At 34.9% G+C, this 60,948-nt stretch overlaps 2 protein-coding genes across 3 annotated transcripts; both read left to right on the forward strand.

The window, feature by feature from the left end:
* The first annotated feature begins 21,026 nt into the window (after window positions 1-21,026).
* LOC117925409 lies at window positions 21,027-21,527 on the forward strand. The gene has a single exon (XM_034844410.1). It carries the CDS (start codon window positions 21,027-21,029, stop codon window positions 21,525-21,527), a length of 501 nt encoding a protein of 166 aa, XP_034700301.1.
* Window positions 21,528-44,792: 23,265 nt separating this feature from the next.
* Window positions 44,793-60,254, forward strand: LOC117924979 (SART-1 family protein DOT2-like). Of its 2 annotated transcripts, XM_034843742.1 has the most exons (13): window positions 44,795-45,054; window positions 46,397-47,443; window positions 48,889-49,030; window positions 49,167-49,221; window positions 49,921-50,034; window positions 50,149-50,245; window positions 50,329-50,395; window positions 50,480-50,539; window positions 50,632-51,250; window positions 55,573-55,934; window positions 57,616-57,836; window positions 58,801-58,885; window positions 59,518-60,254. In XM_034843742.1, the coding sequence occupies exons 2-13, from the start codon at window positions 46,506-46,508 to the stop codon at window positions 59,590-59,592; spliced, it is 2,835 nt and encodes a 944-aa protein (XP_034699633.1). In that variant the 5' UTR covers window positions 44,795-45,054; window positions 46,397-46,505; the 3' UTR covers window positions 59,593-60,254. The 2 variants fall into 2 exon arrangements, with proteins under 2 accessions (XP_034699634.1, XP_034699633.1); XM_034843743.1 differs by lacking the exons at window positions 58,801-58,885; window positions 59,518-60,254 and having other exon boundaries at window positions 44,793-45,054; window positions 55,573-55,673; window positions 55,759-55,934; window positions 57,616-57,687.
* The last annotated feature ends 694 nt before the right edge of the window (window positions 60,255-60,948 follow it).

Genomic DNA, 60,948 nt, shown 5'->3' on the forward strand with positions numbered 1-60,948 from the left:
CTGAATATTTCAATACTCTTACTTGTCTATGGCGTCAACTTGATACGTTTGAGGTTCATAACTGGAATTGTGTTACAGATGGTTTGTTGTATAAAAAGATTGTCAAAGGGAAACGTGTGTTTAAATTTTTGTTAGGCTTGAACAAAAATCTTGATGAAATCAGAGAAAGAATCATGGGAGGAAAACCTCTACCTAGCCTCAGAGAGGCATTCTCTGAAGTCCGTCGCGAAGAAAGTCGGAAAAATCTCATGATGGGATCCCATCAACAACTGAATATGGCAGAAAGCTCGGCTCTTAAGACTCAATTCGCTCCTTTTGACAACCGTCAAAAAATTAAAGGAGGTAGACCTTGGTGTGATCATTGCAGAAAGTCGGGACACTTAAGAGAAACTTGCTGGAAGATTCATGGAAAGCCAGTAGATTGGAAGCCACGTCAACCACTTGAGAAAGAAGGACGAGGCAATCATATGGCTACCGATGAACAATCGCCACAACCTGAAGCTAGCCCTTTTAATAAGGAGCAAATGGAGATGCTTCAGAAACTACTGTCTCCTCTTTTGTCAATATAGTCACAAACTGGCTCATCTTCCAACCAAGTCATTGGTTCCGGAACCTTGGCTCACAAAGGTAATTTTTTGAGTGCCTTCACTGTTGGTAAGAAACGTAAAAAACCTTGGATCGTAGACTCAGGAGCATCTGATCATATGACGGGAGATGCGACAATTTTTGATACATATAGCTCATGTCCAAATAATTTAACAGTCCGAATAGCAGATGGTTCACTATCAAAGGTTACCGGAACAGGTTCAGTTGTGCTATCAAGGGATCTTACTCTCAACTTTGTTCTCCTTGTTCCTAACTTGGACTGTAATCTATTGTCAATTAGTAAACTCACTAAGGAAAAGAGGTGTATTACTAATTTTTCCTCCACTCATTGTGAATTTCAGGATTTGGATTCGGGGAAGACAATTGGCAATGCTGAGGAATGCTCTGGACTCTGCATCCTTAAGGAGCGCCATGATCCACAAGAACAACCTCAAATGGCAGTTGGTAGTAATTCTTTTTCGGTTTCATGTCAAAATAACGATAGTGCAATTATGTTGTGGCACTATCACTTAGGTCATCCAAATGTTATGTATCTCAAGCATTTATTTCCTTCATTATTTCATAAAAATCCAAAATCCTTTGAGTGTGAAATCTGTCAATTATCAAAGCAAGTCCGGTCTCATTTTCCCATTCAACCCTATAAAGAGTCTAGTCCATTCTCAATGATTCATAGCGATATCTGGGGTCCGTCAAGAATAAAAAATATAACTGGTACTAGGTGGTTTGTCTCATTCATAGATGATCACACTAGATTAACTTGGGTATTCCTCATGAAAGAAAAATCTGAAACGAGTCAAATTTTCAAAAATTTTAAAAATATTATTCAGACCTAATTCCAGTCAAAAATACAGATTCTAAAGTCTGATAATGCTAGGGATTATTTCAACTCCATTCTAGGAGAATTTCTAGCACAAGAAGGGATAGTTCACTTAAGTTCATGTGTTGATACCCCACAACAAAACGGAATCGCTGAAAGGAAAAAATAGGCATTTGTTAGAGGTGGCTAGATCACTAATGTTCTCTATGAATGTTCCAAAATTATTCTGGGGGCAAGCTGTCCTTACGGTAGCCTACCTCATCAATAGGATGTCGTCTAGGGTACTAAAATTCCAAACACCTTGTCAAACACTCCTAAAATCCTTTCCGACTACTCGTCTCATCTCCACCGTCCCACCCAAAATTTTCGGGTGCTCTGTCTTTGTTCATATCAATCAACAACATCGAAATAAACTTGATCCTAGGTCACTCAAGTGCATCTTTCTTGGGTATTCTTCAAATCAAAAAGGGCATAAGTGTTACTCTCCGGTCACAAGAAAATTCTACAATTCAATGGATGTCACATTTTTTGAAACCCAGCCTTACTATCCCAAAAACGATATTCAGGGGGAGAATTCAACTCAGGAATATCAATTTTGGGATCTTGAGTCATTCAGTGAGTCACCCATCATCACTGAAAATCACATTCCTCCAGAGTCATTTAATCAGCCCGAGTCCATTGTTGACTTGTGGGATAAGGAGCACATCCAAGAGGAAATGGAGGAAGGAGCACTTTCTCAACAAACCCATGAGGCTGAACCGGGTCCTAATCCAAGCAAACTTCCAGGTAACAATGCTCCTGATGGTACTGTTGATTCCGAGTTAGAAAATGATATTCTTAATATGCCCATAGCTTGGAGGAAAGGAATTAGATCATGCACTCAGCATCCCATTGGAAATTTTATTTCTTATGATAAGCTATCACCTACGTTTCGTGCATTCACTTCTAGCATCACAGAGATACAAGTTCCTCGGAATATTCAGGAAGCTTTCAAGTATCCTAAGTGGAAGGCGGCAGTCGATGAGGAAGTTCGGGCGTTGGAAAAGAATAGTACGTGGGAAATTACTGACCTCCCAAGAGGTAAGAAACCAGTTGGGTGTAAGTGGATTTTCACAGTAAAGTACAAGGCAGATGGTAATGTGGACAGGTATAAGGCTCGGTTGGTTGCCAAAGGATTCACCCAATCCTATGGCATTGACTATCAAGAAACTTTTGCTCCAGTTGCCAAGCTCAATATTGTTCGTATACTTTTATCCTTGGCAGCTAATCTTGATTGGTCGCTTCACCAACTTGATGTGAAGAATGCCTTCCTCAATGGTGACTTAGAGGAAGAAGTTTACATGGACATTCCTGCTGGACTTGAGACGACATCAAACTTCAACAAGGTTTGCAAACTCCGAAAATCCTTGTATGGTCTCAAACAATCTCCCAGGGCTTGGTTTGAACGGTTCACTAAGGTAGTGAAAGGGTACGGATTCGTTCAATGTCAATCCGATCACACATTATTTGTGAAACACTTCCCAGAAGGGAAGCTGGCAATTATCATTGTATATGTGGACGACATAATTTTGACAGATGATCATGAAGAGAAAATTGACTTACTTAAAAAATTACTGACAAAGGAATTTGAGATCAAGGATCTTGGAAACCTCAAGTACTTTCTCGGAATGGAGATTGCTAGGTCAAAGAAAGGTATAGCAGTCTCACAACGCAAATACATTCTAGACTTATTGAATGAAACAGGAATGCTAGGATGCAAGCCGGCAGAAACACCTATGGATACAACTGTCAAACTGAAAGAAAGTGATGGAAGTACGCCAGTTGATAAAGGAAGATATCAACGTCTTGTGGGGAAACTCATCTATCTTTCTCATACAAGGCCAGACATCGGCTTCTCCGTTAGTGTGGTAAGTCAATTCATGAATAATCCAACCGAAAAACACATGACTGCTGTGATCAGAATATTGAGGTACCTCAAGATGACACCGGGAAAGGGTCTCTTCTTTCAAAGAACAACAAAGAAAGAGATTGAGATTTTTTCAGATGCAGATTGGGCAGGTTCAGTGACTAATCGGAGATCAACTTCAGGCTATTGTTCATTTGTCTGGGGGAACTTGGTTACATGGCGAAGCAAGAAACAGTCAGTGGTAGCCCGTAGCAGTGTTGAGGCAGAATTTCGTGCTATGGCACAAGGTATCTGCGAGGGAATCTGGTTGAACAGGCTGTTAGAAGAATTACGGGTTCCATTGAAGCATCCCATGGTGTTATACTGCGACAATCAAGCTGCCATCAGTATCGCTAAGAATCCGGTTCATCATGATCGAACTAAACACGTGGAGATAGATCGACACTTTATCAAGGAAAAGATTGAAGAAGGAGTTTTCAAAGTCAGCTACACTCCGACAAACTGTCAAACGGCTGACATTCTCACAAAAGCTCTTACTCAAGTTAACTTCGAAGATCTGACAGGAAAACTTGGAATGATCAACATCTACAACGCGGCTTGAGGGGGAGTGTTGGAAATCAAGCCCACGTCGCCTTCCAGCCTATGCGTTCCTCCCCATATTTAGCATCCTCTGTTTACTTCCCTAAATTAGTGTAATGTACAGCCTTTATTATAATTGATTTAGGAGTAATTCTAGCAAAGTAGTTTATTCACTTTCCATGTAAGAGTTTATTCTCTTTCCATGTAATAGTTTATTCACTTTCCATGTAAGAGTTTATTCTCTTTCCATGTAAGGGAAATTCCGTCCGGTGATAGTGTACCAGTCCGGAATTGTCTCATATCTGTAGGCTATTTATTTATGATTTCTTTCATTGTAAAGTGAGTATCATAGAATGAATTGAGTCTATGTTCCTCCATAGTTAGTCTTCAAATTCTTCACTATCTTTCTTGGCAAGCCACCCCTTGCTTTCCTGTTCATCCCATCAGCAAGTATGGGCTCCTCAACAACCAGCATGGTTACCCCTGCCTCTTGTCGTGTCCACGCATCCAATGCAGCTCCTTCCTGGCAGAAAAGGGGTACCCCTCCTCATTTCAAAAAAAAACTCCCGGGTGGTCCCTCAAACCAACCGAAAAAAACCCTTGGTCTTTTAAGGGTCTACAAAGTCTAATAATTTTTAAAAATAATTTAAAACTCAAATAGTGAACCAATTAATACCAAAAATTTATGGACAAAAATTAGTGTATAACAACTTTATTGTTTCTCTTTTACATAAAATCATTATTTTATGATTTTTTTTTCACTAAATAAATGGACTTCAAATTAAACAAGACATAATGCGTTTGATTCATTAACGAGTTTAGTAATTTTTATAAAACTAAAATAATTATCCAATTAATACCAAAAATTTATGGACAAAAAGTGGTCTATTGCAACTTTATTGTTTCACTTTTACATAGAATATTTATTTTTCCATTTTTTTTACTAGACAAATGAATTCTAAATTAAACAAAACTTATTCCGTCAAATTTATTAACAAGTCTAATAATTTTTAAAAATAACTAAAACTCAAATAATAATCCAATCAATACAAAAAATTTATGGACAAAAATTAGTCTAAAATGACTATATTATTTTTTTCAACATAAAATCATTATTTTCTAAATTTTTTTAGCAAGCCAAATAAACTCAAAATTAAATAAAACTTAATGTGTTGGATTTATTAATGAGATTACTAATTTTTAAAAATAATTTGAAACTCAAATAATAAACTTATTAGGAAAAATTGTGTTTTAGACCCAATTAGACCAAAAAAAAATTGGCCTTATGTCCATAAAACCTGCCCATTTAAACCCAAGACCTAGTGGAAGTATGGAAATTGAGAAGAAGGTATAGAACTTCAAAATTTTTCGAAATGCCCTTTGCTAATTGTGAAAAAACAAAAACACAAAATCCAGGTTGGAGTTCCACGTTGCATCCTGCCCTAATTTTACTTTTTCCCGACCATTTCATTTCAACCCAAAACATTGCCCTAATCTCTCTCCCAATTTCAGTTCCCCAACTGTTGTTGCCTCATTTGTCCTAACTAGCATTGCCTTTCATGCTGACTACAATTGCCCTCCATCCCAACTGCCATTGTTGTCCGTCGAGGCTGCCATTATCAACTGTTGACATTATTGTTGGCATAAATCTCTCCCTAGATTTGTTGCCATAAAATTTTCTCCATCCCCATTTCTATTCAAGCATCCCTACCCTTCTTGTTGTAAATTTGCCCCTACATTTGTTGGCATAAAAATGATCTAATGTCCTAGTTGTACAGTTCTCGAATTCTCCCAATTTTTGTTCAGCCATCCCGACTGTTGTTAGATATTTCAAGTTAGTAGGTTCTCTAAATCTCACCTTAGATTTGATTTCCTTTTAGAATGGCAATGTTGTATCCTCTATTTGGATTCCGAAAAAATGTCAAAAAATGTAAGGCATTTAAAAATTTTGACGTTGTTCAAATTATTGCTTTGTGTTAGTTCAATGGGCTTTTATTTATTTAATTTTTTTCATTATCTTCTTTCTTGTGTTTTCTTAGGAAACAAACAATAGGAGATTTTTCATTTTGAGATTTTTTTTCACCAGCTGTTGGCAAAGAAGAAAAGGTCAATGCTCAGTTTCAAAGTTTTTAATTTTTTTTTTAAGTGTAGTGTCTTTTTTCCTGTTTGGTTGCTGAGAAAATATTGGAGAATGGAATAATACAAAATTAGAAGTGTTATGATTCAGCTAAAAAAGGAAAACAAATATTCATTTGATAAAGAATGATTTATCAAATCATAGGATTATTGTTGGTAGCTTGCGGGATTAGTTATTTTTTTTTTTCAAGTAAATTTTGCTAGTTTTACATTTTTATCTTCAAGTTTTTTTTGTGAACACCTTATATAAGTTTGTTTGACAATTTTGTGTTATGAAAGTTACCTCCCTAAATGATGTGGTTGTTTACTACTAAACACAATGCTTCCAACTATTTTGCCTACATATATTCTCTTAATTTCTATGTTTGATTTGCTTAGTCTTGGGAACTGTCTCAAGGGTCATTGCATTGTATGGGAAATTGTAGGCCTTTCTTGGAAATGATTTAAAAAATAGTTCTCATTTCTTAAAAAATAGTTTCTCAGATGAAATCTTAGAAACAGTTATCAATTATGAAATTGTCTAGGAATTGAAATATGGAAAAAACAAATTTTTTTCAAGTATTTAAAAAACAGGCTATCAATATGTTCTTGTTATAGATTTGATTTTTTATTTTAGAAAACTGCATATATATATATATATATATATTGAAGAACTGTTTTCTATTTTAGAGAATTGTATTTTGTTCCCAAGGCCGAAAAAGTGCTTTCCATAATAGTTTCTACATAGGCCTTCATTTGATAGGTTTTTGAAAGACTACGTTCTCCTAATTTCTGAGTCCAAAAAGAGTCGGGTCAACTTTTTTTTAGGAGCATGTTAAGTTTGGTAACCCTAGTATGATGATTTTTCTTGTTTTATTTGTTAATTGGTCTATCATAGTACAATGTTAGGCTGAATTGATTTCTAAATGGTTTTGGGTTTTTAGTATTTACCTTAAACTCTTTAAATTAACAATTTACAACAAGGCATATAATTTTAAGAGAAAATGTGAATTGACCCTAAAATTGGATGATTAAGAGGTTGTTCGAGAGTTTTTATTAGAGTCGTCATTTGATTTTGTTTGAACAATAGATCTTGGTGATAGAATGTTGGTGGTATTAATTCGTATGGGAACATTACATATTATGAGACAAAAAAACTTTCAGATGACATTGAATATGCATAATTGTTTGTTCAACAATATGAAAGCGGTGCTTTGTTTGAATTGGTTGATGGATGCTACAAATAGGATATATTGTTACATTTTTGTGGGAGGCAAACTTGTCCAAAGAAATGATGGGCAGTTGGGAAGACGTGGGTGGAAGAAGCAAAGGTGTTCACATATATAAAGGAATGTCATTTGAAGAATTCACTCAAAAAGTCTCAGAGAAATTTGACATCTTCTTTGATGTGATGAGGATGCACTACACCCTCAAGTTTAACCCCAAAGTCATCTAATATTTAGAATATGAGGATGACTTGGATAAAGTGGCTTCCCACAGTGATGACTTTGCAAACGTGTACATAGTAGAGTCACCTCGTGTGAAAGCCATTGATGCAAATATACCAAATACACAGTCGGCATTTGGGTAATGCGCTTTGACATGAATGTCCAATTAAAATATTGTGAATATCAATTTTATGCATGACTTAGTTTAATTTTGTGTATGTATGTAATATGCAAAAGTCCACCTTCCACGTTTCCTTCCTCTAATGCATTATGCAATGCAATTTATGATGCTATCAAGAGGTTTTGCATTGCATTGTGCAAAAAGTGAGTACATTCCTTTGGAATCGAATTAGTTTCATGAGACAATATTAGGGTCGGGACATACATTTTAAAAATGTAGAGGAGTTCTGAAATGCAATATACCAAATGTCATTAGGTAAGAGGTTTTAGTACAAGTACAAGAAAAATTCACCTAATCATATGTCAGAGAAGTGTTTAGTTGAGGGTTGCCCTTGGAAGATAAAAACTTACGTTGTAGAGGGGAATAAAATCTTGCGAGTTCATACTTACCAAGTTAATTATAATCATATAGCTTAAGATGAGTGTTCATCTCAGGCGAGAGTTAGTTCAAAGAGAGACATCGTTCTTATGGAAGATGTCTTTAGAACAACTCTAGATTATCTTTTCCAATTGCAGTTGATAACACTAAGCCCAGCTATAGTTGATGTCTTGGTTGATGTAATAAGGTATGCGTTTTCTTTGACATGTGATATACTATTCTATGCAAGCATTCCAATTTCTTCTCCTTTCTCTAATTTCTTTACTTACACTATGTGCCCGTATAATTCTAATGTACATCGGAGAAAGTTTAGAGTGTGTTTAACTGTATGATTTAAAAACAATTTTCTTTTCTTAAAAAACAAAATGTTATTTTTAAAAATTCCTAACAATGTTTGGTCGTTTTTCTCTACAAACAATTTTAAAAAACAAAAGTGAAATAAAGAACAATTTCTAAAGAATAAGTAGGAGTTATTTTCACCGGTTTTTTAAAAAAAAATAGGAAAACATATAAATTTTTTAAAACAAATAAAATTGAACATGATATCATCCTCTTTCATTCTCCATGATTTAATACAATATCAAAAATTTTAAAATATGATCTTCCTTTAAATTCAAGTACTTTTCTAAAATTTTTTAACTTCTCTAAAAACATTTATTAAGTAAATAAATTTCAAATCAAATTGTACTTGATACATAAAAATTATTAATTTTTAAAAATAATTTGAAACTCAAAAATCGATTTAATTAATACTAAAAAGTCATGAAACTCAATAATATTATAAGATCATAGACCAACATTTATTTTAAATGTATGGGTAACTTTAAAAAAAAAATTATTAGACAAATAAACTCTAGATTAAGCAAGATTAATCCGTTGAATTCACTAATAAGTCTAGTAATTTTTAAAAATAATTTAAAACTCAAAATAGTGAACCAATTAATACCAGTATGGACAAAAATTAGTGTATAACAACTTTATTGTTTCTCTTTTACTTGGAATCATTATTTTATGATTTTTTTTTCACTAAATAAATGGATTTCAAATTAAACAAGACTTAATGCGTTTGATTCATTAACAAGGTTAGTAATTTTTAAAAATAACTTAAAACTCAAATACTTATCCAATCAATACCAGGAATTTATGGACAAAAAGTGGTTTATTACGACTTTATTGTTTCTCTTTTACATAGAATCTTTAGTTTTTTTCCATTTTTTAAATTGGACAAATGAATTCTAAATAAAACAAAACTTAATCATTGGATTTATTAACGAATCTAATAATTTTTACAAATAACTAAAACTCAAATAATGATCCAATCAATACCAAAAATTTATGGACAAAAATTGGTTTAAAATGATTGTAATTTTTCTTCAACATAAAATAATTATTTTCTAATTTTTTTTAACAAGTCAAATAAACTCCAAATTAAATAAAACTTAATGTGTTGGATTTATTAATGAGATTACTATTTTTTAAAAATAATTTGAAACTCAAATAATAAACTTATTAATACTAGAAATTTGGATTCATTAACAAGTTAACTAATTTTTAAAAACAAATTGAAACTCAAATAATAAACTCATTAACCCTAGAATTTTATGGATACAAATTGGTTTATAATAGCTCTATTATTATTATTTTGCATATAATTATATTTTTATAAATTTTTTTCAATATAAAAATGACATTCAAATCAAGTGACACTTTGTATTGAATTTATTAATGAGTTTAACAATTTTTAAAAATAATTTGAAACTAAAAAAATATATCTAATCATTAAAAAAAAAAAAATCAAAATCAATATTTTATGAATTATAACTTTACTATTTCTGCTATACATACAAATATATATTTTGAATTTAGGTAAATAAATTATAAATTAAGTAAGACATAATTAATAATTCAATTTTTTTAAATGAATTTTTTAATTTTTAAGAATAATTTTGAATTAAAAAAAACTAATCTAATTAATTGCATATTAAATAAAAACTATCTAGAATATTATTTTTGTAATTCAATACTAAATATGTACATGATAACATGACTCATTTACATGTTAAAAAAGTTAAATATGATTCAATATTCATTTTAAATAAAATATTGTTAAATTTTATTATTTTAAATTATTATTATTTATTTTTAACCAAAAAAATTTATGACGATGTTAATATCCTTATGTTTCCAACATACACTAAAAAAACATTTTTTTTATAAAAAAAAATATAATTTATGATTTCATTATAATATTATTATTCATATTTTACTATAAAATTTTTAATTTTTTTATTTTTAATTATAAAACCATTTTTTATTTTTAATAAAACTTGAATTAAATTTAGTTTATATTATATAAATTGAATTTTCAATGTTTTTACAAAGCTTAAAAAAAAAAAACAAATTTTCCAAAATAGTTTTTTTTTAAAAAAAAAAAAATCTATTTTTAAAAACAACTTGCTAAACACCCTTGTTTTTATAAAACACTAAAAAAACTATTTTTTGTTCTTCAACTTAAAAACAAATTTCAGAAAACATTAATTGTGGAGATAAAAAACCACGGGGTCTAAGATCTCAATTCTAAATTCATTATATGAGACCAAGTCACATAAATTTACTTGACTACTTTTCCTAAAAACTTACTCTTTAGAACTTACAACTTAATCCACATTTATAATGCAACAATCTTCAATTGCTTTAGTGAATACACCTCAGCCTAGCTAAAGGGATGGAAGTCTTCAAACAACCCAAGATTCAACGCTTTGAATCCTTCTTGAGAGATTAGGAATGGTATGACAAGTTAGGCTAAACCTCTCGATGAATATCATTGCAAGTGTCCAACCCTAAAATGATTATAATAGGGTTTATATAGGCCTCCAAACCCTAGGAAATCAGTATCCTAAAGTTTCCAAATTCAATATGCATGATTATCTAAAAAAATATTCAACCTTATTCTAGCAAATTCTGCACAAGCGCTCAAGTGCATTTACCAACTGCTCGAGCACCTCGGTCACTTGAACGCTAGATAAGTGCTTGAGCAATCCCGAAACTTGAGTGTTGTTTCCATTGCTCAAGCAACCTTGACTTTTTCAAAATAGTAATTTAAGCTTTTTAAATTGAATAAAAAATACCAATCCACTTTTAACTCATTGACCAACTAACTTGCCACTATCCAAACTTTTTTCAAAGAGAGACTCAAGCTGCTGTTCAGGGAAAAATCAGTCCGTGTTTTGGAAACAATTCATGCTGCTATTCGAGGTAAAAATCAGTCCGGTTTTGGAAGAGATTCAGGCTACTGTTTAGGGTAAAATCAGTCCAATTTTTTTAGGCGATTTTGGTTGCTGTTCGAGGTGAAATCAGTTCGATTTTTTAGGCGATTCAGGATATTGTTCAGGGTAAAAATCAGTACGATTTTTGGAAAAGACTCAGGCTGCTGTTTGGGGAAAAATCAGTTCGTGTTTTGGAGGCAATTCAGGCTGCTATTCGGGGTAAAAATCAGTATGGTTTTAGAAAAGATTCAGGTTGCTGTTCAGGATGAAATCAGTCCATGTTTTTGAAGAGATTCAGGCTAGTGTTTTGGAATAGATTCAAGCTACTGTTTGGGGTGAAATCAGTCCATGTTTTGAAAGAGATTTGGGTTGTTGTTTGGGGTGAAATCAGTCTGTGTTTTGGAAGAGATTCAGGCTAGTGTTCGAGGTGAAACTAGTCCATGTTTTGGAAGAGATTCAGGCTGCTGGATTTCTCTTTCTCCATGTTACACAGCCACGGACAGTTCACCTAGATTGCCACTCATCTAGTCTTCATCCGCACAGCTGCCACTTTGAGAAAAACACAATCCACGTCACTGCTCGGAAAGGTAAGTTGGAATTCTGTTCTATTTAAATCTTGATTTATTACATAAAAAAAAGTGTTGATCATCATTGGGTTGAGGCTTCGATTTACTGTGTCAGTTTGATAGAGTTTGGTTGGCTTAGTTTCAGTTTCGAATTTGTTAGATTAAATTGGAGAGGTTTGAGATTAAATCGAAAAAGTTTGGGTCTAGTATAGTTTCAGTTTTGGCCCTATTCATGTACATGTGTTTTTTAGAATGTTGATAAATTTTATTTTGGGTGCTTCCATTTAATCCTTAAGATTTTCGGAATTTTAAAATTTCATTTTTGTAAAATCCTTGACATGTCATTAAATTGATAAATTGTTGATCTGATTGGTTCCTATTAATTACTAAATTATAATTATGGGTTTTAGATAAAATCTATGCCATATTCTCAATTGTTTTTTTTTTTTTTTTTGTTAGTTCGGATAATTTTATTCAATCCCTGAGTTTTAGATTATTTTGTTCTAAATTTAATCCACACAGTTGCCTTAGTTGTTAATGTTCTTAATTGGCTCATGTCTTTAATATCTTATGTTCTTTTTTTTTTTTTTTAATTCAAGTGATGTCTTAAGGATTAATTTATTAGTTTGATTTATTCTCGCCAATTGTTAAGGTTGTCTATAATTTTAATTTTAGCCAAAAATCCATAATTATTAAGTTATTTAGAATTTTTGTCTCAATTAAAATCTAGACCTATTCTAAGTTATTAAGTTGCTACTTCGATCTACCTTGCTATTATTTAGTGTTTAGAATTTCAGTTTTAGTTAAATCCTTGCATGTTCAAGTTGATAATTTTATTTAGTTTGATTGGTTCTTATTTAATTCCTTACTTTCCAAAGTTTAATACATAATTGTTGATGTTGGCTTCCTTATATTTGATTGAATTGTTAGTTTTTTTATCTTTGACACTTATTTTATAGGCACCTTAGGGAATTCTTGAGTTTGAACTTTCTTTTAGAAAATGTTTTCTTTATTAAATTGACATTTTGAGTCGAATCAAATTTTCTTTTTCCATCATAAGTTTGGCTCCTTGATCCCAAATGAAAGGTAGCCAAAAAGAGGACCCAATTTAGTTTTTCTCTTATTTTCAAAACCCTCTCAAGTTAGAAATCAAAAATCTCTATTTTGTGTCTATTTATGGGATTTAACAAACCATTGGGTCCTTTTTTTTTTACTTCCCTTAAATTCATTTTCAAAAGCATGTAAATCACCAATAGAAGGTTTTAGAAAACATTCATTCTAGCTTTAGGCAAAGAACACCCTTTCTATTAAAATAATGTAACTAATTTCATTTAAGTTGCATTTCTCCTTTTTTAGTTTTTCAAAAATTTGGTTTTTATCCACTTAGGTTTGGACTTGTGCTCTCAAACTAATAGGGATACAGGTAAAACTTACGGAAATTGAATGGGGACTTGATGGAACCCCTACATAAGAAATTTTTTCAAAACTCTTCCTTGTTGCCAGTTTTCATTCAACCACTGACCCTTTAGATTTAAAATTCGTTTTAGCAACTTTAGAATGTTTTTTAAAAAAATTTGAAACTTGTATGATTTTCCTCGCTTCTTGAACTTGAATTTAAAATTTCGTTTGAGTTAGAAAGCAATTCTAGAATAGAAGATATAAACGAGTCTTTAGGGGGGCTCAGTTTTCATCCAATTCTGGACACCCAGGATCTTTTTGCAAAAATAAAATATCATATGACTTTCTAAATTTGATTAAATATTTTTCCTTAATTCTAGGGTTCTTGAAATTGATATTAGATATATAAAATATTTAAAAATGTGCCTTTTTGAGGGAGATATGATTTTTTAAATTCGTACCTACGGTGCATGATTGAATCTTGATATCTAATTAGTTGGAGCATTTTAAAAATATTTTTTAGTACTATCCGACCTTGAATTTATTTTTCCCAGTTATATAGACACCTTGAACAATGTATGTGATTTTTTGTACGATTTTATGTGATGTATTATTATTCAAAAAAAAATTGTTTATGCATGCCATTATTTTTTTTACCTAATCTAGACCTTTTGAAACTTTTGGGTGTCTTTGCTACAATTTGACATTTGAATGAGTGTTTGGATTTTGGTATCTTGTTCTAGATGTGTAGGAGTTGTTTCCAGAATTTTTTTGTGATTAAATTCCACTCCAAGTCATTTTTTAGAAATTATTTTTGTGATGCTCCCTTTACTATATGCATGTTAATGACTCAATACTTGCTTGAATTGTTATTATTTTTGGAGTCATTTGATTTATCTTAGCTCGATTTTGGCTTTGGCACTGTATATTAGACATAATAAAGGTGTTATATAATATATACTTGTCCTAACCACTCTAGCCTTTTTTTTTAGGAATCTTATAAATTATGCATGTTATCCAAGTATGCTCTCTATCACTACTTTTCGGGATTCCATGAACATGCATGTTGTTGTGAGCTTTATTTATGCTTGATGTGATCCTTAGGTGCTTAGATGTATGCTTGATTCGCTATAATTAAATACATATTGTATGTTATATTTCTATATTAACTCTGATGTTTTATGATAGCGCTTGAGAAGCAGTTCGAGTATGCATCCTAATTCTCATTTATTATGATTTGATCTTGTTTGGCATGCTATTTTTTTTTAAATCACCTTAGTCTACCTAGTTATCTTCAATTAATTGTCACATTTCCCTCAACTTACCAGTAGAGACCTTTGTAGGGCTTAGAAGGGTGCTACATTTTAGAGGTACCTTCCCAATAGGTAACTTGATCCCCAGACTTAGACTGGGTTTTTCAAAGACATGCTTTTCCAAAAACTATGGAGTCACTTCTTTAGGGTTTCTTTCTTGTTTTATTTGCCCTTTTAAAATAAAATAAAATAAAATAAATGGTGACTCCGACTTTTTCGAAACTAATTTTTCACCAAAATAAAAAGTGAGCCTCGTCGATTGAGTGGGGACGCATGTGAAAGATGCGAGTCCACAAATTAGCGACTCCACTGGGGATTTGAGGATCAAGCTTGAACACTAGTTGAGGAAAAAATGGCTTTTAATTGGTCGATTAGAGGGTACCTTCTTATTAAGACAAGGTGATCTGATCTGCTTGCTTGTTTGGGTTGCTATCTTAACATGTTTGATTACCTTGAATGATCACTTGATTGTTTGCTCACTTCAGCATGATTCACTCTCACATATGCTAGATAGGACTTTGTTTGTATGATACCTACCTGCTTGGTATGACTGCTTGTTGCATGAAAACCCTTGCTCCTGCATGATTGTATGATTGCTTGTCTCTGTTTAACTTCTCACTTTAGATCTTAGGTTTTTCGAATGCACCCACATCCTTCACTATGCACTTTAGCATATCCCTGAGCATTGAGAGATGAGAGAGCCTTTGCCATTAAGAAACCCCTTGGGAACGCGAGGAAGTGCATGTGTGGAGGTGATGACCACCTTGCATGGAAGCACCCAGTTTCCTTGGAGGTATGCAGAGGGTTGCATACCGCCAGAGGGTACGATTACTTCTACTAGGGATCCTTTAACCCACCCATTTTATTTTATGGAGTCATCTCAACCTTGTAGGTTAGCCTAGACCCAATTAGGATTTCATTCTTACATGTGAGTACATCTGTGGACCTTCAGAGCTGCCTAAGTTACAGTGGGTTCAGTTACCCTCTTCATAGTCTCATTTTGGTATGATCAGATACAAGTATCAGTTTGAGTATACATGGGTTGTATGCTTGATTACCTTTTAGTCGGTTTCTACAAAGCTACTCCTGTATAGCGTCTCACCCAGTGTTTCCATGTTTATAGGAGTATTTTCGTGCCAAATCTGGATTCACCTTCGTGGACTAGAGTTAGAGGCAGATTGACTAGAGCATCAGATCATCTAGACCAAAGAGTATATCAAAGAGATATGGACTCATAGTAGTCATTGTTGACCAGTTTGCCGCGGCCATGGCTTCGATTCAAGAGGCTATAGCCAACCTCGACCAGAGGATAGATGGGCAGCAGACCCAACAGATTCCGCCTCAGGATAGCATACAGTATTACCCTACTGTACCATCACCACCTCCACTCAATCAGTTGGCTCCATACCCTGCACCGTATGTTTTGCATAGTCAGACTGATGTTACTCCACTTCCTGTTGTAGTGCCCATTCCAGCCTTAGAGGATGCACATGCTCGTATGGATAAACTCGAGCAGAGGATGAGACATATGAGGGTTTCAGATGGAGCTATCAGTTGGGATGATTTTGATGGAGCATCGGTGGCCAGTTTACCGGCCCAGTTTAAGATGCCAGAGATTGAGAGGTATATGAGCATAGGTTGCCCTAAGATTCATTTAAGGCTATACAGTAGTGTGATGAGGGCCCATGAGTTGGATGAGGCCTACTTGATCATGTTTTTCCCCATGTCCTTAAGTGGTACAGCATAACGTTGGTTTGCTTCCTTAGATGTCTCACACCGTAGGACTTGGGATGATTTGGCCTAAGAGTTTTTTAGACAGTTTGCGTTTAATACTGTCATTGACATCTCGAGAAGAGAGCTAGAGACTTTAAGACAAGGACCAAAGGAGTCGGTGACTTCGTTTATTTCCCGATGGAGGAAGAAGATTACACAGATTATTGATCGTCCTTTAGAGAATGACCATATTAGTATGATTTTAAAGAGCTTACAGCCTAGATTTGCCAAACATTTGATGGGATTTCCTCATATGGATTTTGGATCCTTGGTACAGGCTCTGTATGGTATAGAGGAGGGCATTGCTAAAGGATTGTGGCCCGAGTCTTCCCCTTCTGACTCAAAGGGGAAGAAGCCCTCAGGAGGATAGAGACCAGAAGATGTGGGTACTATCAGTTCAATAGGATCGAGATCTCCTAGGTGCTATCAGACATTTGGGTAGACTTCAAGAGCCTATTACCCACAGCGTTATGTTTAGTATAGACCGGCCAGGCCCATGGCTCCTACATACTTGCACTCGACCCCAGAGCTTATTTTTGTTGCACATGTCTCAAAGAGACCTCCTACTTTATACACTCGGCCTCGAGCCCCATAGACTACTATTCCTTTTGCATAGAGGCTGACAGGACAGTTCTCCCAGCTAGGTATGCCTTTGAGTCGAGCTTTCCAAAAGTTCATGGAGGGTGGTTTGTTGACTCAATTGGCTCCTAGGCCTGTACCCTAGCCTGTGCCACCGCGCTTCAGGATGGATATGCATTGTTCCTACCATCAAGGTCTAGGGCATGACACGAATCATTGCTCCACCTTGAGACATGCTATACAAGACTTTATAGATCAAGGTCTGGTTAACTTGAGGCAGTCAAGTGTAACCACGAACCTTCTACCGACTCACAATATGCATGCAGTGCCACCACCCCCGGGCGGTATCCATCGCATAGATTTTATAGAGGATGACAACATACACATGATGAGTTGGGATGATGGATTGCCAAAGTCAATTGTTTTGGATGATGGTTATGAGGTTGACACAGTGGGTTCTCAGACTTCTACTCTATTCAGTTTGATTTCAGATTGGGTACCATTTGAGTTGACCCCTACTGCACCTTTGGCTACGGCACATCAGGGCCCATCAGTCTCATTTATCTTGCGACTAGATGATAATGATTCAGAGGGGAGAGATGTACAGATTGTGACCCACAGCGGGAAAGTAGCTCAGCCCCCACCTCTAGTAGCTAGACCATTTGATGGTGCAGTTTCTCATGAGGAGGTCAGGAGAGAGGATGATGAGCTACTAAGGTAGTTACAAAGTACACAAGTCCGCATATCTATTTGGAGTTTGCTAGCATCTTCTAATACTCATAGAGATGCATTGATTCGGGCTTTGAGCCAGATCCGTGTGGAGACCACCATTACCACGGAGGGGTTGATTCATATGATGACGGCCGATAGGGCCACATGTATTATGTTTTCAGATGATGACTTTTCACCAGAGGGTTCAGACCATACACTCCCTCTATATATTATAGTTGGTTGTTCAAGCCACAGAGTTCCATCCATCATGTTGGACAATGGCTCGACCTTGAACGTCTGCCCATTGGCTACTGCTATTACCCTTGGTTATGCACCTTAAGTCTTTGGTCCCTCTACACTGACGGTCAGAGCATATGACAGTACTAAGAGGGAGGTCATGGTTACTTTGATGATAGAGTTGTTGATTGGTCAGGTTATATTCCCCATACTATTCCAAGTTTTGAGGATTCACACATCCTTTAACTTGCTTCTGGGTCGACCATGGATTCATAGTGTCGGGGCTATTCCATCTTCCCTTAATTAGAATGTGAAGTTTATACATGACAGGCAGTACATCATAGTATAGTCTCCTAGAGATATGTTTGCCTCTTCCAAGCCGGTACTTCAGATCAATCATAGTGAGGATAACCTATTTCTGACCTGGTTTACATTTGATGAAGTGCAGACTCTTGAGGTTGAGGACTTCTGCAGAGATTTCATAGCTATGTCATTTGATAAGCACAACAGTACAGTGGTACTCGACATGATGAAGGGTATGCCTTTTATGTCTAAATTGGGGTTGAGACGACGTCAGCACGGACCCATGGATTTTGTGGCTACTATCGATCATGATACACCATTTAGGCTTGGGTTTATTCCTATAGAGGCTGACTATAGATAGATGGCATGACTGCACAAAGAGAGAATGAGAGTCCGCTTGGCTTGCACACCATTCGATTATCCTAGTCATCCTTATAGGATGAGTTTGGCAAACTACTTCATTAGAGGATCAGAGGTTCATCCATATGTGGGAGATTTTGGCGTTGTGACTGATATAGAGAAAGTGGATGAGCTTCAACATCAGTTTCACCATTTGCAGTTAGGAGATGAGACTTCTGGCACACCAATTTCAGTGATGATTGCTCTTTCGTCAGTAGATTGAGCCAGCTTCTTATCTTTGTGCTTTCTAAAGGAGACTATTGATTGTGGAGTAGATGTTGAGCCTATTAGGCTAATTGATGGAGTTGTTCCTCGTGATGAGTATCAGGATGAGATGGATATGACGAGTGTGAGTCAGATCGTCAAAAGGGTTCAGTCTGAGTCTGCTTCACCATTCAACCTATTCGGGTTGTCTGCTATCGAGGTTGCTGAGGAGATCCGGACAATCCTTGCTCTAGAGCTTATGGAGGATGTCGCAGTTGGTGATGATTTGTTTGAGGACACTTTTAGCTCTATTGAGGAAGCGTCCGACTTTGTGGACCCACCTCTCTCATTTGACATTTTATCGATATTTATTTCTCGTCCTGACAATGTTTATGATTCCACATCTATGGATTTGAGTGTTTTTTAGTATGTGTCTGTCTCTTGTGATAGTATTTGTATATCTGCACCCTACTCACTCACTCCACAGATACTTGATATAGATGATGAGATCGCACAACCTGATTCAGATAGAGACTCTTTTGATCATGGCTCAGATCTCATAGATGAGAGAGTTTCACCTGCTATAGGGGATGTTGAGACTGTTGATTTTGGCATAGAGGATCAGCCTAGAGAGTTGAAGATTGGTTCACCCCTGTCTACAGATGAGAATGATGGACTTATTCATTTACTCAAGTCATACTTGGATGTTTTTGCATGGTCTTATGAGGACATGCCGAGTCTTAATCCCTCTATAGTCTAGAACCATTTGCCTATTTTACCACATGTCAGACCAGTTAAGTAGAAATTAAGGCGATTGCACCCACGTTGGAGTCTACAAGTGAAAGAGGAAATTCAGAAACAACTCAATGTTGGATTTATATCAGTGGTTGAGTATACAGAATGGTTGGCTAATGTCATCCATGTTCCCAAAAATGATGGCAAAGTTAAAGTTTGTGTTAATTTCAAAGACCTTAATAAAGTCAACCCTAAGGATGACTTTCCTCTCCCACATATTGATTTACTGGTTGATAGCAGTGCGGGCCATTCGATGTTGTCTTTCATGGATGGATTTTCGGGGTATAATCAGATTTTGATGGCCTTAGAGGATATGGAGAAGACAATCTTCATTACCGAGTGGGGTACCTACTGTTACAAAGTTATGTCATTTAGGTTGAAGAATGCAAGTGATACTTATCAAAGAGTCGCTAGCTCTTTGTTTCATGACATGATGCATAAAGATGTGGAAGTTTATGTGGATGATATGATTGTGAAATCTCGAGGTAGAGCAGATCACCTAGCGGCTCTAGAGTGATTCTTTGAGAGGATTTGGAAATTTAGGTTGAGGTTAAACCCCAAGAAATGCACTTTTCAAGTGACTTCTGGGAAATTATTGGGGCATATGGTCAGTGAGCGGGGTATAGAGGTTGACCTAGATAAGATCAAAGTCATATTTGGCATGCCTGTGTCGAGGACTGAAAAAGAGATCAAAGGTTTTTTGGGCAGGTTACAGTACATCAATCGTTTCATAGCCAGATTGACAAACATATGGAGCCCATTTTTCGTCTTTTGAGAAAGAATCGACCAACAGTTTGGAATGATGATTGCTAGATTGAATTTGAGAATATCAAGGAGTACTTGTTTTCTCCTCCTATTTTAGTGCCTCCTATGTTGGGACGTCCACTTCTTTTATATTTGTCAGTTTCAGACATGACCTTGGGATGTATGCTAGCTGAGCTTGATGATTCAGCGAGCGAGCGAGCTATTTACTATCTGAGTAAGAGGATGCTGGAGTATGAGATGAGATATGTTATGATTGAGTACCTCTACTTAGCGTTAGTTTAGGCCACCAGGAGATTGAGGCATTACATGACCGAGTATTCAGTGTGTTTGATTTCTCAACTAGATCCGTTGAGGTATTTGTTTGACAAACCCGCATTGACTGGTAGATTGATGAGATGGCTCGTACTTTTGACAGAGTTTGATATTCAGTATGTTTCTCAAAAGTCTATTAAGGGAAGCATTGTTGCCGATCACTTAGCCTCATTACCGATATCTGAGGGTAGACTAGTTGATGATGATTTCCCAGATGAGGAGTTCATTGTTATGACTAGCTTCTCAAGTTGGTGTATGTACTTTGATGGTGTAGTTACCCAATCAGGGTTTGGGATAGGCGTTTTGCTGATATTCCCCCAGGGTGATCATATTCCAAGGTCAGTTCGTTTGGTGTTCTCTGATTGACATCCCGCTATGAACAACATAGTTGAGTATGAAGCTTGTATCCTTGGTCTAGAGACTACATTGGAGATGGGCATTAGACAGATTGAGGTATTCGGTGACTCCAATTTGGTACTCAGACATATTCAGGGTGATTGGAGGACTAGGGACGTAAAGCTTAGGTCATATCATGCTTATTTAGAGTTACTAGTTGGAAGATTTGATGACTTGAGATACACACATCTACCTAGAGTGCAAAACCAATTTGTTGATGTCTTAGCTACCTTAGCTTCTTCTGTAGACATTCCGACTGTTGTGGTTATACGTCCATTGCTGATTGAGTCGAGGTTTGCACCTGTTTACTATTGTTTGATTGGAGAGACAAAGGTTCAGGATGATCTACCTTGGTATCATGACATTTATCAGCTTCTTAGATCTAACACATACCCAGAGGTTGCCACAGCCAAGGATCGGAGGGCATTGAGGCAGTTGGCCACTAGATTTGTGATTTGTGGAGATACTCTATATAGGTGATTGACTGGTATTATGCTTTTATTATGTTTAGATCAAGCCTCTGCAGATTGAGTGATGAGAAAGGTTCATGTGGGAGTTTATGGTCCACACATGGGAGGACACATGCTGGTCAGTAAGATTATGAGGACATGTTACTTCTGGTTGACTATGGAGACAGATTGTTGTAAGTTTGTTCAGAGACACCCACAATGCCAGATTCATGGTGATCTCATTCATGCACCGTCATCAGAGTTACACACTTTGACCTTGCCATGGCCATTTTCAGTATGGGGTATTGATATTATTAGGAAGATTTCACTTAAATCTTCCAATGGTCATGAGTTTATCCTAGTTGCCATAGATTATTTCACCAAGTGGGTGGAAGCTGCATCATATGCAAGGTTGACATCTGCTAGAGTTGCCAGTTTCATTATATCACACATCATCTGTTGTTATGAGTTGCCACATGAGTTGATTTCCGACAGAGGGGTACACTTTCAAGTTGAGGTTAACACTTTGTTGCAGAAGTATGACATCCAACATCATAGATCTTCTGCATACAGGCCACAGACTAATGGGGCAGTAGAGGCCACAAATAAGAACATTAAGAAGATTTTGAGGAAGATGGTTGAAACTTTTCGAGATTGGTTAGAGAAACTCTCTTTTGCATTGTGGGCATACTGTACCTCTTTTCGCACCTCTACAGAGCTACACCTTATTCTCTAATGTATGGTATAGAAGTTGTTTTGCTAGTTGAAACGAAGATGGGTTCAATGAGAGTAGCTCTTGAGCAACAGATTTATGAGACAAAGTGAGCTTAGACTAGATTTAATCAGGTTAACCTTTTAGATGAAAAGAGATTGAGAGCAGCAGATCATGTTCAGGCATACCAAAGAAAAATGACCCGTGCCTTCAGGAAACGGGTTAAGCCTAGACCATTACAGAAAGGAGATTTGGTTTTGAGGATTCTCAAAGGCTTAGTTGGAGACCCTAGAGGGAAGTTCAAACCTAGTTGGAGTGAGCCTTATGTTATTCGAGAGTTGACTTCAGAAGGGACTACATGGTTGACTGACTTAGATGGAAATCAATTTTCAGAGCCTACCAATGTGGACCAACTGAAGAAGTATTACGTTTGAGACTATGGTCGCAGGATCGGTGGCCATCATTTCGGTTAGCCTTACACTTTATCATCCTTATTTATATATTAGACCGTTGCTAGCCCATCGAGCCTCACGTGGTATGTTATAGCCTTTTCTTTTCTATAGCCCTGTGTAGACCCTCAATTTTGTCACTTGCCACTTGCATGTATCTTAGGGGTGTCATCCGCATCCAATTTCTGCATGTCACAACCATGGAGCCCTTATTGGGCTTAATCGGTTTTCGGACCTCACATGAGTTCATTTATGGTTCGATTTAGTGAGAGCGTTTGGTCCATTATGAAATGTCGTTGTGGCCAATTCATTGGTTCATATCATGCTACAGGTCAGGAGTTAGGGTGTCTATAAGGAATTCAGTTCAGAAAAGCTCGCTGAAGTTCATCCAAGTCGGCAGCACTCTGGCTTGTTTTAGTCATTTCTCCCTCATCCGAGCTGGGAATTGCACATCGTTTGTTTTGTTGAATTCCTTATTCCTCGAGGGATATTCTGTTAAAATTTGAGAATTTTTCTCAACTGGCTCGACCAGTTGGTTTTTGGCATTCTTGGCACCATATGCCCATTTGGATACACCTTGCCCAGTAGGTATACTCCTAGGTCACTTAGCACATTTTCTTCAATCACTTGGACACCTCCTTGATTTAGTTTCCACTTAAAACACCTAAATCACTTAGATATTTTTTATGGGCTTAATTCCCTATGATTAAATTCTTGATTGATGGATTTTTTTAGATTCGGTGAGTTTTTAGCTTGATCTTTTTATTTAGATTACTCAAGAGGAATTTTCGATGTTTAATTGTATCAGCTTGATATTTTATTTATTTTTTTATTTTTTATTTGTGTTTTAGTTTAATATTTAGATTATTGTTATGTGCGCGTGGTATTTATTTATTTTTCCTACTTTATTTATTTATTCATCCACTTATTTATTTTCAGAAAATTGCAGGTGATTGGAGATATTATATTATTATTATTATTAGTACTAGTATTATTAGTTTTTTCTATTATTATCAATATTATTATTATTCTTATTATTATTATAATCATTATTATTATTTTTTATCATTATCTTTGTTATTCTTATTATCATTATTATTTATTTATATTATGCTTTTACTATGTCATTTTATTTTCACTTTGTATAAAAGCTTTATTTACTTTTTAAAAAAAAAAATAGAAAAGGAGAGTCGATGGACTGCATAGGAAGGAAAAAAAAAGAGATATTTGATGGAAAAATTAAAAATGAAAATTGATACCAAGGAAGTCTAATGAGAATGCATGAGAAAAGAGGCTGTTTCTTTTGGAAAGAAAAATAATGAGTGGAAGAAGGAATGTTGAAAAGAGAGAAAGGGAGGTTTCCGAGGGGTCTTCTCGGCATGGGAAAGAGATGGAGATTTTTTCAAAAAGGGAGATGAGACGTTTTGGGATGCAAAAGAAGAGTCTGGGGACTGGAAAAGAAACGAAGAAGAAAAAAGAGAAAAAAGGGAAAAGAGGGAGAGAAGAAATGGGAGGTTTGAAGAAGAGGAAAGCTCACTAGTTTTGGGATTCTTGAGAAATATACGTCGGTCTACATCAACTTAGAGGTAAGTTACTCAGTGTGAAAATCTCTACTCCTTTCTACGTTTCCTTTATTTAATATTACTAATATTTGTTTGTATGATTGGGGTGGCCATTAGAGGTCACATGTTGCTGTTGATTTTGGATGCTTCATGGTTTCTTTATAGTGACTAACCATTGCTTCTCTGCTCATGTTCAAGAATGATCCAACTTAGTTTTAACCTCTCTATGGTGTTTGGAAAATTTTCTTACTCACCAACATCTAAGCCCATTCATTGAAGCATGATGAAACATGGTTTTTCTTATTCATTTTGCTTCCTACTTTTGTACTATTTTTTTATTGTTTTCTCTCGATTCCCAATGTTTGCATTTTCTTGAGCATGGGATTAGGGAGAGAGGTGTCTCAGAGAAATGTGTTATTGGTCCCAGAGACTGTGTTGGAAGATTATAGTTTTGGGTGGACTTCGTTTTTTTATTATTGTGCCATTTTGATCACTATCGATGTTGTGCTAAGAATGCCAAGAAGGGGTTTTTCCATTTCTTTTTTTTACTATCCAGTAGGAACCGTTTTGCCTTCATGAGAAGGAAGCTATGTGTTCAGGGCTTTTGTTCCTTCCATGGCTCTACTGCCTCCACCTTCACCACACAATCATCACTACAGCCCGCATGCTCACCTACAACTCGCCCGCACAGCCACTCATGCAGCCCGCACATTCTCACACTCACCACACCATCCTCATATGCACCCCACGACCAGCATATAGCCATCCCACGTCCCACATCATCACCATGTAGTCCATGCATCCTCACGGCCATCCCCTACCTCACCACAACCTCCATGGATCACCCACACCCCCTTTATGTAGGCCATGACCTCCACGGATCACCTACACCTCACCACAACTCTCACAGCCACTGCACACTCTCCACATGCAGTCCTCACGCACCCACAGTCCACCATAAAGCTCATGACAGCCACCCCACCACCCATAGCTCATCACAAGCTACCCATGACCTTCACAACTCATCCATACCATCACCATGCAGCTCATGCAACCTCACAGCTCCTTCACACCACCATATCCATTTTTTCATCTTCCATACCCACCAAACCTATTTCTCTCTCTACCTCCTCCACTGTTCAGTCTTCATGAAACTCATCTCCCATACAGCCCACAACTCACCCATTGTGCAACCCACACTACCACATACAACCCCGCACCCTACCATGACCACCCGTATAGGTCGCACCTCATCCTCACATGCATTCACGACTTCCACACCCTCACCTACAGCCCACACACATAGCCTAAAGCCTCCATATGCAGCCCACATGCAGCTTAGAAACACCCCACTGCCCATATGCAGCCCAAGGTCTCCAAACGGCCACCAAATGCAATCCACATATGGCTTAAAGCCACTCCACAGTTCACATGAAGCTTAAGGTCTCCAAATAGCACCAAATACATCTCACCACAACTCCTCTCATACGTACACCTCTCTCATTCAGCTCATATACCTCACATGCACAACCCCCATGCAACTTAACTTTTAAAATATCATTTCCCACATTTCCAATTTTCCACATGCAACTTAACTTTTGAAATATCATTTCCCACATTTCCAATTTTCCAAATTCTCAACTTAACATTTCCAAAATCTTACAAGTTTCCCAAAAATTCAAAAAATTCCGGATTCATTTTTTTAAAAATTCTCATACCCAAGTTTCTAAAAATTCGAAAAGTTCCGGATTCATTTTTTAAAAATTCCCGAACACCAAGTTTCCGAAAATTCAAAAAATTCCAGAATCCTTTTTTAAAATTCCCATACCAAAGTTTCCAAAAATTCAAAAAATTCTGGATTCATTTTTTTTAAATTCTCGTACACCAAGTTTCCGAAAATTCGAAAAGTTCCGGATTCATTTTTTAAAAATTCCCGTACACCAAGTTTCGGAAAATTCGAAAATTTTCGGATTCATTTTTTTAAAATTCTCGTACCAAAGTTTCCGAAAATTCGAAAAGTTCTGGATTCATTTTTTTAAAATTCTCATACCCTAAGTTTCTGAAAATTCGAAAAATTCTGGATTCATTTTTTTAAAATTTCCGTACCCAAGTTTCTGAAAATTCGAAAAGTTCCGAATTCATTTTTTAAAAAATTCCCGTACCAAAGTTTCCTAAAATTCGAAAAAATTTCGGATTCATTTTTTAAAAATTCTTGTACCAAAGTTTCCAAAAATTCATAAAGTTCCGAATTCATTTTCTTTAAATTCCCATACACCAAGTTTCCAAATATTCGTAAAGTTCTGGATTCATTTTTTAAAATTCTCGTACACCTAGTTTCCAAAAATTCGTAAGATTCCGGATTCATTTTTTTAAAATTCCAAAATCTTCCAAGTTTCCGAAAATTCGTAAAATTCTAGATTCATTTTTTTAAAATTCATGGAAACTAAGTTTCTGAAAATTCGAAAAGTTCTAGATTCATTTTTTTTAAAGTTCCCATACCCAAAGTTTTCGAAAACTCGAAAAATTCCAAATTCATTTTTAAAAAAATTCTCATACCCAAAATTTCCAAATCTCCAAGTTCCGAATTCAATTTTTAAAATTCCCATTCCTGAATTTTTCAAAATGTCACAAAGTTCTGGATTCAATTTTTAGGATTCCCGTTCCCAAATTTTTCAAGGTGTCACGAAATTTCCAAAAGTTTTGAAAATTTTGGATTTAATTCTTTCGTGTCATTTCCAAAAATTTCTAAAGTTTCGAAAATTCCGGATTTGTTTTTTTAGTATCATTTCTGAAAAATCTCTAAAGTTTCGAAAATTCCGGATTTATTTTTTTATTATTTTTTTTTAGCGTCAATTTCCAAAAGTTTCAAAAATTCCGGATTTGTTTTTTTTAATGTCAATTCCGAAAATTTTCTAAAGTTTTGAAAATTCTGAATTTAATTTTTTAGCGTCAATTTCCAAAAGTTTTGAAAATTCCATATTTATTTTTTTAGTGTCAATTTCCAAAAATTTCCAAAAGTTTCGAAAATTCCGGATTTATTTTTTTAGTGTCAATTTCCAAAAATTTCCAAAAGTTTTGAAAAGTCCGAATTTGTTTTTTTTTTTTTTTTTTTTTTTTAGTGTCAACAATTTCAAAAGTTTCAAAAAGTCCGTATTTATTTTTTTAGTGTCAATTGCCAAAAGTTTTGAAAAGTCCAAATTTATTTTTTTTATCATCCATTTCCAAAAATTTCCAAAGTTTACAAAATTCCGGTTATTAGGGAATGAAGTTCAAACGGGAAAGATATTAGACCTCAACTGAAAACCAGTGCAATTGGAGTAACTAAATTTTAGCCACATAGTCTAGAGTCATGGCTGCATTTAGTGACCATTGGGTAGAGCCTAGAGATTACATATTACATATATATAGTTTGGTCATGGCTGAAAATTTTAGTAAATTTGGAATTAGTTTCAAAAAGTCCGTATTTATTTTTTTAGTGTCAATTGCCAAAAGTTTTGAAAAGTCCAAATTTATTTTTTTTATCATCCATTTCCAAAAATTTCCAAAGTTTCCAAAATTCCGATTATTAGGGAATGAAGTTCAAACGGGAAAGATATTAGACCTCAACTGAAAACCAGTGCAATTGGAGTAACTAAATTTTAGCCACATAGTCTAGAGTCATGGCTGCATTTAGTGACCATTGGGTAGAGCCTAGAAATTACATATTACATATATATAGTTTGGTTATGGCTGAAAATTTTAGTAAATTTGGAATTCGCATATATGTGTGCTTGTGCTTCTTGACTAACCCTTTCTTGCAGCACACGGCTAGGGGCCTCAGGTATACAACTTTGTTCTGGTTATTAATTTCCTATGTTTGCCGAATACCGACTAGAATCGCAAGTCTTGTCATTCATGTAGCCCTAGAGGGAAATTGATTGATTTTCGACCCGTATGCTCCAATGTACCCAATTCACTAGTAGAGATCGGATTCCTGGCCTAGAGGGGTGCTACCTCGTATGAGGTGCCTTCCTGATAGGTAACCTGATCCCTGGACCCAGAAATCTAGTTTCGCGGGTCGCTTTTTCCTAATTGGAGTCATTGAGGGGTTTTTATTCTTACTTAATTTTCCCCATTTCAATAATAAAAATAAAAAGTAAGTGGCGACTCCAAACGAAAACTGTTCCTAATCGGGATGGATTTTCTAAAACTCGAAAACCTTTTTTCTCCTCATCCAGTTCATTTGTTTTAATTCGTGAGTCGCGTCGGTCGGTGGATCTAGGGAGGGTCCACACCCTACTTATTATTTCTACACCCGAGTTGGGGCCTTTTGATGTATAGTCATGCTTTGCTAGGAAAGTCTCATGAGCTTTGGACTTATAGGCTTATCTTTCTCACCTTTTCTAGTACTACCTCACCACCTCATTTGTTACGTTCCACTATTTTCACATTTTCATCTCTATCTTAGCTTTCATTATTGGTCGTTACACTTCATATTCTCTTCACTGGGAATGTTGATTCTTCACATATTGATGCATATAGGGTAGTCGTATCACTCTCTTCATTCCATCATCTGGCATTGATTCGAAGACTTTAGCTTGAGAGGTAGTCTCATGGGATAGGGTTTTGTGTGTTCATCAGTGATTTGAGAGATTTTATTCACTCCTTTTAGTTTCTCATTGGAGTACGATTTATTGATGACTAGGATATGCGCAAAAAAAAACACAATGATGTGTTTGTACTTGATATCCTATTCCATAGAGCATGTGTTGTTATTTGAGGTTTGTTTACTAGGTTTATCATTGAGGGTTTGTGCGAGTTTTCCATGAAGACTTTTTCACTCCTTGAGTCACTTTCATTATGCTATTTGAGGGATGAAAGTTTTTCATGAGATTTTTTTTTTTTTTTTTTTTTTTTTTGAGTTTTGTGAGATCTCTTGTTTCCAGGATCAGAGTTGTTGCACTTTATAGGTATGAGAGTTGGGTAACCTTTCATTAAGGTCTCCAAATCAGTGTCATCTTTACTACTCCATCATGAGTGATACGATTTACCTTGTTGTACTGATATGCGTTGCTCATTATTCCTTTTTACTTTCTCACTACCTTGATTTGATTTTCCATCACTTCTTTCCCACTATTTATTCCTTTTTTCATGACATTCCAACACCTGTATACTTTCTCGATTCGACCCCTTTCTTCACATCATTTACATCACTTGTTGATGGTTTGACCACTTTTCATCCTTTCTCGTTTCACCATCGATATTCCCATCGACCCCTTTTAAGTTCACACACTCATGAGATTTTCCTATGCATTGTACATTATACATGAGGGTATAGGTTTGATCATTGGGTATTTGATCCTAGTTTTCTTTTGTTTCTTTGCCTTCTCACCCTGGCCTACATTACGTCCCTTGTCTTAAGACCACCCTGAGGCCATGAGATCAAACGTTATCTTTGACAGTCTTCACTTGAACAGATTTTTGTAGATTGGTTGAAGTATAGTTGTTACTATGTTTTCTCTTATGGGAGATACTTTTGGAAGCATTTGGTTGCTCTCTCTTGTTGGGCATATCGATGTTTGATGGATTTTCGAGTTTGGAGATAGTCCATTGATGATATTGGATTCATCCTTTTGTTGTGCATCAGATATCCACACTAGGGTATATTTCCCCTTTGCTCTGAGATCCTTAGTCGTGGTTGGGTTGTGTGGCTATCCTTGATCTTGATCATTGAGTTGTTTAAATGATGTTATCAGGAGATTGATTAATGTTGACAGATGTTTGGTTGACGACGTCATATTCTTTATTGTGTACTAGATATCCATACTGGGATATATATATCCCCTTTCCTCGATGAGATTGTGCATAGATGGATGATTATTGTTGGTTGTTTACCTTATGATTTCAACATTAGTTATCCATACTGGGGCATATTCCCCTCTCCTCGATGAGATTGTGTTTGGGCAGTGGTACAAGGATGGATGATTAGTGTTGGTTGTTTACCTCACGACTTCGACATCATACATTATACTGGGGCATATTCTCCTCTCCTTGATGAGATTTTGTTTGCGCGGTGGTATGACGATGGATAATTAGTGTTGTTTATTTACCTCATAACCTTGACATCAGATCTTATATTGGGGCATATTTCCCCATTTTCTTTGAGTATCCTTGAGATTGGGACAACGGCCAGCTTAGTTTTAGATTGAGTACTAGTATGGGGCTTCCGATGATTGACTGTATCAGGACCTCCCTACATGGATTTGTTGAAATAGAGATGGATCACATCAGGTTTCACCCGAGAAGTATGGGTGGATCTTTTAGTCATATGCTCATGAGATAGATTTCTTTTGTCATTGATTACCTTGCAGATTGGGTTATCCAGATGAGCAGTATTTTTTGTGCACTTTGAGATGTGCTTTTAGATGAGTTGCGACACTCTAAGATTTAAATTTTGAGGTTTGTCGCCAGAGTTGCTTGTGAGACATAGAGAGTTCTTTCAGTTCAGATTTTTCATAAGTTTGTCATGATGCATTGGTTTTTAACTCATTGATTTCAACGGATGATTAGTTTATTGGTTGTTTCAACAGTGTCAACACCTTGGATACTGGGGCATATTTCTCTTCCTAAGTTCAGTAGTCCGACCCTCGATATTTTGAGCATATGGCTTTGAGCCCTTTTGCTTCCTATCCATTTTCAAGTTGGTCTTCATTTCTTTTTCATTTAGAGCCAAGAGCTCTCGACCTAGAGTCATTTATTTTTTATTTCGAGCCCAGAGTTCTCGACCCAGAGTCGTTTTTCATTTATGACCCAAAGTCATTTATTTTCCATTTAGAGCCTAGAGCTCTCGACCTAGAGTCATTTTTCATTTATGACCTAGAGTCAATTCTTTTCCATTTAGAGCCTAGAACTCTCGACCTAGAGTCGTTTTTCATTTATGACCTAGAGTCATTTATTTTTCATTTAGAGCCCAAAGCTCTCGACCCAGAGTCGTTTTTCATTTATGACCCAGAGTCATTTATTTTTCATTTAGAGCCCAAAGCTCTCGACCCAGAGTCGTTTTTCATTTATGACCCAAAGTCATTTCTTTTTCATTTCGAGCCTAGAGCTCTCAACCCAAAGTCCTTTCTCATTTATGGCCCAGAGTCATTTTTTTTTCCATTTAGAGCCTAGAGCTCTCAACCTAGAGTCGTTTTTCATTTATGACCTAGAGTCAATTCTTTTCCATTTTGAGCCTAGAGCTCTCAACCTGAAATCGATTTTCATTTATGACCCAAAGTATTTTTTTTTTTTTTTTCATTTAGAGCCCAAAGCTCTCGACCTAGAGTCATTTTTCATTTATGACCCAAAGTCATTTCTTTTCCATTTAGAGCCCAGAGCTCTCGACCTAGAGTCGTTTTTCATTTATGACCCAAAGTCATTTATTTTTCATTTCGAGCCGAGAGTTCTCAACCCAAAGTCGTTTTTCATTTATGATCCAAAGTCATTTCTTTTCCATTTAGAGCCTAGAGCTCTCAGCCCAGAGTCATTTTTCATTTATGACCTAGAGTCGATTTTCATTTATGACCCAAAGTCATTTCTTTTTCATTTAGAGCCCAAAGTTCTCGACCTAGAGTCGTTTTTCATTTATGACCCAAAGTAATTTCTTTTTCATTTAAAGCTCGGAGTTCTCGACCTAGATTCAATTTTCATTTATGACCCAGAGTAATTTCTTTTCCATATAAAGCCCAGAGCTCTCGACCCAGAGTCCTTTTTCATTTATGACCTAGAGTCATTTTTTTTTCATTTGAAACCTAGAGCTCATGACCTAAAGTCGTTTTTCTCATTTATGACCCAGAGTCATTTCTTTTCCATTTGGAGCCCAGAGCTCATGACCTAGAGTAGTTTTTCTCATCTATGACCCACAGTCATTATTTTCCACATAGAGCACATAGAGTTGTTCCATCTTTGTGATTGCAACCCCGTGTTTCGAGCTTACTCTCGTCATGTGCTAGAAAAAAATCTCTGGTCCTTTTCTTTTAGTTCTTCAGTATAGTTCACTTCATTCAGATCATTATTCATATTTTTACTCACATTCCCTACACTCGTGATCTCTACTGAAGAGGAGCATATTTGTAGACCCTCCATATTGTTCCCCTAGCACATGTCCTATTAGGTCTTTGTTCAATACTTTACAGCAATTTCCTAGTGGCCCATTACTACTCGTGTAGCCTATCTTTTCTAAGCCACCTTGGAGACTTTGGTTGAGGGATTTACCTAACCTCATTGTGACTCTTGGCAGCCTTATTTAGACTAGATCACTTAGGCACCTTAGACCCACTTAGGCACCTTAAGTCCATTTAGGCACCCTAGGCCCATTTAGATACCCTAGGCCCAATTAGGCACACTTGGCCCATTAGGCACTCTAGGCCCACTTAGGCACCTTAGACCCATTAGGCACCACCCTAGGCCCACTTAGGCACCTTAGGCCCATTAGGCGCCACCCTAGGCCCACTTAGGCACCTTAGGCCCATTAGGCACCACTTTAGGCCCACTTAAGCACCCTAGGCCCATTTAGGCACCACCCTAGGCCCACTTAGGCACCCTAGGCCCATTTAGGCACCTTAGGTCCGTTAGGCACCACCCTAGGCCCACTTAGGCACCTTAGGCCCATTAGACACCACCCTAGGCTCACTTAGGCCCACTTAGGCACCCTAGGCCCATTCAGATTTTTTTTTGCATGGATGCATGGTTTGCATGGCTTGCATGGCTCGTATGGCTTGCATGTGCTTGATTTTTTTTTTTATCTCTCTCTATTTATTAGTTTTATTCTTTTATTTATTTATTTTTAGAAAATTGCATGAGCTTAATGATTATATTAATTTTGTTTATATTTGTCTATTTATTAATTTATTTTGATAGAAAGTTGCTTAAGTGGGTAATTCATTTTAGTTTTGCATGTGATCTATGTTTTTAATTTCGTTTAAAATTGCATATTTTGGATTTTTTTTTTAATTCTTAGTTACACATTTTTTTTTTTTTATTCTAACCCTTAGTTTTCTTTTATTTGTATTTTTATTTCCCTTTTGTTATTTTTATTATTGGTTTTGCATAGGATTCCACGTGCTACATATGGGAAAGAAATGGAGCATGCATGGGAAATGAAGGGATCATTTTGGAAAAGAAAATTGGGACAACCGGCTGGTGATTGGAGAGAGAGAGGAAGAGAGAAAAGAAAAACTCACCAGAAAAGGAAGATGGAGCGTGAGTGAGTGAGATTGAGTTGAAAAAGAAAATGGTGGTCTGAAAGAAAAAGGAAAATACACCATTAAGGGAAGGTTTGTAGTTGCACGTAAGGAAACGTTGACAAACACGCATCCAGAAAGGAAGTACGGGGCAGCACCAAAACGAGAAGAAGATTGACAGCAAAAGAAAAGATAGGATGAGCAGTCGGCTACATGAATGGAATGAAATGAGAAGAAAATGAAATATGTGAGAGGAAAAGGTAAGAGGGTTGACTACTTTTTTTCTTTCTTTTTTTTTGGGAGGGAGGAATCACGTTGGTCTAAAAAAAGATATTAAAAGAAAGAAAAAAAGAGAATGAGTCCGCGTGAAAGAGAGGGCATAAAAAGATTTTTTGAGAGGTGAGGTTGCATTTTTCAAAGAGAGACTCAGACTACTATTCGGGGAAAAATCAGTCAGTGTTTTGGAGGCAATTCAGGCTGTTGTTCGAGGTAAAAATTAGTTCGATTTTGGAAGAGATTCAGGCTACTGTTTAGGGTAGAATCAGTCCGATTTTTTTAGGCTATTCGGGCTGCTGTTCAGGGTAAAATCAGTACGATTTTGGAAGAGATTTGGGCTGCTGTTCGGGGTAAAATCAGTCTATTTTTTTAAGGCGATTTCGACTGCTGTTCAGGGTAAAAATCAGTACAGTTTGAAGAGATTCGGGGTGAAATTAGTCCATGTTTTCGAAGAGATTCAGGCTAGTATTCGGGGAAAAATTAGTCCGTGTTTTGGAAGAGATTTAGGTTGTTGTTCGGGGTGAAATTAGTCCAAGTTTTGAAAGATTCGAGCAACTGTTTAGGGTGAAATCAGTCTGTATTTTGGAAGAGATTCAGGCTAGTGTTCGGAGTGAAACTAGTCCGTGTTTTGGAAGAGATTCAGGCTATTGGGTTTCTCTTTCTCCATGTTATATAGCCACTAACAATTCACCTAGATTGTCACTCATCCAGTCTTCATCCTCACAGCTGCCACTTTGAGAAAGACACAATCCACGCCATTGCTCGGAAAGGTAAGTTGGAATTCTGTTCTATTTAAACATTGATTTATTACATAAAAAAAAAATGTGTTGATCGTCATTAGGTTGAGGCTTCGATTTATTGTGTCAGTTTGATAGAGTTTGGCTGGCTTAGTTTCAGTTTTGAATTTGTTAGATTAAATTGGAGAGGTTTGAGTTTAAATTGAAAAAGTTTGGGTCTAGGTTAGTTTCGATTTTGGCCCCATTCATCTACATGTGTTATTTAGAATGTTGATAAATTTTATTTTGGGTGCTTCCATTTAATTCTTAAGATTTTCGAAATTTTAAATTTTCATTTTTGTAAAATCCTTGACATGTCATTAAATTGATAAATTGTTGATCTGATTGGTTCCTATTAATTACTAAATTATAATTATGGGTTTTAGATAAAATCCATGCCATATTCTCAATTGTTTTTTTTTTTTTTTGTTAGTTTGGATAATTTTATTCAATCCCTGAGTTTTAGATTATTCTGTTCTAAATTTAATCCACACAGTTGCCTTAGTTGTTAATGTTCTTAATTGGCTCATGTCTTTAATATCTTATGTTCTTTTTTTTTTTTTTTAATTCAAGTGATGTCTTAAGGATTAATTTATTAGTTTGATTTATTCTCGCCAATTGTTAAGGTTGTCTATAACTTTAATTTTAGCCAAAAATCCATAATTATTAAGTTATTTAGAATTTTTGTCTCAGTTAAAATCTAGACCTATTCTAAGTTATTAAGTTGCTACTTCGATCTACCTTGCTATTATTTAGTGTTTAGAATTTCAGTTTTAGTTAAATCCTTGCATGTTCAAGTTGATAATTTTATTTAGTTTGATTGGTTCTTATTTAATTCCTTACTTTCCAAAGTTTAGTACATAACTGTTGATGTTGGCTTCCTTATATTTGATTGAATTGTTAGTTTTTTTATCTTTGACACTTATTTTATAGGCACCTTAGGGAATTCTTGAGTTTGAACTTTCTTTTAGAAAATGTTTTCTTTAGTAAATTGACATTTTGAGTGGAATCAAATTTTCTTTTTCCATCATAAGTTTGGCTCCTTGATCCCAAATGAAAGGTATCCAAAAAGAGGATCCAATTTAGCTTTTCTCTTTTTTTCAAAACCCTCTCAAGTTAGAAATCAAAAATCTCTATTTTGTTTCTATTGTATGGGATTTAACAAACCATTGGGTCTTTTTTTTTTTACTTCCCTTAAAATCATTTTCAAAAGCATTTAAATCACCAATAAAAGGTTTTAGAAAACATTCATTCTAGCTTTAGGCAAAGAACACCCTTTCTATTAAAATAATGTAACTAATTTCATTTAAGTTGCATTTCTCCTTTGTTGGTTTTTCAAAAATTTGGTTTTTATCCACATAGGATTGGACTTGTGCTCCCAAACTAATGGGGATACACAGGTAAAACTTATGGAAATTGAATGGGGACTTGATGGAACCCCTACATAAGAAAATGTTCAAAACTCTTCCTTATTGCCAGTTTTCACTCAACCACTACCCCTTTAGATTTAAAATTCGTTTTAGCAACTTTAGAATGTTTTAAAAAAAAAAAATTAACTTGTATGATTTTCCTCACTTCTTGAACTTGAACTTAAAATTTCATTTGAGTTAGAAAGAAATTCTAGAATAGAAGATATAAACGAGTCTTTAGGGGGGCTCCGTTTTTACCCAATTCTGGACACCTGAGATCTTTTTGCAAAAATAAAATACCATATGCTTTTTTAAATTTGATTAAATATTTTTCCTCGGTTCTAGGCTTCTTGAAATTGATATTAGATGCATAAAATATTGAAAAATGCGCCTTTTTGAGAAAGATATGATTTTTTAAATTCGTACATACTGTGCATGATGGAATCTGGATATCTGATTAGTTGGAGCATTTTAAAAATAGTTTTGAGTAATATCCAGCCCTAAATTTATTTTTCCTGTGATACAGACACCTTGAACAATGTATGTGATTTTTTGTATGACTTTATGTGATGTCTTATTATTTTGAAAAAAAAACAATTGTTTATGCATGCCACTATTGTTTTTACCTAATTTGGACCTTCTGGAACTTTTGGGCGTCTTTGCTACAATTTGACATTTGAATGAGTATTTAGATTTTGGTATCTTGTTCTAGATGTGTAGGAGTTGTTTCCAGCAATTTTTTGTTATTAAATTCCACTCCAAGACATTTTTTAGAAATTACTTTTGTGATGCTCCCTTTACTATATGCATGCTGATGACTTAGTACTTGCTTGAATTGTTATTATTTTTGGAGTCATTTAATTTATCTTAGCTTGATTTTGGCTTTGGCACTATATATTAGAAATAATAAAGGTGTTATATAATATATACTTGTCCTAACCACTCTAGCATTTTTTTTTTAAGAATCTTATAAATTATGCATGTTATCCAGGTACGCTCTCTATCACTATTTTTTGGGATTCCATGAACATGCATGTTGTTGTGAGCTTTATTTGTGCTTGATGTGATCCTTAGGTGCTTAGATGTATGCTTGATTTACTATAATTAAATACATGTTGTGTGCTATATTTCTATATTAACTTTGATGTTTTATGATAGCATTTGAGAAGCAGTTCGGGTACGCATCCTAACTCTCCTTTATTGTGATTTGATCTTGTTTGGCATGCTATTTTTTGAAATCACCTTAGTCTACCTAGGTACCTTCAATTAATCAATTAATTGCCACATGTCCCTCAACTTAGTTGGTAGAGACCTTTGTAGGGCTTAGAGGGGTGCTACCTTTTAGAAGTACCTTCCCAATAGGTAACCTAATCCCCGGACCTAGACTCGGGTTTTTCAAAGACACACTTTTCCAAAAACTATGAAGTCACTTCTTTAGGGTTTTCTTTCTTGTTTTATTTTACCTTTTAAAATAAAATAAAATAAATGGCGACTTCGACTTTTTCGAAACTAATTTTTCACCAAAATAAAAAGCGAGTCTCGCCGATTGAGTGGAAGCACACATGAAAGATGCGGGTCCACACATGCAAACCCATGAAAGTTTTGAAAAACTCACCTCTACAATCCATCTCTTCTATATGTGGTGTGTCATTAAAATAGAGAAAGTAGATTAGTTTGTTTTAGGAATACAATTGCTCTTTATATAAGGTTGTGGAAAGAGTAGAACAGAAAGTTGTGATACCTACATAACTACTTAACTTCTCTAACAACTTATTCTAACAACTCAACCTCTGTAACTCTCTTCCTTAAATTGATGTTGAATCTCTTACTATCTCCCTTGCATTTCCTCTTATTGACTCAATTGTGCAATTGTTTAGTGTGCTATTTGAATTATTTGCTTTATCAACTATTGTGTTGTTATGTTGCTCCATCAACAATCTTGTATTCATCCACCAAATTCAATCTCCATACAACCATCGAAATCCATTTCAAAGTCTTTGAAATTTAAGCTAACCATAACTATTGAGGAGGAGACTATTAACTTATCTTTAAGTCTTTCAAATAATTAAGATGAGAAAGACTTTGTGAATATGTCTGCAACTTAGTCAATATAAGGAATATGATTGGCAACCAATTCCTTATGCAATGTCTTTTCTTAAACAAAGTATAAATTTAATTCCATGTGTTTAGTTCTTAAGTGAAGAATAGGGTTAGCTAACAAAGCTACAGTGTTAAGATTGTCACACCACACAACTAGAAGAGCATTTTGCTTGATTTTCAATTCTATGAGGAACTGAATCCATATCAATTCAAAAGCAACATTTGCTAAACTCCTGTATTCGACTTCAATGGTGGATCTTGAAATTGTATATTGCTTCTTAAAGCACCAAAACATAATGTTATTACTAAGAAATATACAAAAACTAGTAGTTGATCTACGATCATCAATATCATTTCCCTAATCTGCATAAAAAAAAATAAAAAAATAAAAAATAAAAAACAGGTGAGATTGAGAGTGTTTAACTTCTTAAAGATAATTCTTTGGTCAATGGTTCCTTTTAAATATCTTAAAATCCTCTTGACAACTTTCCAATTTGTATCCAATGGTTTTTGCATAAATTGACATACTTTGTTAACACTAAAAACAATTTTTTGGTCTAGTGATAGTGATGTATTGGAGAGCTTCTACCACATTCTTATACTCATGAGCATTTTTTATAGGATCACCCTTTTGAGATGAAAGTTAGAGACCACTTACCATTGGCGTGGGTAGAAGATTAGCATTATTCATCTTCATTTTCTTAAGGAGGTCATTGATATATTTTCTTTGAGATAAGTGGAATCTTTCTACAACTCGCTTCACTTTAATACCAAGGAAGTAATTTAAATCTCTAAGATCTTTAAGAGAAAATGACTTGTTTAGATGAAAAATAAGCTACTCTAACTCTTTATTGCTACTCCCCACTATGATAATATTGACTACATAAACTAGGATAAAGACATATGATATGGTTGTGATATTTAAGAAAAAAGACCGATTTGCTTCAAATGAGGTGAATCCAAGTGAAAATAAAGAATCTTTTAATTTCTTGAACCAAGCTTTTGGAGCTTGCTTAAGACCGTATTAGCTTTATGTAACTTGAAAACTAGATCTTTCCCATAGTCAAACCTTGGTGGTTGGTTCACATATACTTACTCTTGAAGACCTGCATTTAAAAATGCGTTGTTAACATCTAATTGCCTTAATTTCCATCCACGAGCAAAAGCTATAGTCAAGATAATTTTGATAGACATAACTTTCATAACAGGTGAGAATATTTCAGTGAAATCAAAACCAAGAGTTTAGAGATACCCTTTGGCAACAAGACATGCCTTGTATCTATCGACCGAACCATCTGGATTTTTTTTTAAGCTTAAAAACCCATTTGTAGTCCACTGATTTCCTATTTGGAGGTAAAGACACTAAATACCAAGTTTTAGCTTTCAAAAAGGCCTTATTTTCTTCAATCATTACTTTCTTCCAATTTTCATTTTGAAGAGCTTCTATGAAATAAGACAGTTCCTGCATTGATAGGTTGGTAATTAGAGCATTGGGTTTAAAAATATCATTCTTGGATCTTGTGACCATAGGATGAGAATTTAATAGGGGTATAGGAGCAGGTTTAGTCATACCAGTAATATTGATATCAGGTATAGGTTGTGATGATATAAGATGAGAAGAATTAGGCTGAATGTGCTCATTGTGAAGTGGATTATTCTGTCCAACAAGTGTATGACCTATTACAAAATTATCTTCTGGTAAAAGTCCAGATAGATTTGAATTTATGGAAACTACTATTGGATGACCAAAAGTTGTAGGTTGTAAATGATGTAGGATTGGGATTTGTAGAATTGCAACATTTGTGATTACAGAAAAGGGTTTTGTTAAGTTCTTTCTCTTAGCATATGGAAAAACAAATTCATTAAACACAACTTGTCTTGAGATAAGAAGTTTTGGTTTATCATCAAGGCATTTTTTACCCTTGTGGTTTGGGTTATAGCTAAGAAATGTACAAGGAAGGGATCTAAAATCAAGTTTGTTAGCATTGAAAGGTCGAAAATGAGGAAAACAAAAACAACTAAATACTTTAAGGGTGGAATAATCTAGTTTAACTTTGTAGAGTACCTCAATTGGAGATTTCTACATCAAAACTGGTGTTGGTAACATGTTTATCAAAAAGATAACAACAGAAAATACATTTGACCAAAATTTGAAAGGAAATGATGCTTAAGCTAACAAGGTAAGTCCTAACTTTACAACATGTCTATGTTTACGTTCAACTATCCCATTTTGTTTTAAAGTATGGGAATAGGAAACTCGATGAATGATGCCACAAGAATCTAAGAAAGGTGTGAGAGTTCTAAATTCTCCACCCCAATCTGACTGAAAAATCTTAAGCTTAGCATTTAATTGATTTTCAACTTGAGTTTTAAAGTGCACAAATGACTCATGAGCTCAGATTTGTTTTTAAGAAAACAAATCAAAGTAAATCTAAAGTATACATAAAAAAAGCTCACATAATACTTATAACCATGGTTTGAAAATATAGGAAAAGGACCCCAAAGATCATACTCAACCAATTGTAATGGTTCTCTATAGGTAGTATTAGAATTTGGAAATGACAATTTATGGCTTTTTCCCAATTGACAAGTTGTGCAAAAGAAAAGAGTCTTATTTGATGAATATGGTATGTTATATTGCTTTAGGATTTGAGTTACAATTTTTGAAGAGGGATGACCTAATCTTTGGTGGCATACATAAAAAAATGAATTAAAAGATCATAAATATACATTGCTAACAGAAGAAGGAAAATAATATGAGAAGATCCTAATCTTCGAAGCTTCTATTAAAAAAATATTGGATGAATGATCAAATGCATTACCAGTCTACTGTTTTGTTAGGTTGAATTGATAAAGTCTATTATGCCGATTTTCCCACAAGAGTATATTTCTGGTGATTTGGTCTTTTACAAAACAAGAATTATAGTGAAACTCAAAGAAGACTTTGTTATCTTTAGGAATATGAGATTTTTAGTAATTGAAGGGACATGTAAAATATTTTTAAGATATAGGATTCGAGAATAAAAGAGTTGAGAAGAAAAAACTAAATGACCAATATGTGATATGTTGAGACCTTCTTTGTTACCTATGTGGATTTTATTGTTTATATGGCATTCAAAGCCAAATTCCAAATTGTTGAGATCACTTGTGACTGGATATCCATCTCATGGATGTCATTACTTCATATGTATATAGATCTTTAGATAATGACATATATATGAAAATCCTTAAAGGATTTCAAACACTTGAAACAAATATTTTAAAATCTTGTAGCATATACTTAATTAAGCTACAAAGATCCTTGTATTGATTAAAACAATTCGAATGCATGTAATATAATGATCTCAATGAACATTTATTGAAAGAAGGATATGAAAATAATCTTATTAACATATGTATATTCATTAAGAAATCAATGACCAGATTCACAACTATTGCAATGTATGTAGACAATATAAGGTGGTGTTTGCTTTTTTTAAATTTAATGCTAAATGCAATTTTCTTTCAAACTTTAAATGTTTGTATTTAATTTTTTTTAATTATTAATTATTTTTTAAAATTTTCTGATTAAATAGAAAATGTCAAAATATTTGGCTTCTTACTGAATACTAAAAATAACTTTTTGAAACAATCAAAACAAAATCTTAACATTACCTCATCCTATTAATACTTAATACATAATAGAAATAAAATAATAGAAAAATAAATAATTTAATACTTAATACTATTAAGTTATGTTTAAAGTTAAGTTAAATTAAGTTCTATTTAAATTTAAGTGAAAAAACAAATGCCACTTAAATCTTGTTAGAACTCTTAAAGAGTTTACAATAATAGTTAATTATCTAACAAGTGAATTTAAAATAAAAGATTTAGGCTTGTAGATTGAGGACTTTCCAAATAGAGTGTTGGTCCATCAATCAACATATATAGAAAAAGTCTTGAAGTTATTTCATATGAATAAATCACTCCCATTAAGTGCTCTCATGTTTTTCATTCACTTGAAATGAATAAGAACTCGTTTTGTCGTAAAGAAGACAATAAAGAATTGTTTGGTCTAGAAATACCAAATCTCATTGCAATTAGTGTATTAATGTATCTAACAAATTGTACATAACCAAATATAACGTTATTTGTGAATTTACTCGTAGGATATAGTTTTGCACCAACTTCAAGACATTGGAATGAGATTAAACATATACTATATCATCTTCATGGAACCACTGATATGAGTTTGTTTTATTTAAAAGGAACATAATCATAATTACTTGTATACACAAATATTGGTTACCTTTTAGATCCTCACAAACTAGATCTTAAACATGATCTGTATTTACTTGTGGTAATACTACAATATCATGGCAACTAATGAAGTAGACAATGGTAATCGTTTTCATAAATCATTTACAAATACTAGCAATTCATGAAACAAACCGAAGATATACGGTTGATATCTGTGATCCAATATATTTGATAATCATGTGGATCATCTTCCATTAAATATAATCCAATAACACTACTTGAAGTTAATGTTGCCTTCAATGTATATATTAAAGGAGGATACATTAAGGGTGATAGGACTAAACATATATACCTAAGTTTTTTTCTCTCATGAGCTGCAAAAAGAGTAGTGAAACAATGTTTAACAATTAAGATCAAACGACAATTTAGTAGATCTATTCATAAAAGCATTGCCAATTGTCATACTTAAGAAGCTCATAAATAACATTGTAATGGGTCACCTCAAAGATCTTCATGTTGAGCTACATGAAGTGTAATCATATCAACATGAGTGGAGTAGATTAATAAGTATGTTACTACACTATATAATTTTTTTTTCTTTCTAGTTCTATCTCATTGGTTTTTACTAGTAAGGTTTTTAAAAAGGCAATGATATTAGTTCAAAAGCACTAAAAAAACAATTCTACTCTTTTTTCTTACTAAGGTTTTTCCTACTTAATTTTTTCTCCTAGGGTTTTAATAAGACAAAAAATTGTGCATGTCATTATTTCCCACAATAAACTTTTTAAATATCCCTGCAATTTTCACAATTATTACATAGACATTAATTATAGTGATTATGATTGTAACTCCATAAATAAAGCTAAGGTTATTGAAAACTTATAAGTTTATAGTTCATTGTTCACTTCCTTTGAATTTTGTATTTTAATTTTTCTTCTTCTTCTTCTTCTTCTTCTTATTATTATTTACTTTTATGACATTAAGGGTCTTTTTATTTATTTATTTTTATTTACTTACTAATTTTTTGAACACTAATAACATCAACTCATGAGATTAGTAAAAATTATATTAATTTCACCTAATTAATCAAAGAAGCAAAATATTGTTAATATGTAAGTATTCATTTGAATATACTTCTTGCTTTTTATTTTTTAAAATATTTTTTTTATAAAATATAATAACTTTAATATAAAGAAAAGTAAGAATTTGCCTTATCCTAAAAAAATACTTCAAATTTTTTTTTTCGGGTAAATCTTTAGAAGTTTCTATATTTTATATAAAAACTATTATATTTTTTATTTTTTAAAAATAAAAACAAAAAATGTATCAACACCTTATTTCACATTTTTCTTTAAAGAAAAAGGAAAAGGGAAAAGAAGTGGTCTCAAAAATTGGGCCGAAATGAAAGTAGGCCCACATGACGTTTGGAAATCGATCAAAATGCAACCCAGAATGGGGATGAATTACTCCCCGTTTAGGGCATGTATACCCAAGGATTGAAATATCGTTTTTTACGGATATATCGGTACTTCGATTTTACGGATATATCGGAAATATCGGAGAAATATCGATGAATATTTTTTCACAAATATCGATAGAGTGAAAATTATTTAAAATTAATAGGAATGCTTGAAAAAACTTCAAAAAAATGATAAAATAAGTAAAAATACATATTTTAAAGTTATCTTGTAAGTGTAATTGACATATATATAATTAAGAAGAAAAATATCGTAAATAAAGATATATTGGTAGATTCAATATTTGAATTTTAAAAATAATATATATGAATTTTGAAAGTGTATAAAGTTAGAATTGAGTTAAAAAAATATTTGATTTTATTGAATAAAAACAATTTATACATAAATATAATACATATAAGATTGCAATAGTCCTTATATTAAGGAAGAAATCGATGTGGCTTTGTTATATTGTTAGATGAAGAGGACCCAACTTGTTGAAGATAATATTTATTTAAAAAATTTTAAAATACTTTTATTAAAACATGTTTTATTATATTTTAAATGAAAATTAAATTAATTTATTTAAAATATTTTATTTGAGATTTAATATTTAAAATTTTATTAAAAATATATAGTAACAAATTTTTTTTATTAATATTAATTTATTTAATAATCAAAATAAAATTCGATAATTTATATGGATAGAGGAAAATTGTTCTCATGATTTGTTTTGTTTTTTTTTTTTTACCTCTACTAAATCTAAAAATTAAAAGGGCTACCCACTTCTGAAGTTGCCCTCCAGCCGAAGTTGCCCTCCAGCCGAGAGAATTCCTAAAAAATACCTATTTTCCTCTGCCACTCTCAATCCTCGCAGGTACTAATCTAATCACGTTGATATTATTTTTTTTGCAACCCCCGTTTGATTCCCAAGAAAATCCATCCCCCATTCGATTTCCGGGAAAATTCATCCTCGTTTGATTTCCGAGAAAATCCATTCAAAACCCCCAAAGAAAACCAAAAAATTTGCTTTTCTTTTGCTCCCTGTGTTTTCTGGATCTGTTTTAAGGGTCTCTTTGTTGTTGTGCCATTGGATTTAAATTTCACGAACCCTAAATCCACGATTTTTGAGCCAGATTTTGTATTCTGTGCGCGGGCTGGACTGGTAGGAAATATCGGGAAATTTTCCGCGGTGCCGCCCGATATCCTATATTTCTCCGAAATATCCGCGCTATTTCCCGATTTTTCAATCCCTGTGTATACCACAGTGCTCAAAAGCGGTCTCGCTCTCTCTATCAAAAATCCTGCCCTTTCCATTGCACCGTGAATCTCTTTCCCACACTGTCGCCGGCGCCGATCTCTGTCATCATCTTCGGTTAGTCAATCTCTCTCCCTCTCTCTCTTAATTGGGGTGTTAGGGTTTTGGAATTGTTTTGATTTCAATCTGTGATTTGGTTGCTGAGGAAAAAGAAGAAAAACAGGAAAATGAAAATTAGGATTTTGCTATTTGATGTTTGCCTTTGGTGTTCTGATCGCTTAGGAAGGTGGGAACCTTCGTCTGGTCCTCCTGAAAGTGAAGTGGAAGGAAGAGAATAACTTTGTTTGTTTTAGTTTCGTTTCTTTTTTTTTTTTTTTGGTGTTTGGATTGCTGATAAGTTTGGGGAATTTATTTGGTTGCCTAGAAAGTGGAGGACAGAAAGATATTTAGGGTGCTGAGGAAGTTGGGTATTTCGTTTGGGTACTGCTGCTGAGAGGGGAGCGAGGGAAAAGAACAGAGTTTTTTTTTTTTCTTCCATGCTGCATTGGTGTTTGGTTTGTTGGAAAAGTTAGGAATTTTTGTTTAGCCAAGTGGAGGAAAGTAAGAGAAAATGGCTTTATTATTATTTTTATTATTATTGTTCTATTTATTTATTTATTTATTTATTTTTATGTTTCTTTTCCTAGTTCAGGTCTAAGAAGTTTTGGTTTCTGAAGAAGTTGGAGGTTTTTGTTTGATCATCCATTAATTGGAGGAAAGGAAAACAAATGGAGGGTTTTAATTTTTGTTATAATTGGAGGAAAGGAAGAGGAACCTTAGTCATCTCTCCACATCTTTGTATACATTTGCTTCGTTACGTTGTTAGGGTTTTCTAAACTTGGTCTGGTGGCTGGACAGTTTTCTGTTATTCTACCCACTGTTTGGCTTTTTTGGAAAACTTAGAAAAAGAAAATAACAGCAGAAAACTTTATCTCATGGTTTATTTATTTATCTTTTTTGGAAATCAAGAAAATAAAGTGAAATACCACAGGTAATAGATGTCTGGTTAAGATGAATTGAAAGTTTTTGTTTTCTTAACTGTCTTGCAAGTTACAACTACAAGTTTTAAATATTTCTATCTTCTTATCTCTTCTCCAGAGCCACAGCATTGATATGTTTCTTCAAATTGTAATTTTTGTTTTGAAATTCAGGCATCATGTGCTTGATGCATTGTATTACTAGTTTTATTAAAAACTTAGATATGCCAAGCTTGTCAATATATACACTTTGTTTGCCCGCAAAAAATAAAAATAAAAAACCAAAATATGCCAACTTATGTCTCTAGGAGAGAATATTTTCTGAATGAAGCTTGTTTCAGACTCAAGCTTGACATTTGTAAGACCATTATACCATATATTATGCCTGTTTCTACTTCTTAAGAAAAAAAATAAGACTAATGTTTTATGCTTGTCAATTTCAGGTGAGGAATTTAATGAATCTTTGAGACATTATCAACCAGTGCTCAGTTGGACATACATCAAAGCTAGGGTCTCTTGTCCTTTTTGAGGTTGACATTTGTTCTGTTTACAATGGACATGGACTGGTCAGAACCGAAGCCCGAAAGAAGTGATGAACTTAGAGATCGAGATGACTCTCCAACAAGAGACTACCACGATGGAGCGTATGATGATTTGGAGGAAACTGGCATTGAAAAATCAAGCAAGCATCGGAGCAAGGATAGGAAAAAGAGCCGAAGAGAAGAGAAGGATCATAGAGGTAAAGACCGAGAACGATCCAAAGCTGGTGATGGTTTGAAGGAGAGAGAGAAAGAGACTAAAGATTTGGAAAAAGATCGGGTAACAAGTAGAGAACGAAGGAAGGAAGATAGAGATGAACGTGAGAAGGATAGGAATAGGGACAAAGTAAGGGAGAAGGATTATGATAGGGAGAAATATAGAGATAAAGAGCGTGAAAGGGATAAAGATCGGAAAGATCGAGGAAAGGAAAAGGAGCGTGAGAGAGAGAGAGAGGTGGATAAGGAGAGCGACCGAGGGCGAGATAAAGAGAGAGGAAAAGAGAAGAATAGGGATAGGGATAAAGAAAGGGAAAAAGAAAGGGACAGGGCAAAGGACAGAGACAGGGAAAAGGAGAAGGAGAAAAGTAAAGATAGAGAAAAAGAGAGGGAAAATGACAAGGACAGAGACAGGGATGCAATTGACAAAGAGAAGGGAAAAGAGAGAATAAGGGATAAGGAGAGGGAGGCAGACCAAGATAGGGATAGGTATAAGGATAGAGACAAAGGGAGTCGGAAGAATCGTGACGAAGGTCATGATAGAAGCAAGGATGGGGGGAAGGATGATAGATTGAAATTAGATGGTGGAGATAATAGGGATAGGGATGTAACCAAGCAAGGGAGGGGCTCTCATCATGATGAGGATGACAGTAGGGCAATTGAGCATGAGAAAAATGCTGAGGGTGCTTCAGGACCACAGTCTTCAACAGCAGGGCTCCAGGAACGCATTTTGAGGTAAGTAAATCTCCATTGGTGATTCCTGTGCTGCTTATTTTTGGGAGGTACTAAAATAAATTTGGTATTGTTAGAACTGTTGCTGTTTTGTTATGCATTGTACTTGTATTGGAAATATCATAATACTTATGTGCTGTACATCATCTTGAACACAACAAACATTAAAGATTGGATGAAAAACATTGTTTTGTGCTTTTGAACTTTACTGTGTACTGGTGACATTTTACAGTCTCTTAACAAATAGTTTGATTGGAAAAATTGTTGAATCCCACATGAGATGAAAAGATCTATATGGCTATCCTTTTTTTTTTTTTGTGTTCTGACTAATGCTATGGCTATCCTTTGTTTTTGTGTTCTGTCTCATGCTTTGCTGTTTTATTTATCTGAAGGATCCTAAACCTTCCTCTTAACTGTTTTTGGTTGTTGATAGTTCTTTATCAAAGGACCTGTAAGCTTTTTCTTGTTAAAGCTTTCTATAACCTTTTTTTCCTACAGAATAATCTATTAGATTACAATCTCATTTAGATCATGGACAGGATTAAACCTTCTACTTTCATTTCAACTAGGGTTTCTGAGTCTCTTTTAAACTTTGGATGTTTCTGTACATCTTGTTTGGTTGTTGTTTCACATACTTTAGTTCTATCTGATCTGCAGCTTGGATTTGCTGATCTTGCCAAATTACTTAACAATTACGGCCTCATCCTTGTCAGATTGAGCATTGACCCCTCTTTTTTTTTTTTGGTGGGGGGAGGATAGTTGTTAGATTGAGTATTTATTTAATTTTCATGTTGAGCCTCTCTAACAATCAATGTATCTATGCAAGCTTCTTGTTTCTGCTGTTTATTGGTAGTTTGATTCCTTGGCATGTTGTTGGGTAAAGAGCTTAGCTCAGGTACCCATCGCATGGCTTGCAGACCTGCAGTGGGTAGTTATATAAAAAAAAAGGTTCTTATGTGAACTAATTATTGATTTTCATTCTTACGATTGTGGTATCTTGAAATGATCTTTGATAGGAAGTGAGCTTTTCTATCATCAGAATATTAATTAATATAAGTAATTGATTATTTTCTGACCATTCTGGTTTGTCCAAACTCTTACCCTGCAGCTGTGTGGTAATGGCTCTACATTATATATACTTTTGGATGCTCATGTTTTTCTCCTTTTTGCCTGGATTTCGTGATGTTAGCATATGATTAAATGGTAGTTGCAGAGGACCTTTCTTCCCATGAGTGTGTACACACACACACACACGCACATGTTTATGCATGTCATATAAGTTTTTTTATGTATTCTATCAATCATGAGCAGTTTACTGCTGATATGGGATTATTCTTTTAAGATACTTTACCATATACAAGCCCTTTCTCCTGGAAATAGAATACAGCATATTTTTTAAGGATTTATATAAATGTGAATATTTTTCTTTATTGCTGTTCTTTCCTCAGAATGAAAGAAGAAAGAGTAAAGAGACAATCTGAAGGCAGTTCTGAGGTCTTGGCATGGGTTAATAGGAGCCGCAAGGTTGAGGAACAGAGGAATGCTGAAAAGGAGAAAGCCTTGCAGCTTTCAAAGATTTTTGAGGAGCAGGTTATTTGTGTCTCAATAGCTCCCTTAAATTTTTTTCTTAAAACATGATTGAGCTTTAATGTTCCAAGATTATATTGAAAGTTCTTTGGGACCAACATGAAGTATATACTCAATTTTATTGTATGAATTCTTTCAGGACAATATTGATCAAGGAGAAAGTGATGATGAGAAGCCAATCCGGCATAGTTCGCGTATGGTTCTTTTTACTCTCTAAATTATGATTCCCTAACAATTGTTGGTTATTTTTTTAGGAGCTGCATGAGAGTAACCTGAAACTTGTCTTTGTCCATTGTGTTTGCCTAGCCATCTGAGTGCAGAAGTTGGTTCTGCGATATGGAGTCACTGACATACCAAAATGAGATATAAATGAAATTATTTATTGAAATTGTAAAATGTCATATTTTAAGCAAGTGTTTAGAATACACATATATATCTATTTATTTATAATAATCAAAGTTTTTTATTGAAGTGCTTCATCAGATTGTGGACTAATTTGAATTTAATTTTTGCTTCGAAAGTCATATGTAGAACACAACTAATCCATTTTCCTCAAGACTTAAAATACCAAATGCTAGAATATAAGTCAGAGCATTTATATTTTTTTATCAGAGTAGAAGCATATATTCAAGGGTTGGGTCATTGTTCTCAATGAAAAAGAACATATTCTTGTTTTTTCCCTGCAATAAACATGCTGGAATTCTGAACAGTGAATCTGTGTTGAGATTGATAGAACCTAGTTGAGGAATATATTCACATTTATTTGATATCCATGCTTTACATTGTGTTGTGGTTTTGAGTTTCAAGTTGAAGTGAATGCATTATCAACCATGTTTTGTAGAAGGATCCTTGGCCATATAGATCTCACTTTTATTTTGAACACCTGATACCAGAAGATCTAGCAGGGGTTAAAGTTCTTCACGGCCTTGACAAAGTAATTGACGGTGGGGCAGTTGTCTTGACACTCAAAGATCAGGACATACTTGCTAATGGTGACATTAATGAAGGTAAAACTTATTTAATTTCAATCTTCTGTATTTTCTAGGACCATTGTCACTAAAATGCCATTGTATTTTTGGTATTAGTCATCACCCTAAATTGCCATATATTTCGTGTAACAGATGTTGATATGCTTGAAAATGTGGAGATTGGAGAGCAGAAGCGACGTGATGAGGCTTACAAGGCTGCCAAAAAGAAAACAGGGATTTATGAAGATAAGTGAGTCCATTTGTCTGTAATCGGCATTTCTGTGATCATTATTCCATGAATATCTCTGACTGCTCTTTTGTTCTCATCTTTAGGTTTAATGATGAACCTGGTTCAGAAAAGAAAATACTTCCACAGTATGATGATCCTGTTACAGATGAGGTTAAGCTCTTTGTTGTTATTGTTGGAACTTATGGCTTAGTAGTCTATTGTAGATTTCTGTACCAACCTTTTAACTGATTTCAGGGGCTAGCTCTGGATGCAAGTGGGCGCTTCACTGGTGAAGCAGAGAAGAAACTGGAAGAGGTATTCGTTCATTCTCATGCAGTGTGGTATAGTGTCAATAGGGAATTTAACCATCCTTATCGTGTAATAATATGCATTGTTCCTATTTTCAGCTCCGTAGAAGACTCCAGGGTGTTTCCACAAACAACCGCTTTGAAGATCTTAATTCATATGGGAAAAACTCCTCAGATTACTATACTCATGAAGAAATGCTCCAATTTAAAAAGCCTAAAAAGAAAAAATCCTTGAGGAAAAAAGAGAAGCTAAATATTGATGCCCTTGAAGCAGAAGCAGTCTCTGCAGGGTTGGGTGTTGGGGATCTTGGCTCTAGGAATGATGGGAAGAGGCAGTCCATCAGAGAGGAGCAAGAAAGGTCTGAGGCTGAAATGAGAAATAGTGCATACCAGTTAGCATATGCAAAAGCGGATGAGGCATCTAAAGCACTCCGACTGGATCAAACTCTTCCTGTTCAATTGGAGGAAAATGAAAATCAAGTTTTTGGAGAGGATGATGAAGAGCTTCAAAAATCATTGCAAAGAGCAAGGAAATTAGTACTTCAAAAGCAAGATGAGGCAGCAACCTCTGGTCCTCAGGCAATTGCACTTCTTGCCTCCACTACTACCAGCGGTCAGAATGTGGACAATCAAAACCCCATTTCCGGAGAATCACAAGAAAGCAGAGTTGTATTCACAGAGATGGAAGAATTTGTTTGGGGTCTTCAGCTTGAGGACGGTATGTTCCACCAACCCTAGCTGTTGAAAGTGTGGTGTCGAAATATATGTCTTGAGTCATTGGCATGCCATCCTTTAGTTTATTTGGTCATTTCATGGTCACTTTCGTATGTCATTCTTGACAATGATTAGAGATTATACAGTATGTTACACATAGTGTTGATGCATTATGTTTCTCTCATTGAAAAACACATGTTTTCAATTATGTGGATCAAATCAAACACAACTTGATTACTAATCATATTGGATATGTAAATATGAACACTACCCAATTATTAAACAGGTGAGACTACAATCATACTGAACCAACTGACCAAGCTATTTTACGGTCTTTTTTTTACATGTTTTTTGGTTCGGTCAAGGTTAAAGTTGGCTCTAGCTTGTGGTCTTTACTTGATTTCATTGATTGGTTGGGGTTTACGTAAGTTGGTGGTTTTTTGTGTTTTCCTTCTCTTTTTTAGCCTTTTAGCCTTGTATACATTGTGTATGCTTTTAGGTGTATTTTTTTGCTTTCTTAATAAAATTGCATTTACTTATCAAAAAAAAAAAGAAGACTACAATCATACCATACATAATCCATTTACTAATTTAATGTCCAACATGTGTAATTTGTGTTGGATAGGCTTGGAAGACACTTATGACCCAACTTTTCTTTTCCTCCCTTATGTAGGATAACCCTAGGATGATTGTCTATAATCAAGTAGGTAGGCCAGAACTTCAATCTTTCAGAATTTGAGTAGATGAACGACAACAAGAAAAGTAAAATAAAAGATAGAAAAAGAAAAGATAGGAACTTTTCCTTTCCTCCCTTATGTAGGACAATCCTAAGATGATTGTCTATAATCAAGTAGGTAGACCAAGGCTTCAACCTTTGAGGATTTGAGTAGATGAACAACAATAGGAAAAGGTAAAATAAAAGATAGAAAAAGCGAAGATAGGAAAGAGAGAGAAAACCTTGGAATCTCATTAAGACCTTCTAGAAGTTTCATTTAGAAGAAAGGTAATGGAGTCTCACCATTGAAAATTGTAAGGTATATAGAAAACTTAATATCATCATTCATCGGTCATTAATCCCATTTTACATCAATTAGTCTTATTTATAGACTTTAGAAAACCTAAAAATTGAATGAAATTATGAAAAAGTAAGCCTAACCTATCACCTATGTAGTACTTAGTAGGAATCTTATTTCTTTCAATTAAATCTTCTAAGAAGATTAAAAGAAATCAAAATTATAGAAATTTCTTGTAATGAATTTTCAAACAAAGAAAACTTCTAGATTCTAAGAACTCAAAGAAATTTTAGACTAAAAAGATTATTTTAGAAATTAAAAATATTAAAAACTTATTTTAAGGAGAATTCTAAAGCTTCCTAAATTCTAAAACTTTCATTTTTTTTTTAAATTTTTTTTTTACCTTTTGTTGAAAACACCTTGAGGGGCCCATCCCCATTATCCTTTAATGTCCAACCAATTCCAAATTTGTTCTTGCTTCTTCTTTCCCCAAAACCAAAATGTGTTTACTATTTTTTTTTTTTTCGTGATAAGTAATTGAGGAATATATATATACAATTTTCACGATAAGTAATCAAGGAATATATATATTTTAGATAGATAAGAAGGTAAATATATTAAAAAGGGCCACCAAAAGAGCGACCCACGGTATGCATAACATTTACACCAACCACTAAGTGGCAACAACAAAAGCCAAAGCTACAAAACAATAATGGTTAAAACAACATCACCTTCAACAAGATCCCAACCAATAAAAAAAAAACTAAAAAGAGTTGGAGGAGCATCATTTATAAACATCTTAGTCTTTGACTACAAAAAACAAACAAAAGAAATTGTTAGTCTTTAGAGGGAAAGCTTGTTCCTATCAAAGGCAATTCTATTCCTTACCTTCCAAATTGCCCAAAAGATGCATAAAGGATCCGCTCTCCAAACCTTTCTATGCTTTTTGTCCACAAAATAACCATGGCAACCTAGAAGTGTTTCTCTAATAGACGAGGGAAGCACCCAAGACACTCCAAAAAGGGCAAAAAGCAACTCCCATAATAGCCTTATCTTTACATGGTGGATAAGGAGATGACTTGTGGATTCTTCCTCAATATGGCATAGAAAACATCTATTTGCCAAAGGCCTTCCTCTTTTCTGAACTTGATCCAAGGTTAAAACTTTTTCCTAAGTTGCCTCCTAAGTAAAGAACTCGTTGAAAATGAAACTGACCTGGATGAGACTAGAGTGGTGTAAAGACTTCATTGTAAACTTGCCACTCTTTGTTCTGTCCAAAGCACCCTATCTTGCTCATCCCTACGCACCCTCAAATCATGCAAATGCGACAAAAACCTTTCCACACATCCCGCCTTTCAAGGCTTGAAAGGTCTAGAGAAACAAGTGTTACACCCCTCCTTCCCTTGATCATAAGAATTCTAAACATCCTCTACCCAAGCCTCCTTAGAAACTACTAAGGCAAATAAAGATGGAAAGGAGCTACACAAAGGTGCAGTCCCAAACCACTTATCCTTCCAAAACTTGACCTTCTGGCCATTGCCCGCCAAGAAGGAGATCCTACTACACACAAGATCCCAATCCTTGCTTAGGATTTTCCAAAAACCAACTTTTACCCCTTCCTCACCTCTTGAGAACACCATCCCCATCCTTCCCCATCCTTCCCCATACTTCCCATTGATAACTTCATTCCAAAGGGGCCCCCCTTTCATTTGCAAAACTCCAATTCCATTTGCAAAGTAAAGCCTTATTGAGTGTAGAGAGATGCTTCACACCCAATCCCCCTTTCCTTTTATCTAAGCAAATAATTTCCCATCTTGCTAGATGTGGTTTCCGCTCGAGCACCACTACCCCATAGAAAGTCCTTATGAGTCTACTCTAGCCTCAATCTAACCGACCTTGGGATGCACAACAAGGGCATAAAGTAAATAGGCAAACAAGATAAGGTACTTTGAATCAGGGTAATTCTCCCTCCTTTGGAGATGTATTGTTTCTTCCACATGGCCAAGCTTTTATGAAACCTCTCTTCCACTCCATCCCAAGCTACCATAGATTTAAATAGGACACCTAATAGAAGACCCAAAGAAGAGGGAGGGAGGCTACCCACCTTACAACCAAATTTTGAAGCCAGATCATCTATATCATCTACCCCTCCCACTGGAATTAACTCGCTCTTATCCAAATTTATTTTAAATCCCAGGATGGCCTCAAACCACATAAGCAACTAGCATAAGTAAGTGATTCGATCTTGAGAGGCTTCACAAAAGACATGGGTGTCATGTGCAAACAACAAATGGGAAATTTTAACCCTGTATCCGCCCGACCCCTCTCTCGGCGTTTCGTAAAAAAAAAAAAAAAAAACCCACTAACTGTCCTCTTTAATAGACAATTGAGCGCCTCCATAGCAACAACAAATAAATAGGGTGAAAGGGGATTCCCTCGTCTCAAACCTCTAGAGCTTTGAAAAAGTCAACGCTTTGGAAAAAGCTAAAATATATGAAGTATGTGGATTAAATGGGTTATATTGATTTATGCCCTAATTGTTTTAGATTGGCTTGTTGACTAAATGGTTCAAAATGGATTAAAGTCCCTAATCCAGGTGCGAGTTTAATAATTGGATTACACAGATCAACATGATTGTAGCTGGAATGTCATTATACTCAACCTAGTCCTTCCAACTTTTGAGTAATGAGTCTTGTTCATGCGTCATGTCAGAAATTTCCACCCTTAAGGTATACACTGGACATGATTCAATATAAAAAGATATGGAGATGATAAAACAAATTATAGGAAAATAGGACAAAAACAAATCAAGAGCATATTAAAAATATTAGCTCCTTCCTCTTCCTAGTAGTACCTGTTCTGGTCCTCTGGTCTTCTTCTCAAGCCCTTTTGTAAAATTTGTAGATAGCACAAGTCTCTCTCTCTCTCTCTCTCTCTCTCTCTATTAATTCCTTTTATTAATCATCTTTGTGAACATTCTACCATGGTTTCTTCTTTAAAAATTATAGTTTTTTTCTATATTAAAATAAAATAGTCATGTTTCATCAGTCAACCATGTGTCCAATGTATCAACCAGTTGTTGGTCATGTTTCCAAAGTCAAAATTTACTGCAAAATTCCAGGCACATCCAAAAGTGCCTGACCTGTGTCCGGTGCAATCAGTCTTAGTCATGTTCCCTTATATATGTCCATGTTATTCCTATTTTTTTTAATTAAATTATAATTTTTTGGTATGCTATAAACATCTTGAAGATTCTTGTATTGCGTTGTATACCCTGAAGTTACAATATTTTCTGTTAATTTTGCTTTTTCAGAAGCCCATAAGCCTGATGGTGAAGATGTTTTCATGGATGAAGATGAAGCACCAAAAGCTTCTGATCAAGAAAGGAAGGATGAGGCTGGTGGTTGGACAGAGGTAAAAGATACTGATAAAGATGAACTTCCTGTTAATGAGAACAAAGAGGAGATGGTCCCTGATGACACTATTCATGAAATGGCAGTTGGGAAAGGATTATCAGGTGCACTTCAGCTGCTTAAAGAGCGAGGAACACTTAAAGAAGGTATTGAATGGGGTGGGAGAAACATGGACAAGAAAAAGAGCAAGCTTGTGGGCATCTATGATAACACTGGAACCAAGGAAATACGTATTGAGAGGACAGATGAGTTTGGGCGGATTGTAAGTGCTTTTTTCCTTGATAGAGTAATCACTTTATAACCTTTTATTATTATTATTATTATTATTTATGAGAAAAGAAATTTTATCAACAATAAGAAAAAGGAAGGATGAGATGTCTTTGGAAACAGAAAGAAAAAAAGAGGAAAAAGGTCAAATCTACGTATTAAGAGGCTAGGACAGATGAATTTGGGCAGATTGTAAGTGCTTTTTTTCCTTGATATAGCAATCACTTTATAACCTTTTATTATTATTATTATTATTGTTGTTGTTTATGAGAAAAGAAATTTTATCAACAATAAGAACAAGGATGAGATGCCATTGGAAACAGAGAAAAGAGGAAAAAGGTCAAATCTGCTAAGCAGCCTACAAAAACCACAAGACCAACAAACATCTAAAAAATTCAAGTAGTTTGGGTTCCCAATATGAACCTTCGGTGATGTAGCAGCCCACTTAGCCAAATTGTCAGCCACCTGGTAAACTACCCCTTCAGAAAGAGCATGAATCCTGCTTGCTGAAGGGAGTATTCTCCAACATACCCTGCTTCCTGAGGAATGAAATGTAATAATGACCAAGGAGTCTGCTTGTGCAAGAAGTTTCCTGACACCCAAAGTGCAAGCCCCTTTTAAACCTTCCTAGGCAGCTAAGTCTAGTGTTAATATTCATCCAAATACCCATCTCTGAATTTCTTTATAACCTAGTACATTGCACTATAATTCTGTCATATATTCTAACAAATTTTACATACTGCATGAGGAGTTGTTAACCAGTTAATATCTTGTATATTACTTTTTTTTTTCCCAGATTAGAAACAATCATTCAATTGTATCATAATCAGAAGTCATAATATGAGGATTTTATCACATTAATGGAGAACATGTCTTGTTCATCCTACAGGAATGTAATAATTCCAAATTTCCTGGATTGGAGCTATTAGGTAAATGAGTCTGACATCCGTCAATGATACTAAAAGATTGAAAACAAGTAATTTCTTGCTAGATCTTATCTTCAACATGTAGATGTGGGTTTGTGTATTCACTTATTGGAATTAAACTTGGAACCCCCTTGTAGATGATCTTGTAATAAATTATATTTTTATTCATGTTAGAGTCACAATTGAAAGTGTTTCCTAAAGGTCAAAATAAAGGAGAGTTGTGTGTGTGGTGTGTGTGTGTGTGTGTGTGGCTCCAAAAAACCTGAAATGCATTCTATTAAGCTCCTTTAGTTCATACATACTTCAGTTTCGACTTTAAAATGGATATGAAGGGTCAACCTGATCTCATCCTCTAAAAATTGAAAGAAGGGGGGAAAATAAAATAGATTCAAACAATCCAAAATGCATTAACTTTTGACCATGTCAATTTTTACGGACTTGCAAAAATGGTGAAATGCAAAATCAAGCAGCAGTTAGTATTGGCATGGATCAAGAGCCAATACATCTTTATTACACAGTTTGTTTCACAATACTGAAAGATTTTGAAGCCTTGGAGGAGCCTGACAGTTTTATTCCTTCACGAATTATTTCCAAGAGTCTCCCAGTTGGTCCCATTTATGATCTTGCCTTTAATATATGGAATTCTGTGCCTTTCTATAGTCCATATTGGTAACATATGTAAGACTATGTTACAAAATATAGTGAAGCGTTAATTTGTAAAATAATGAGTTTCTTGGCTTGCTTTAACAGATGACCCCCAAGGAAGCCTTTCGGATGATTTCTCATAAATTTCATGGGAAAGGGCCCGGCAAAATGAAGCAAGAAAAGCGCATGAAGCAATACCAGGAAGAATTGAAGTTGAAGCAAATGAAGAATTCAGACACCCCATCACAGTCTGTTGAGCGGATGAGGGAAGCTCAAGCTCGGTTGAAGACACCCTATCTTGTTCTTAGTGGGCATGTTAAACCAGGGTATGCTTTTTGAACCCTTCATGCTTCATTTTTTTTTTTTTTTATTTATGATTCATCAAAGTGGCATGAAAGTGGTTTGAGAGAAGGAAAAAAATTTTCCGATAAGATTTTCAGTTGTTGAGGTATAGGGCTTCTAAGATAGCCCTTTATTGGGATGAAGTCTTCATAACTCTTGTTTTTCTGCAAGTTGTCCCATACACTCCTTAGTGCTGTATATCTGTTTTAAGATAGCTCTTTGGAGCACTGCATGGCTTCTTGCAACATCCGCATTTTAGGTTTAGGCATCAAATTTTATGCTCCTCTTGTTGTGCAATGAACTGATCTTCTATATATTGTTCTTATCCGACAAAACTTACTATTGCATCTGGGTCGGCCGTAAGGAATCTTTCTTACAATTACATCTTTTTGTTTTCCTTTGTTGAATGGCCCTGATTAGTGATGCCAGTGATGGACCATCTTTCATTTGGTCTAATTTAAAAAATCTATTATGATACTCATTGGGATTATAGTAATGATCTGATCTTATCTTGTTGGAGACATTCATATTGTATCATGATACATTCCATGTCAATATCATAAATTGGGTATTTGAGATTTGAGAAGCTAAATCAAGCTTCAGGCTGTGAGATCCCTGTGAAGGGATTTATTAAATTCTCGCCCTGGGATGCACCTTTGCATTATGATGTCTTCCTAATATATGATCGTCGTAGTGTATAGTCTGAATGTTTGGAATTCCTTCTGTATTTTTATCTGTTGAAAAACAATCTTGTATACATCTCTGCTAAGCTTGGGTCCACTGATCCTATGAATTCTAATTTATTGCCAAAACTATCAAATAATAAAAGATGATCAAGTCATATAAAAAAATCTTAGGATTATGGCCTGTTGATACATAATTCGCTTTCCTGTATTAATGTACTCGAATTTGTTTGCTCATCTTTTTCATATGTTCTGTTGGTTCCAGCCAAACTAGTGATCCCAGAAGTGGTTTTGCTACAGTTGAGAAGGATGTCCCTGGGAGCTTAACACCCATGCTTGGCGATAGAAAGGTCAGTCTACTTTTTATTGTGTGTTTACTCTTCCCTCATCATGTTTGCAAGTACATGGGTTTCTATAATATTATATCCACAGAATGGCGGCACACATGTCGCTTGGATGCATTCCGGTTTGTTTATAAACCAATGCACTTTACTGAATCTTCCTAGACTTGAATTTGTTTCTTGTCATAATAGTTTTGATTTGGTTTGAATTTATTGCCCTCATTACAGTGGGATTAGATTCAGGAGGGTTTGAATTTATTGCCCTCATTACAGAGGGGTTAGATTCAGGAGGAGGGAGAGAAGGGGGGAACCCTTAAATTTTTTATTTTTCAGGGGGGAGCACGTTAATCCATCAGTGGTAGTGAGGACCAATAGTCTTGTGTTAAAAGTGTATTGTACCATGGCAGTTGGTTCAAACTCCTCAAAGCCCTAGCTTGTGAGTCATTAGACTTTTTTTATTTATTTGTAGAATTTTTTGTTAGCCTGTTGGATCCTCCTATCTGTTTAACATGGATTGCTGGTGATGTTAAATATACACTACTGGATAAACTTTGGCTCAAAGGAATTCTGGACCTGGGGCATTTTAACCCTCTCAAAGAACCTCATCTGATATAGAGTTCAATTTTATATTTGTCTTTTAGGTTGAGCATTTCTTGGGGATAAAACGCAAGGCTGAACCAAGCAACATGGGCCCACCAAAGAGACCAAAAACCTGAAGTTGCATCCGCCGCATTACAGGAGTTGATAGAAGTGGCTGTGAGCTCTGAGGCATTCTGTCTTGAAGAGAGATTGGCTGCTGCTAGCATTCTTAACAGTTCAACTTTGCCCTTAAACTGCAGTGAGTGATTGGACAGTGCAAGTGGCTGATCTTGTTTCTTCTGGGAGCACACTGACCATATTTTTCTGCCATTTGTCCCTCTAAAGAAAGTCCATAGTGGACAAGACTATGGCTTTATATTTTTTATAACTGTATTTGGGTCTTGGAGAAAATTGAAGATAAGCTATAGAGCTTATTCTATAAATGCAATGCAAAAGTCAGGAGTTGCAAGTTTGTCTGAACCTAGATAAGTCGGTGATTTTTAGCATGGTAGATAAGGTCACAGCTGGTAAATTTTATGAATTAATCTTACAAAATGGTATGTTGATGTAAGTACATCCTGATACAATTTTTCAGGACGAACAGAAGTGTTTGCTTATATTGGCCAAAGCAATTGTTCAACCGGGATTCTAGAAACTGGATTGAGTGCTTTTAACCATCTCTTATAGGCTTATAGAAGGAACTATGATAGATGCTTGCACGATCATGGGGTCACACGCTAACAGTTTAAAATAATTTGAGTGATATCAGCCAGCATTTTTAGCTGCAGTTTTACCCGAACTTATGGTTGTCAAATTAAATGCTCTATTTTTTAATTTTATGTATGTTTTCAATTAAACATAATTGCTTAGGGAAGTGATTCGGTTATCAGTAGCTAAAACAGGGTGTTTTCCATGCTTAGTCGACATTGAGTTGATGCAGCTTGTGCTGAGGTTGAGAGTGTTATGCAGTACTTCCGTTTTATGCACATGTTCCCCTTCATGTTAATGTAAGTATGGTTTTTCCACTGATTTATCATGAAATATTTTTGAGTTTAGTGTCTAAAGTTCATGTGTAAGGAATTTAGATTAGATGTGCTCGATTCTATCACCTTTAGTTTGTGTAATACATGCAACATTATCTCTATATAATATTATTGCATCATCTTTAATCAAACATAATTATCAATTTATTAGGTGACGAACCATGATTGCGTCCATCATGAGAAAATGTGTTTTCGTATAGTTAGTACCAACTTTATGTGAGAAACCTTATGTCAACTCGCACTTTATACTGTCACCTCATGTTTCTCATTTTGCCTAACAGGCTTTATGCCTTTAAGTCTTTAGACTACAAGTTCAAGTATTTCTCATTTTGCTAAGAGTATACCTTTGTATTGATTGCTTCTTTCCATTTTAGTCAATCATTTTAGTATCAATACTCTTCCACTTTTTTGGTTCAAGATCTTCATCATTGCTAATGATTTCAATTGCCA

Source organism: Vitis riparia, chromosome 11 (assembly GCF_004353265.1).
Source record: "Vitis riparia cultivar Riparia Gloire de Montpellier isolate 1030 chromosome 11, EGFV_Vit.rip_1.0, whole genome shotgun sequence".
Lineage (NCBI taxonomy): Eukaryota > Viridiplantae > Streptophyta > Magnoliopsida > Vitales > Vitaceae > Vitis > Vitis riparia.

Bases quoted from the DNA above. Each gene is read 5' to 3' on its own strand.
- LOC117924979 (XM_034843742.1), top strand. From the start codon at position 46,506: ATGGACATGGACTGGTCAGAACCGAAGCCCGAAAGAAGTGATGAACTT. The intron at 47,444-48,888 runs GTAAGTAAATCT...TTCTTTCCTCAG, and splicing joins CTCCAGGAACGCATTTTGAG to AATGAAAGAAGAAAGAGTAA. The intron at 50,540-50,631 runs GTATTCGTTCAT...TCCTATTTTCAG, and splicing joins CAGAGAAGAAACTGGAAGAG to CTCCGTAGAAGACTCCAGGG.
- LOC117925409 (XM_034844410.1), top strand. From the start codon at position 21,027: ATGAACAACATAGTTGAGTATGAAGCTTGTATCCTTGGTCTAGAGACT.